This window comes from Rosa rugosa, chromosome 2 (genome assembly GCF_958449725.1).
Source record: "Rosa rugosa chromosome 2, drRosRugo1.1, whole genome shotgun sequence".
Classification (NCBI taxonomy): domain Eukaryota; kingdom Viridiplantae; phylum Streptophyta; class Magnoliopsida; order Rosales; family Rosaceae; genus Rosa; species Rosa rugosa.
In genome coordinates this window covers 42417754-42488776 of record NC_084821.1, presented here as the reverse complement: position 1 = coordinate 42488776, position 71023 = coordinate 42417754, and the positions used below count along the sequence as shown (strand labels likewise).

General features: G+C 38.4%; 5 protein-coding genes and 1 long non-coding RNA gene across 12 annotated transcripts; 4 read left to right on the top strand and 2 right to left on the bottom strand.

Moving 5' to 3' along the window:
* The first annotated feature begins 3667 nt into the window (after nt 1-3667).
* LOC133727896 (upstream activation factor subunit UAF30) lies at nt 3668-5233 on the top strand. Of its 2 annotated transcripts, none has more exons than XM_062155310.1 (3): nt 3668-3807; nt 4209-4430; nt 4804-5233. In XM_062155310.1, the coding sequence occupies exons 2-3, from the start codon at nt 4257-4259 to the stop codon at nt 4930-4932; spliced, it is 303 nt and encodes a 100-aa protein (XP_062011294.1). In that variant the 5' UTR covers nt 3668-3807; nt 4209-4256; the 3' UTR covers nt 4933-5233. The 2 variants fall into 2 exon arrangements, with proteins under 2 accessions (XP_062011294.1, XP_062011293.1); XM_062155309.1 differs by having other exon boundaries at nt 3728-3833.
* LOC133732005 (GDSL esterase/lipase At4g26790-like) lies at nt 4979-7077 on the bottom strand. Its single transcript, XM_062159460.1, has 3 exons — nt 6480-7077; nt 5651-6140; nt 4979-5555 (listed from the first exon to the last, which is right to left on the bottom strand). Exons 1-3 carry the CDS (start codon nt 6843-6845, stop codon nt 5362-5364), a joined length of 1050 nt encoding a protein of 349 aa, XP_062015444.1. The 5' UTR covers nt 6846-7077; the 3' UTR covers nt 4979-5361.
* Nucleotides 7078-19078: 12001 nt separating this feature from the next.
* Nucleotides 19079-22862, top strand: LOC133730788 (uncharacterized). Its single transcript, XM_062158311.1, has 7 exons — nt 19079-20288; nt 20391-20523; nt 21106-21179; nt 21272-21316; nt 21463-21498; nt 22526-22576; nt 22704-22862. Exons 1-7 carry the CDS (start codon nt 20259-20261, stop codon nt 22860-22862), a joined length of 528 nt encoding a protein of 175 aa, XP_062014295.1. The 5' UTR covers nt 19079-20258.
* Nucleotides 22863-26527: 3665 nt separating this feature from the next.
* Nucleotides 26528-32449, top strand: LOC133734071 (uncharacterized). Of its 4 annotated transcripts, none has more exons than XM_062161728.1 (7): nt 26528-26709; nt 26855-27616; nt 27710-27867; nt 29174-30622; nt 30782-30915; nt 30998-31164; nt 32104-32449. In XM_062161728.1, the coding sequence occupies exons 1-4, from the start codon at nt 26702-26704 to the stop codon at nt 29770-29772; spliced, it is 1527 nt and encodes a 508-aa protein (XP_062017712.1). In that variant the 5' UTR covers nt 26528-26701; the 3' UTR covers nt 29773-30622; nt 30782-30915; nt 30998-31164; nt 32104-32449. The 4 variants fall into 4 exon arrangements, with proteins under 4 accessions (XP_062017712.1, XP_062017711.1, XP_062017710.1 ...); XM_062161727.1 differs by having other exon boundaries at nt 30758-30915; XM_062161726.1 differs by having other exon boundaries at nt 29174-30915; nt 31007-31164.
* LOC133734070 (ankyrin repeat-containing protein At5g02620-like) lies at nt 32430-35448 on the bottom strand. 2 transcript variants are annotated; one of them, XM_062161723.1, is made up of 6 exons: nt 35425-35448; nt 35045-35261; nt 34296-34772; nt 33845-34000; nt 33313-33761; nt 32430-33139 (listed from the first exon to the last, which is right to left on the bottom strand). In XM_062161723.1, the coding sequence occupies exons 2-6, from the start codon at nt 35217-35219 to the stop codon at nt 32525-32527; spliced, it is 1872 nt and encodes a 623-aa protein (XP_062017707.1). In that variant the 5' UTR covers nt 35220-35261; nt 35425-35448; the 3' UTR covers nt 32430-32524. The 2 variants fall into 2 exon arrangements, with proteins under 2 accessions (XP_062017707.1, XP_062017708.1); XM_062161724.1 differs by lacking the exon at nt 35425-35448 and adding an exon at nt 35312-35410 and having other exon boundaries at nt 35045-35224.
* Nucleotides 35449-49175: 13727 nt separating this feature from the next.
* LOC133733504 (uncharacterized) lies at nt 49176-51758 on the top strand. 2 transcript variants are annotated; one of them, XR_009857744.1, is made up of 3 exons: nt 49176-49301; nt 49391-49465; nt 51261-51758. It is a non-coding gene; the product is annotated as an uncharacterized LOC133733504 (long non-coding RNA). The 2 variants fall into 2 exon arrangements; XR_009857743.1 differs by having other exon boundaries at nt 49178-49301; nt 49386-49465.
* Nucleotides 51759-71023: the final 19265 nt, after the last annotated feature.

The following is a 71023-nucleotide window of genomic DNA, read 5'->3' as shown; positions in this document are numbered from 1 at the left end:
TTTTCCGAGACATCCAAATCAGATGTTAAGTGGTGAGCTGGTAGGACAAAGTCAGCGAGTGGGCCCACAGAAAGGGGTAAACTCGACATTCCACTTAATTTCCACCCAAATTCATAACATCAGGAAATTTCCAGTTTTCCACTCAAACCAAATAAAAAAAATTACAATTAACAACTATAAATTTAAGCTTGCTAATCATCTCAGACCAAACAAAAAAGCTATTATTAGATCAATTATGCAACATAATTGGAACAAGAAGAGATAGAGAGAAATGGGTGGGATTGCTATGATATATATGGGCTTTGGCAGAAAGACTCAGAGCCAAGAAGGTGCAGAAGAACATATGGTAAAAAGTGGAGGTGTTCAAATGAAGCATACCCAGATTTCAAGTACTGTGAGAGGCATGTACACCAAGCGAATTGCCTAATAGTAGACTTCTTCCCATCTTCTCCAATTGATGAGTTCTGAAACAAGACCTATAACTTTCTTATGAAAGAAATACCCAGATTTCAAGTACTGTTAGAGGCATATACACCAAGCAATTCTCATGAACCAACCAGGAACAAATTGAGTTTCAAAAATTTGAATTGAGGTATACGGTAAAGAACCCATTTTAGGTGTAGAAGATGGCTATATCTCACAAAATTCAAGCAACCCAAATCCAAATGAACAGCACAGAGAATAAAAGTGTTCAATTTCCTTTCGATTGAAGGACACACATCGAGAGAAATCCTTGAACTCAATAGCAATTCACGACCAACAAAAATAACCCAATAACAATTACCCAAATCAAGCAATTACCGCCATGAAAAAACCAGAAACAAAATGATCCAAGTGGAAGTCGGAGTCGCTCGAACCTGAGTTTCTCGGTTCCGTCATCTTCATCGGAGTCGGAGTCGGCGAATGAACCGTAGAGAAATTAAAGACACAATCTTTGCTAACCCAAATCAACGACAATTGACAAATAAGGCTTTGGAACGTCTCACCAAGTTGAAAGAGTTGACTCTTCTGGAGGCAGAAAGGATATTGAGAAGTGCACTAGAAAGAGCTCTAATAGATTAGAAATCTTTTTCAAATCCGGGCGTGCAACGCAGTGTGCAAGCTGAGCCGGCGCCCGCGGCGAAGAAGTTCGGCGAGATTGAAGAGGTGGAACAACCACACGACGAGGCGACGATCCGAGCTCAACAGATCTGGGTCGGAGGTCCGAGCTGCAGTTCGGTCTGGGTCGAAGATAGATGCAGGGCAGGGCTTGTCGTGGAGGAGCCAAGATAAATTTGGGTTTTTTTGTTTTGTTTTGTTTTTTTTTTTGAGTTTGGGTGGAAATTAAGTGAAATGTCGAGTTTACCCCTTTATGTGGGCCCACTCGCTGACTTTGTCGCTGCTAGCTCACCACTTAACGTCTGATTTGGATGTCTCGGAAAAATTTGGGCACGGCTGATTGAAATTGAAAGCATGGGGGTGTTGCTGATCAAATTGAAAGAGCAGAGACTAACATGATGTTGAGTGCAAACCACAGGGTAGTAAGCTGAAATTTTTCCAAATACAAATATAAGGGCATGTTTGGTAAATTTTTTTGAAGGTGATTTTATAAAAACGATTTTTAGAAACAAAAACGAGAATACGAGATTGTATTAGAAGGGTTCCTATGTATTAAATAAATTTTATAGGTCTCCTATGTGTTAAATATACGAGATTTGCCGTAATGTAATAAAAAAATGGGTATCCGAAATTGTTGATTAGAAAGTCCTCAACTAAATGTTGATGGCACTCGAAATTCTGCATGGTAAAATTGGGGCTGGTGGAGTCATCAGAGACCACACTGGGAATTGGGTGATTGGCTTCCAAATTTACTTAGGGGTTGGTGAGATTCTGGAGGCTAAAGCTTGGGGTCTCTTTTATTGTCTGAAGTTAGCATCAAATCTGCACATCCATATGCTGGAAATTGAATCTGACTCTGCTGTTCTTGTCCAGTTAGTGCAACAGCAAAATTTTCCTACTCATCCTCTTGGATCTCTGCTCGCTGGATGCAGCAACTTTATGGCCACTATGCAGAATGTCCATCTCATGCACATCTTTCGTGAATGTAATATGACCGCGGATTCTTTGGCTAGATGCAGCATTGATCATGAGCCTGGCCTCATCACATTTATGGATCCTCCTATTCATGCTACTCATGCCTTCCTTGATGATCTTGCTACTGTAACTAGAACTAGGAGAATTGTCTCTTCTTAGCTTTTTCTTTGCTTTTGTTTAGGCCTTTTAGGTCCCGCTTGTAACAAAAAAACAACAAAAAAAAAGTCCTCAACTAGTCCTCATTAGAAGGGCTCCTATGTATTAAATAAAATTTAAGATATTTTTTTTTCCATTATTCTCATTTATTTAATGAGGATGGACATAGATGGTAGTAGGGGTGGGCACGAGACGAGATGAGCAGGGATGACCATGATCCCAAACCCAAACCCAATTCTATCAACAAGACGGGACGCGATGGGATTGTTTTTTTTTTTTTAAATTGATCCCGTCCCGTCCCATCCCTTTTTGGTTTCGGGTTCGTTTGGGATCATTAGGGATCAGCCCATTTTTAAATTTTCTAAATATAATATGTATAATTCAACTTAGCATCAAATCATAATGATCATTCAAAGTTCAAAATAATTAAACATCAACATATATGAGCAGTATCCATACAAAAACCATCAAACCAAACCTTATGACTTTAGAGCATCTTTAGCAAACTCTCTATTCTGGCTCCTTAGCTATTTTGGAGAGCATGTTTGGCTTTTGATATATTTTAGCAGCTGCACCAGACTCCTAAATGGCTCTTTATTATAACTTTTAGCTATCTCGTTCCTAAATATAGAGAGCGAGATGAAGCTTTCTATAAATTAATACATTCCTTTTGATTTATTTTATGTAATTTATAAATACATTTAAACTGTTTAATCTTCACTTAAAAAATAATATAAATTCAAAACTAGCTAAAATAGAGAGATACAGACGTATTTCTAAAGTGGCTAGCCAAAATAACTTTTTAGCTACTTTGGTTAAAATTTAACTCAAAAATGGTTAGCATTGCTAAAGTTGCTCTTACAAAACTTGAAAGAAGTTCAAATAAGTCAAGAAAATTGAGTAATTGGCAAATATAAATATTAAAAATTATCACAAACAACCTATCAAAAATTGACACATATTAAAAATTTAATTTAAATTATAAATATAATTATTTCGGGATGGGACGGGATAAGCTCGAGATTGAAATTACAATCCCAATCTAATCTCGAAGTATTCTGGACAGCGCGAGACCATCCCGATCACTAAAGAAAATTAATGATCCAGTCCTATATTGCTCGGGATGGGATGAGACGGGTTCGTGTTCAAATGCCCACCCCTAAATGGTAGTTTGAATAAAAAATGAGACAAAAAAATGTAAGGTGTGTGCATTAAGTAACCGAGTGGGTGCATACAATTTTTTTTTTTTTGATCATATGTTTGTGTGTGTATATATATTATATATTCATATATAATTTCACTTTTTAAATTTATTTACATTATACAAGTTATCCATAATACATTTTCAATGTAAATTTTTTTTTTTTTGGATACAATGGAGGCAAAAAGCCCAAACAAGAAAAGACAAACTAACCGAGATGGCTTTTTCTTAGGCTGTGTTAATATCAATTTCGGGTCGACCCTTCCCTTTTTCAGGCTTATACTTTATGGGCTTTTGCGTATTAAGGTCAGCTCGAAGGTACAATCCCCGGAGCTCAATTTAAACACACCACAAAGACCACGCGTCAACGCTCTTTGGTAAATTTTACCGCCCAATTTCATCTGTATGAACTCTTGGCAACATGATTGTTACTCTCAACTCTGGAATCGTTTTCTTTTTCAATATGAATTTTGAGATCGATTCACTATTTTTTTTTCTCTTGAAATGTTTGTCTTTGTGGAAGTGGGTGTGGGTGTTTATTGCACACCAGGTGTTCGATTAAATTCCCCTTAAGCTCTGTTTGGGGTTTTAGAATGGAATTATCGATTCAAAGACTTGCACTTAGCTGCTATTGAAATTTTGATGGGAAATTTACCTGATGTTCATAATTTTTATGGGCAAATTATACAGTTTTCGAATACCTGAAGTGGTGGGAACATGAGTATTGTGAAAGCTTTAGCTGCTGTAATAAGCTTTACCTTGTGTCTTTACTGTGCAGGGACAGTGGTGTTTGAGTTTCAGGAAGTACTAGAGCGAGAAGTTAACAATGTTGCCACAAGGGATTAAGAAAGCCGTGACGGATAATCCAAAGAAACTAGCCAACTTGATTGACCTGGTGAATCTTCCTTCAACACTGAGAGAGTTTGTGGGTCAGTCTCAGATTTCCCGTCTTGGATGTTTCGTGCGTGTCTGGTCGTACATCAAGGACAACAATCTCCAGGTTCTCCTTTAATTTCTGCTAAGTAACCTCTGTGTTCTAGAATCGGAATGCAATTAGATTTATCGTATGAAACAGAGATTTGTGATGTATCATCCTTTCTGTGTTGTTTTTTTTATAGAGCGGTTGATGTTTGCGATTATTTGATTGTAGCCTTGTAGGAAGCAGTTTCTTACTGTTTAATCTTTCGTATCAGTTTGGACTTATTGTTGGCATATTTCTTGTGAACTTTTCAAATGAAATGTGAGACAATATATTTGCTTTTACCTTGCCTTCATATACTTGGTCAGATTCTAACTCTGCAACTCAATTTCAATACTTGTGCAATGTAGACCTTTTTCTAATACTGACCAGAAGTCTTGGTGTGCTTGCATAGGATCCAAACAACAAGAATGTGGTCAACTGTGATGAGAAGTTGAAGAGTATTTTGTTGGGCAAGCCTCAAGTTGAGTTAGCTGAGCTTCCTGCATTGATCAAGCTCCATTTCCCCAAAGAGGTTAAATAACTTCTGCAATCCAAGTTAAGGTGCTTCTTTTCCCCTCACGTTAATCTTCTTGCTTTTTTTTTTCATGAGAAGTATTTATACTATTTCTAGGTACTTAAGATTGTAAGAAACTAGTTTATGAGTACTTGGGAGTCTAAGTCAACAGCTGTAATTTATGTTTCATTTAAAAATCCAACCCTTTCAGTTGCTATTTAATATGATTGTGTAGGATCATCCTGGTAATTTCAAAAGGTAATGTATTTTGTTCAAATCGCCAGTTCGTCTGCTAAATGAATAAAACTCCATGCCTGTTTTTGCTCTTCTCCTTCTGTGTGTTGTTGCATACTGTCTCACTCCTCAAAATGTTGACAAATTCAGATTGGGAAAAATGAATTATGTTTAGGTTAAATGGTGATAATTGCAAGGCACTACATAATATACTTGGATGTCTCATAGAAATTGAGCTAGACAAGTTTTAAATACATGATCTGCAACAATACCATTTGTTCTCTCTGTGGGGTGGAAGGCATCCCAAAATACATATTGATTTGCATCTGAACACGTAAATGGGTTTATCTTTGTACACATGTAACCCATCTCAAACAATCCTGTACCACAACAGGCTGTTGCTGCTTCTTCAAATCCTGTAAACAGGAAATTTATCACATTTTATTTAGCGTTAGCACACTGTAAGTGACATTACAATTAGAGTTAAAGCGAAAACATGAAAAAAACTCACCAAAGGATTCAGGGTTTTGTATGATATCCGAGAGAATATAGTATGGGTTTGCAAGCACAAGCTGGATTCCAACTAGTTCCCCGTTCAGTCTGTCAACTAATTCCTCCAACTTGTTATTGAAACTCCTAGCCGCATCATTGTACGTCTCAACACAATCACTCCCCAAAAGAAGATTTCTAGTTCTCTCCAATGGCAGACAACCCATTGGAGGAAGGCCGCCTAGAGATATCTTTCGAGCTCCAAGCTGGAAGAGCTCTGTGATGAAATTTCCAGCAATTTTTGCTAGAAAATTCTGGTACTCCTCTGTGGAATACTCCGATGATCTGTTTGATAATAGATAGTAGTTTTCTAGGAAATCATTAGTTCCTATACTCATTAAGTAAAGTGCTTCTCCCAGAATCTCGTTTGCTTCATCATTTCCTAGATAGATTCTGAGGTCCTGCTGGTATTCTTTGTAGTACTCCAATTCCTTCCAAAGAGGTATCACAGACTGCAAGTCCAGTTAGATGGCTGTAAATAAGACAAGCCTGTATACTCTTGATTTTAGTTTATTGTATTTAAACAGTAGTTTTATTTGAATAAATACAAAAGCATTAACAAAGTTGATCAAAATCAGAAGTCAAAATATAATTGAATCTCTGAATAATAGCGTGTCTGAAATAGGCATTTCTTTTCTTCTTTTCAATTTGTAGATGTGCTCATGCACCAGCGGGTATTGAATCCGCTATCTGACTCTTCCACGTCATACTTGAGGAGGAAGGAGATGTTATTTGGCCTAAAGTCATTTGCCTTGAGTATGCATACTAGATTGAGTGATAGTGTGACTTACTAGGACATCAGAAGTGGCATTATCATAACCAGTTCCTGCGGAGGCAAAGCAAACTCCAGTAGCAAAATCCTTAATGTTATAAAATGGATCCAAAAATGCAGGTATCAATGGCTTGATCCCAAAAGCTTCAGAAATGAAGTCTGGTGGAATCCTACCATTGGAAAATCTCCCTGTAGGCTGTCCACCATAGAAATCACGACCGTAGGGTGGAAAGTCGCTCTTTAGGATTGTCGATACCTGGTTATTGTTTCCTGCATCAACCGAAGAGTCTCCAAACACAATGATTGCCGGAACTCTTGCATACGCCCTAGAAATTTGCAGGAGGAAGTGGGTTAGGAGAAACCAATAAATTGCTTTAAATGCCATCTTTTGATTATTTTATATGGGATCTAACTCGACCACGGCAGGTTTAGAGTAGAAGTATTCTCTTGGTGATTGGAAAGCTGGTAAGAATTTGTCTAAAATGTAGTACGTGGAGAGGAGAGGAGGTTGATGAACTCTGATGAGACTATACTTCAAGTATAATACAGCTTGCGTGATGTGTTGTATGTGAGTAAATGTTGGAAGAGTTGGTTAAGGAAAATGGAGGCTTTTATTTTCATGTTATTACTTACCTAATTCCCAGCTGAACCGACGTGCACCAGATTATCGTGAGTATTAAGAGTGATCTTAATAAGAACAAAAGTCAAGTAGCTGAACCTACCTTTTCTTCTTAATTTGTTCATTCTCAACCCGCAATGCCTAAAGGAAGGTAAAAGTGTATTGTATAAGTAAAATATGCCAATCCCCTTCGCTTGAGTGATTCAAGTCGAGTCTTGAGATATGCAACAGAAAATTGACTTCTGGGAATAGTTTCGTCCGAAAATGCGTGTTAACATGGTAAGAATGGTGTGAAAGTGGTAAGAACAGTGACGTGCTTTAGTGTTTGCCTTTTGATAAGTAACATGATTTTCTTGTGAAGGTCTAAAACGCCTGCAACTAAAGGTGATCATTCCAATTTTCATCGTAAACTCTATAATGTTCTACATGATTTTTCAGTTACCAATCAACTTTTACCTCAGCCACCACTCGTGTTACAGTTACAGATGCAAGTTTCACCCTCACTTCAGCTGAAGGAATGATTACTAGATTCCCTGCATTCTTCGTTTCCACCTCAATTTGCTACGAGTGATAGTGAAGCAACCTAGCATCACTTTAGATAGGAGCAGAATGGATGACTTACAAGTGAGTGATTTCTTCGGTATTTTGTTGGTATTTTTAAAGGCGTGTGAAAAACCGAAATTTTAGATTTTGGGATCATATATGGGTTACCTGCAATTACATTGGATTGGTAACCATGACTTTATACAAGCCTAAAAGACTGATCCGGTTGGTCAGATTAGGAGGGTTGCTTTTTGGGAAAAGCCATCAGCAAGCTACTTTGGGGTTGATATGGGGTAAAGATGATGCCGAGGTTATTTGAAGTGTAATAGCTAGTGGAGGCCAATAATTTTTTTTATCTACACAACCTATATATAAATTCTACTGTCCCCGAGTGTTCACGAACTTCCAAGTATTATCCTATTTTTCGATCTAATGATGCAAGGAGTTGTAGTACTTCATGGTAATTAAGTATATGGTAAGTTTTGATTTTCTTCCTTGATTGTCAAGTTATTAATATTTGTTTTTGAAAGGGGTTTGGAAGTTATTAATATTTGTTAGGAACTTAGGATTCCTAATAACAAACTCTGAAATCCCAAGGAACAAAACCCGACCGGCTGGCGGCCCGATGTTCATCATTGTTCATTTCTCAAATGCATTGGGTAAATTATACAAAATGCTCATATTCGGGTCTTCCACTACAATGTGAATTCATCCTCAAAATTGTGTGGGCATACATGAACGTTGTGCGCTTCACTAGGACGATACAAAGTTTGCATCTGAATTTAATTTATATATGATCGATCAACACAGTTTTAGTTTGACTGTTTTACACAATATATATTGGAATTGCTGCATGTTCTTCTAGCTTATTGGTTATTTTCAGCTTTGCTTCTATCAAGTATACTTGTGCCCATCATTTAACACATTCATCAGTCAACAAGTGCTAAACTGCTTATGTAAAGAAACAGCCAAAAAGCTCACACACTTGTGTGCATAAAAAACTTATCGCTCGGTTACCCATTGGACCGAGATTTTGATGATTTGACCTTCTTTCTGGTTCAATGTTGTCCACCTCGTGTTCAATGCAAAAGATCAGAAAGATAAAGTGTATATATGAAAAATGTTTTAACATTCTTTTACAGATATTATTCCATCAAAATTTAAAATTTTCTGGACTTCAAGAAGCTTTTTCTCAGGGATATTAGAATGGAGCACATGCTTTGCTGGTTTCCAGAGCCGTCTCAAACTTTTCGGAGGTCTTGTGCGGAAGTTTAAAATGCGGCCCTCCAAGCTTCAGTCTTATATGAAATCTATACTTAAACAAACTCACAATATGAAATCAAATAGCCAACAATGTGATGTAGGACGAGAATGGGCCCGGCTCAACCAGAAAACCATAAAAGTAAAGAAGCGGCATAGAATCAAGAAGAGTGATTGGAAAATAGGTAACTCACGTGTAATGAGGTTACTAGCCGCTGGAATATTCAAGAAGATTTGGTTTTGGACTTTTCGGGTTACTCGTGCAAAAAAATAGGTTTTTGTTTAAGGAAATCCAGATTATGTGTCTGGCCCAAACCCTAGGTTACTTGATCTAATGGTAATATGGTTAATTAGAAGGATCTAGATATTCCTATTCAATGTATGATTACCTTTCCTTGTATGATTCGGATTATATGCATTGTAATCCTCTATATAAAGAGGCCCCTATTATCAATGAAAATACACAGCAATTTTCTCTCAAATATCGATCCCCTAAAACACGTTATTAGCACGAGCCCTAACCCTAGCTATAAGCCTAAAATCGGATTAGCCTCGCCTGTGCTACTACTGCCCCCGCAGTCCCCGCGTCACAACTCAACGCTAACCCTACCAGGTTAGCCTCGCTGCCCCGGCAGCACCTGCAAGCCCTGCTTGCCTTCTACCTTCGCGCGCGTTTGCTTTTCCTGCTAACGCTCCCCTCCTCGCGCGACCCCCACGACTCCGCACCCTGCGACATCGCGACACTCCCGCGACGCATGCGACATCGCGACACTTCCGCGAGATATCAGACTAGTACCCTCGCGCACGCTCGCTTATTCCGCGAACGCTCGCCTCCCCTCTCGACTCCGCTTCTTGGCGAATCCGCATCCTCGCGGCCCCGCATTCTCGTGGCTCTGCATTCTCGCGACCCTGCGACACAGCGACACATCCGTGACGCCCACGACACCGCGACCCCACGACCGTGCGACCATGCTACCATCTCCCTAGTCTGTTCGCCTAGGACTGAAGCTCGCTCTGCAATCCTAAGAGGTAAACTTTTCTAAAGGTTCCCGCTTTTGAAGTTTTTTTTCCTTCTTTTCCCAGGACTTGCAACCTCCCTTCTTTTACCCCCCCCCCCCCCTTCATTTTCTTCTTCATAGGGGAGACCAATAGCCGAACTGTGGGGGTTCGTGCTCACTCCAAGCTTGGAGCTTGTAGAGTCTTCCAAACTTAGAGTTTGTTGAGATGTTATGATCGACTACAAACACATCATTGTTTCGATCTAATCCAATTCCTCTTGGAATCGGATTTCTTGGAAGCGACTACGTTCAGAAATCCCTAAATTTCTTGGAAGCGACTACGCTTAGAAATTTCTATTGTTTTCGTGGTAGCCTTTTTCGCTCCGAAACTAACCCTAATTTCTTGTTCTCTTTCAGGATGAATAACTTGAACAAACTGGACTTCGCTCCATTGGGAACAACTGGCTCTGGATATCACAGGTGAGTTCGTGATGTCCGCCAGCATCTCAAGGCCGATGGAATCTTGGATATGATTCTCGAGCCTAGTCAGGACGTGCTAACTATTGAGCAAGCTCAAGCTTTGGAAGCAAATAGAGCAGCCTTAGAGGCAAATAAGGCGAAAGCCACCATCCTAATGACTCGTCATATGGATGATTCGCTCCAGTACGAGTGTATGAATGAAGAAGACCCCAGAAGGCTGTGGGTCTCACTTGAAGAAAGATTTGGCAACGTCCGTGACTCCCTGCTTCCTACCTAGAAGTGAGATGGCATAGCCTCCGCTTCTGTGATTTCAAGTCAGTTCTTGACTACAACTCGGAAGCACTTCGCATTAAATCCTTAATGGAATTCTGTGGTAAAGAGATCACAAATGCGATGTTGATTGAGAAGACTCTCTCTACCTTCCCCGTCTCTGCATTGATGGTTGCTAAGAACTATTGAATCGATGTTACTGCAGGACGGATCACAAGGTTTCATGAGCTTGTTGGAGCTATGAATGTCGCTGAAAAGCATGACAACATCCTTGTGAAGAACTATAATTCGAGATCCGTAGAAACAGAGCTTATTCCCGAATCCAATTATAGTCACGCCCCTAAGAGAGGGCGCTAAGAGCGAAACCCTAATCTTAGGGATACTTCTGGACGTTCTGGTCCATATAATCGCTCTACTTGGGAAGGTAACCGCCAAAATAGGTGAACACAGAACTGAAGAGGTCAACGTGGAAAAAGAGAGGGAGGCAACGCCTCTGGCCATGTTGGTAGCGCCACCAACGCTAAGAGCCATCTAAATGACGCTTTCAAAGCGCCTCAATCAATGGAGTTCGAGCAAAGAGATGCATGTTCTGGATGTTTGGGCACACATTTGTAGAGCTCGTGAAGAAATTGTCACCGCCTACAAAGCATATTGTGAAGCAAAAGAAGCTCACTATGTGGAACAAGAAGATCAAGGAGATGATCTAGAGTGAAGGGTTGAAGACTACAAATCTGGCTGGGATCAATAGATCGCCAAATCTGTTTAAGTCTTTATTTTTCCAAGAGATGTAATGGGCAATTGCCATTTTGCATTAGCTAGCATTTGGGTTAGATTCTCCTAATGGTTCCGAGACAATGATGTACTCCGTTGGCTTATGAATAAAATTTCGAGTTCTGTTCATTATGACTCTATTTTGATTCTGAGCATTGACTTTGTGACTACTATGGCTGGGCCATTAGTATTAATTCAAGGACATGGAATAGCCCAAGTTCCCCTTGCCAAATGGCACCTTGATTACTGTCATAGAAACTCTCTACGCTCTTAGGGCAAATCGTACCTATGAATAACCAACGGATTCCATGCGGAAACGCATGTAGAGAACGGAAATGAGTTCCTTTGCAATACCTCTAATGATTGCGAACAAAGGCGCATCTTAGAGAAGTTTATGTGTCTCTCTAGTGTACTCTATGTCACTATTCGAGCTATTAAATCCAATAAAGTTATGAGAGAAGATCTCTTGGATTCTGACACATACTGGCTTTGGCATGACCGACTAGGACATCCTGGTCATGATATGATGCTCCGTATACTAAAGACTTCACACGGACATCCATTCTTCAAAGTGAGAAGAAGCAAGAATCGAAAATTGATTCCTGGACTTAACAAGACCGCAACAATTGCAGCATCTGGCACTGCAGCCATCTTGGGGCGCCATAGGGCCGCCCAAGTCCCATGTGACTACGCCATAAATGGCGCTTGGCCATGACGCCATGGAAGTCCCTTCCCATGGTCATGACGCCAAGGATGATTCTCCCCATGGTCAAGATGCCATGGATGCCACTTTCCATGGTTCCAACGCCATGATGGGTGATGTAGTCACACATTTTGCTTCTTATAGCGCTACGGACGCTCAGACCCAACCAACATCCTCATTGGTTGCTTCTAAGGCCCCTCGCTCGTTTTGCAAAGCCTATTCCTTCGGGAAATTAGGACCGAGACCGTCCCATGCAAAGGATCCCAAAATACTTATTCCGTTCTTACATAGAATCCGTAGGGATTCTGTGGACTGATTCAACCAACCTGCGGACGTTTAAATATCTCATGATGTTGGTTGACACGCAAACACGCTGGTCACGTATTGTGCCATTGTCCACTTGTAATGCTGCTTATGCTACACTCCTAGCACATGTTATACAACAACGGGCTCACTCCCCGGATCATCCTATTTAGTCAATTGGATTTGACATTGCTAGAGAGTGTACATCGAAGACTTTCGATGGTTATTGCATTGGGACTGATGTTGGACATCATATTCCCATGAACACACCCAAATGGTCTTGCGGAAACGACTACGATGGTAGTCCGGACATTGGTAATGCGCACCAATCTCCTTACATTCGCTTGGGGTGATGCAATATCGCATGCAGCTATGCTAATTCATCTACGACCTACCACCACTCAATGTATCTCTGCGTTACAGCTAGTGACTGGGTACAAGTATCGTACTTAAGCATATTTGAGTGTGCCATTTATGTGCCAATTGCGCCGCCACAGCGCCCTATGATAGGTCCTTTCAGACGAATGGGCAACGACGTTGGATTTGAGATTCCAACAATTGTTCGCCACTTAATGCCCTTGTTAGGCGATCTCCTTACCGCTAAATTTGCGGATGTCACTTTGATGAAACAGTCTTCCCGTCGTTAGGGGGAGATAAGAACACGAATGTTCAGCAGGAACGACCGGAATTGTCGTGGTCTGTCCCCACTATGTCTCATCTCGATCCCTACTAAAGTGACGAGATCACACATCTGCTGCAAATATGCCTGCAAGGAAGTATGTCCCTACGAGAGGACGTAGCGCCACCCTACACGAAGGTAGGCATGGCGCCAACGCCAAAGAGTGTGGCACTCTGGCGTTACAGGTCATGGCCCCAGCTAGGATGCGCGGGAGGCTCGTGGGTTCGAAGGATACTTTGGCACATTCCAATCCTTTGATCATCAAGACTCAAAATCCGTCTCATGAGTATCTTCCGAGTTATGGTTATCGTTGGGGGACGCCTCAACGTCAGAACCTATTCCTGAGAATATAGAGCTCTATGAAAATTACACTAGTGTACATGAGACGTGGGATAGAAACTTCATCATAATTGATGATGTAGTTGCGCATTTCGTCGCGCATGAGTTTGTTGAGTCCGATGATATCGAACCACGCTCCGTTGATAAATGAATGCCAACGTAGAGCAATTTGGCCTAAATGGAAAGATGCGATCCAAGTTAAGTTGGATTCTTTAACGAAAAGGAAGGTTTTTGAGCCAGTGATGCCAACACCTCCTAATATAAAACCTATTGACTAATGGGTCTTCGTTAGAAAGAGTGATGAGAAAAAGATATGGCAATCTCGCCTTATGGCGCAAGGCTTCTCATAAAACGCCATGGAATCGACTACGATGAGACATATTCTCTCGTAATGGATGTCATTGCACTCCACTACCCTGTCAGTTTGGTAGTTTCCGAATAACTGATTATGCAGCTTACAAATGTGGTCACTACGTATCTCTATGGGGATCTAGATACGGAATATACATGAAGGTTCATGGTGAACTTCATTTACCCAAGTCAAGTAGCTCTAAACCACGGAGCACGTTTACAAAGAGGTTGAAACGCTCACTAAAATGACTACTTGATTGGGAAGGGATAAGCCCACGCGTTTCCATAACAAGTTTCGGATTCCATCGCGATTCATGTTGGACATGATCTTCATTGGAAGCCCTTAAAGAGTTAAGGGAAACCGCTGAACACTTGAAATCCGAGTTTGAGATGAAGGATTTTGGGAGAACACGATTATGTCTCAGTTTGGAACTTGAGCATCGTGTTGATAGATGCATAGGAATTTTGACAAGGTCAAACCTTCAAGCACCCCCATGATTGTTCGTAGTCTTGATCCTGAAAAGGATCCTCTTCGCCTGAAGGATGATGACGAAGATGTGCTAGAGGCAGAAGTGTCTTACATAAGTACAATAGGCGCATTATTGTACTTACCCCAATGCACAAGACCGGACATCTCATATGTTGTGAACTTGTTAGCTAGATATAGCTTTGCGCCAATGCAACACCATTGGATTGGTGTAAAAGGTATCTTTTGGTACTTGAAATGTACGATTGATATGGGCTTGTTCTATCCCTACAGAGAGATGATGGATTCGGACCCATCACACACCAGGAACGCCGCCAACACTGGCCTACGTCCACTATCCCCACCCCAAAACGACATAAGTGTTTTGGAAGGTTTTGCTGATATTGGGTATCTCTTTGACCCACACAAAGGTCATTCCCAAACTGGTTAAGTGTTCACCATAAGAAAAGACCGTGATATCTTGGAGGTCTACAAAACAGACCTTAGTCGCTATATCTTCGAACCATGCAGAGAATATTACTCTTCACGAAGTGGTTCGTGAATGTTTATGGATTGGATCCATAATTACGCATGTTCGAACAATTGTGGTTTGAAGTCTATCACAGATGAGCCTACGAGCATTTAGGACAATGCTGCTTGTTTTGAACAAATGAAGCAAGGCTACATCAAAAGCGACAACGCCAAGGGTAATCAGCAACAACAGACTCTCCTCAAGATCAAAGTGAACTATGTTCAATTTGAGGACAGTGTGGCAGACTTGTTCACTAAGTCATTGCTTAAATTCCACTTTCGAGAAACATGTTGGTAGCATCATTTGCGGAAGTTATCCGAACTCCCATGACCGTAGTCATCAGGGGGAGATGTCTACATGTATAGTCTCGAAACGTGAAGGGTGTGTTGTGCTCTTTTTCCCCTTCGACTGAGGTTATTTTTGTCCCACTGGGTTTTTGTTACTCGGCTCTTTTTCCCCTTCGACTGAGGTTATTTTGTCCCACTGAGTTTTTGTTACTCAGCAAGGTTTTTAATGAGGCAACGAGAGAAGCACCACGTTTGGGCGACATAAGGGGGAGTGTTTAAGGAAATCCAGATTATGTGTCTGGCCCAAACCCTAGGTTACTTGACCTAATGGTAATAGGGTTAATTAGAAGGATCTAGATATTCCTATTCAATGTATGATTACCTTTCCTTGTATGATTCAGATTATATGCATTGTAATCCTCTATATAAAGAGGCCCCTATTATCAATGAAAATACACATCAATTTTCTCTCAAATATAGATTCCCTAAAACAGTTTTTTGATTCACAATCAGATTTGATCAACTTTTGGCCAGAATGTCCGTTTGAGACGCATGATACTTTTCTAGAATGGGAATGACGAGATCTTCAAGACTCACTTTAGGGAGCCCTAATAGATTTAGGCCAAAATATATTGTTTTAATTATCCGATTTGAGATTTAATATTTTTAGGCTAGCTTTATATTCTTTTTAGGATTCTTTTTATTTTAGTTTTTCAGTTTCCTTTTAAATTTGGATTCTTTAAGATTTCTTGTTAGGTTATGATTGTGATTAGGGTTATGACTTAGATGCCTATATAAGCACCATTATGCTTTGTACTAGAATCAGTTTTTGATATCAAATTGAATAAAATTAGAGACTTTTCTCTCTTTATTTGGTGGATCCCAGAACTATGGCTTTTAGGGTTTATCGCTTATAAACCCAGGTTACTTCCGACTACATCACAATGTATGATCAATATCATTATATGAGCCTACAAAAGAGGCTAAATATTCAATACAAATGTAAAGTTTGCAGCAAAAAATAATTACAAAAAGATGCTTGATCTGAAACCCTCAAAATAACACATTCTGGTAGTGTTGATTGATATTCATTTGAAAATCCATCTCCATTGCCTTCTTACTTGCAAACTGATCAATTAGCTTATCACAATTGATTTTTCCAAGATATTTGTTCTCAATCGAAATCAAAGCAAGTCCATTTAACATTTCTTGTGACATAGTTGATCGCAAATAAGGCTTCAATAACTTTAAGCGTTTTGCATATCCAAATAAACATTTTCTTTTAGGAGGCATGCTTCTAAATTTTAGCAAATCAATTCAAGCAACATCCCCAGACAATTCAAGCAAAATTAGCAAATCAATGTGAAGGAGAGAGCCTGATTCCCTGAACTCAAAGTATAGTCTGAGACTCTGAGTTTGCTCACTACTCGACTTTTCCAATTTTCTCAATTCCTAGAATCCCACAAAATTGCTAGACGGCCTAGACCTTTGCAATCTGAAAACCAAATCAAACCATTAGGAATAACACATAAAAGAATCATTATGGGGCCGAGCAAAAAACGTAGCAAACATTGGTTCAATCATACCTGAGACCCTAAGTGGCTGAGTAGAGAGGTACTGAGGTCGATGAGAACTGAAGAGAGGAGAGACACATAACGCAGAAAAAAGAGGAGGACAATGTATGGTTGAATGGGGCCTAATTTCATATTATCTTCAGTTTTTAATATTTATTTATATAAAACTATTAAAAAAATAAATTGGGCCCTCTAAATTAAAATGCCTCTCAACGTGTGTGAAGTTGTGAACACAGCAAAAAGGATTCTAGATTTCTAGGGCTCTCTTTTATATTATTTACAGTTTTTAATATTTATTTATATATACATAAAACCTTTTTTTTAAAAAAAAATTGGGGCCCTGTGCTGTCGCCCTTGTTGCACATGTTGAGAGCTGGCCCTGTGTACATTACCACATTTTTTCAAAATGCATTGGGTAAATTATACAAAATGCTCATATTCGGGTCTTCCACTACAAAATGAATTAATCTTCAAAATTGTGAGGGCATACATGTACTTTGTGCGCTTCAAAAAGACTATACAAATTTTGCATCTGAATTTAATTTATATCAGATCGATCAACACAGTTTTAGTTTGACTGTTTTACAATATATTGGAAATGCTGCATGTTCTTCCAGCTTATTAGTCATTTTCATGTTTTCTTCTATCCAGTATACTTCTTCCATCGTTTAACACATTCATTACTCTCACTCTCTTTTCTAGACAACGAGTGCTAAACTGCTAATGTAAAGGGACAGCCAAAAAGGCTCACACTTACTTTTGTGCATAAAAAACTTATCGCTTAGTTACCCATTAGATCGATGGAGATTTTGATGATTTGACCTTTGGTTCAATGTTGTCCACCTCCTGTTCAATGTAAAAGGTCAGAAAGATAAATAGTGTATATATGAAAAATGATTTGTAAACATGCTTTTACAGATATATTCCATCAAAATTCAAAATTTCCTGGACTTCAAGAAGCTTTTTTTCAGTGATATTAGAAGGAGCACATGCTTTGCTGGTTTCAAAAGGAAATGATTACAGACCTTTGAAATAATTTGGTTCTGCGAAAAGAGCATTTTAAGCAGGCTGAAACTGCAAATATCGCTCACCTAGCCTTCAGCTGCCTTTGGCTTCAACGAAACCTTCATGTGCCATCTTATGAAGCATTTTGTGCACTATATTATGATTTTCATCAACTCCAAGCTTGTTGTGAAGCTTCGCAACTGGCAGATACTGCAGCAGAAGAGCATGTAAAATGAAAATGTACAAAACTTTGTTTCTGACAAACTAAGGGGCAGACAGATTAGTCTAAGCAGCAGACTGATAAAATCATATAGGAAAACCAAGGTCTAGGCATACAACCAAGAAATAGCACATCAGTCAGCTCAGTTTTCAAATTTGTATTTCACTCACACTTTGCTCTGATCATTGGTCCCAATGGTCCGTTAACTTAGACATGTCTACTTGTTAAATTACCTTCATCAATCATGCTGTTCTCTTCCTCTGGTTGTTGCTCGTCTGTCAAGAGAACCATGATTTTCCATTAACACCTCGGACAAAACGCTATCGATCAGCAAGTGGTAAATAAACTACAAAGCTTGTGATGTAGGACAATACATGCATAAGATCACAACTCATATCCACAGGACCAACTACATAATGATCCTCTACAACTAGTTATTGATTAGGCTGGGAAATATAACAAAACAGGTCACGTATATTGTGCAAATTGTTTTCTGAAGTAGATATTGAAATGATTAATTTGGCCCATTAAGCTCGAAGTTTTAAAGCCAAAGAAGATACAAATTAATTGTATTGATAACATCACTTTCACCTCACTTGCAGATTCAGAAAACTCGAGCCTTGGTTTATTTATGCATCAGAATTTTACTAAATCAGACCCTTAGACTACATGCATACTTGATTACTTATGGACCAAAAAGGGCTGGACTTAGGCTTCCAGAGAGGGTACTCTGCTTTAACCAGCTGTAGCTATTCCATCAATCCTACTCTATCCGTTTAACTAGGCTGGACCAGTCTATTACAGACAATTTATCGATAACCTAATATTGCATAAGGTGGAGAATTCTAATTACTTTAAACCAAAAATAGTGGGAATAACCTTTTGCATCTTCCCCTTATTTTTTTTTCTTGCCAGCCTTGCCAGAAGATCCAACATGAAGATATGGAAGCAAACATTATTCTAGAACCATGTATTCCAACGTCATTCTAGAACCATGAGATGTTCCCTCATAAGTTCCTTGTGGGAAACTAGAATACATTATTCTAGAACCAATGGATGTTGGAGTACATGGACCAAGATGAATGTGGAAGATTCATGAATGAGCAGTTATTAAGTGGTTGGATGAATAGAGCATTAATGAAGTCATCTAGAGGTTTCCTCCTTGGCCAATATAAGGAGAGGTCATTTGCTCATTGTTGCCATCCAATCTCATCCAAGTTGAGAGTGCAGTAATTGTTAGGTAGCAAAACAAGTATGAGAGAGAGTTTCCTTCAAGTAGTGTTCTTGAAGTTGTGTATCTCTTGTACCCACCCATTATTTTAGTAGAAGTTCTTATTGTTGCTGCCCGGTGGACGTAGGTCTTGTCGAACCACGTTATATATATCCGCTATTTCTTTTCCTTTACTCTTTTATTTCCTAGCATATTTATCCTTTTGTGGTTGGAGTTATTACTTCCATTTTATTACTTTTCCCAATAGTGGTATAAGAGCTTGCAACAATAACAAAGCTTGCAACTCGTCATTAATCTTCATGTCCATCGTGGCCAATTGATTGATTGTACTTTGGAAGTTGTTGAGGTGCTCAGTCACTCTATCACCATCTTTGTACTTCATATTTATAAGCTCTTTGATTAGAAAAGCTTTCATGGCAGCGGCCTTCTTCTCGAACAAGGACTCAAACTTCAGCCATAGTTCATGTGTGTTGGTTTCATTGGACACATTGTGGAATACACTATCATCCACCCATTCGCAGATATCACTATGCCAAAAAAGCTATCAGACGACACGCATTAGACGACAGAAGGCTGATTTTCTGTCGTCTGAGTTTTTCAGACGATAGATAAATTAAATGTGTTGTCTGAATACCCAGAGAAACCATACTTGTTTCATTTTGAAAATATGATCAGATTCAGACAACACATATATGTCGTTGTAAAAGATGAAAATATTTCATATATAACCCTAGCAAAATTTTTGAAATTCCCTCCAACTATATTAAGTGCTTTCCCTCTCAAAGGTCCCAAACCTTGGCTCAGAAGTCAATGGGGTGATATTCAGACAACAGTTTTAAGAAATTGTGTTGTCTGAATAATGTGAGTTTGACTTTTCTTTTTAGTCTTTTTTGACATAAACTGTAAAACACTTCGTGTTCCCACACTCAGCAGCTCTGTCTAAAACTGAGACTATAACCAAAAACTTGAAAAACACTCCGTCTCTCTTTCTGCTATGCTTTCTTTGACTGCTCCCAGTCTTCTCTCTTCGCTCTCTTCTCATCTAAACTCAAAATCCAGACTTCGTCAACCCTAGTTTTCTTCGACAATCACAGAACAAATTCATCCCCATGTCAATCACTTTTTGAAACAAACACAGAGAAACCTCTTCCTGTCACTCGTTTGCTCATGTTGGTATTCAAAGTGTCGATTTCATCGGTCTCTCTAAACCAACCACCTATTGTTTTACTATTGTTGCTAAGCCATTCGATTCACTACTATTTGATTTAGGGTTTCAATTGGATTCGTTTTGGGTTTTAGGGCTTTATTTGGAATTCAATTTGTGGATTTAAAGCACCGACAGCACCGACCGTCTCACCGACAACTCTTGCTCCGGCGGCACCCGTTTCTCCAGCAGCTTGCCCGTCCATAAATGGGTCGTCACTATTTCAAGGTCTGCCCACCCGTTTCTCATTTACAAGAGGTTTGCTTAAATTTTGGCCATTCTCCATTAGAATAGCTACTTCGTTGAACACCCTAACTTTCAATTGGTTATATTCCCTCTCAATTTGAGTCGATTTGATTTGATCCCTCAGACATCGAATTGAGAGGTTCATTTACAAGAAGTTTGTTCAACTGGGTATTGTTTCTAACCATGTCTAAAGAGATATGATTATATATCCTTGTTAGCTAAATATCTATTTTTGTTTTCAATTGCCCTGAATATTTGATTTGTGGTTATTGTTTAGAATTTTGAATTGTTACTTTTCTTGTTCAAAGTTTGGATCTTTCTTATTTAGGCATGTAGATGTAGTTGTGGCTGTTTGAATTTGTAAGCTTTTTCTTAGCTGGGTCTTTGAATTTGATTATGATTATGCTGTACAACTCTGAATTCCTGCATATCTCGATCAAAGATAGGATTTTTGTTATCTGGACATGTGGGTTTAGTTGTGGTTATTGCAAATTGTGTTAAAGTTAAGGGATTTTTACTTATTTAGAGGTTTATAAATCTGGATTCTCTTTGGCTGGACTATAGAAATTATAGACAGGCTTGTTGCTGAAGGTGTTCTATCAAAAACTGGAGAGGACAGTTGCAGAATTAACAGGAAGGTCTTTTCCTCTTGTCTTTATTTCAATTTTCTTTCATTATTTCTTGCTTTCAAGTCAAACTAATTTTCTTTGTGAATTTCACAATGCGAAAGCCTGACCATGAATTCATCAAGGCCAATGATTACTTTTACATGAAGGTGATTGTGATTCCTGTCTTGTCATATTTATGTCTATATGAAGTACAAGGGTTTTGAAAATTTACCCCTAATTCATTAGTTATTTTGTATGGTGCCTAGTGCTTATTGTTACTATAAAACTGATTGGTGCAATATCAATGTACTAGGGGCTCTATTGGTATCTTGAACTTATAAATGTTGCTGTATTTGGAATTTGCTCTTCAAACTGTTGAGTTGTGTGCTTATTGCAATGGTAGCATTTAGTTATGATTAATCTACATGAACATTATAAAAATCTGAAAATCTTGGCAAGTTATCTGATATTATATGGAATTTGAATTTCTCTGGAATGTTGGGGATAGGTGCAAGCTGATGCCTTGGGGTCATGCTGATTGATTTTCCTACAACATGGCACTTAACTACATCTCAGACTTTCAATTTATCTTTTGCTTAACTAAATGAACGGGAAAGATGGGGGAAGAAGTGATAAAAGAATTTCTGGATTGCCAAGTGGCATGGTTTGGAAATGTACTCCTTTTGAGTTTCAATACTATAGTTGCATATATGTTTCATCACCTAACTTGCTTGGTTACTCATGAACACTGCAACAATTATGATTGGTTATAAGCTTTCAAGAATTATGGAAGGAAGTCATGGGGCACAGTTTTGTATTTCGATCATCTTTTTCAACCAATATTGTTAAAATGATGACAGATTATGAGATTTATTTTTGCTAGATATTTCATATATTTAACATAGTTGAATTTAAGTTGTAACTTGACCAATCCTGGTTTTGCTATAGCTGTAATTGTTATGGCTAGAGCCATCCACAGAATTGTGCAGCTTGTACCTTAGTACATAGGAGAGTTCTATACTGCTCTGGCATATTTCTGCTCTAGAAATAATGTTTCAGAGGTTTTTATTGCTCAAGAAAATTCCTTTTTTTTTTTTTTGCTTGCTTGTGGTCTAGTGATATTCTGTTTAGCCTTGTGAAATGAAGCTTGAATAAGATGGAGTATTTGACATGATCTCGTACACACTTAAACTATTTCACTTGAGCCCTTTATATAATGGCTTTGCTGATTCACTGAATTTTCTTTCTGGTACTTTCTCTATCCATTTGAGTTTGTTTCTTAGTTGCTGATTGGGTTTAGTGTTTTTCAACCAATTTGGGTTGTTGAATTTGTTGGGTTTATATTGATTGTTTCCTTTTGCCTTAATATCTTTCAGCTAATGGATTTGAGGTATGAAATGCAGAGGGCAACCTCTTTTGTTGCTCAAGTAAGTACTTAAGTCTCTTAGACAATCCTCTTATATTCATTCATTTCATATGCTATTTACCTTAAATCTAAATTTAGTGTTGATTCAACCATTTATATATTGCTGACTACTGATCTGTTTCTTTCAGGCCATGGCTCCCCGGTCTATCAACACAGCCAAAGCTAAAGCAATAGCACTAAGGATGAAGGCACTGAAAATGAAAAGAGGTAAAAAAACAGTGTCGAAACCAGCTGTTGAAGAGACTGATGCACCACCTAAATTTGCCTTCACCAAACATGATCAATAGTATGAGATATCAATGTTTTTTAGGTTCCATTTGTTGATCATGCCAACTGCTATGTGTTATTGAACTGATGTTTACTAAGTTTAGCTCCATTATGGATGTGTGTATGGCTGCAGTAACAGATTAATCAAATATTGGTATTTTTATGAATGGATTCCATATTTGATGAATTCATTGGATAGTTTCCAGATTTACATAATTGTGGCGCAACGAGAATACAAATATGTCATCTGAATTAGAAAGCAACAACAAAATGAAATCCAAATATGATGTTGGACATGTCTAAGAACAACAGAAACAAGAAAAAATATGTTGTTACTTGTGAACTCAAACAACAGAAAATTGTCATATGAAATAAAAAGCAACAACAAAATGAAATCCAAATATGTTGTTGGACATATCTAAAAACAACATATAAAAGAAAAAATAGGTTGTTACTTGTGCACTAAAACAACATATAAATGTTATTGTAGGCTACTAAAGACGATAGATAAATATAATCTGAACTGAATGCTAATGACAGTTAACTGTTATTGGAATTTGAATAAAACAACACTAAACTGTTATTATAAGTCCATTCAGACAACAGATAGGATTTCATATCTTCTACTTTGGTGCATTCAAACCACAGAAATGACCATTTTTCTGTCTTTGGAATAAGCATTAGATCATAGAAATTATAAGGAACTGTTATTTGTTTTCAGATCACATCACATTTATCTGTCGTCTGAATTCACTAATACACAACTAACTCATGTCTTGATTTCATCAGACAACAGAAGACCTAAAAACTTTCTGTTGTCTGATTTTTCAGACGACAGAGGAAATCTGTCGTCTGATACCCCTAAGAGACGACACCGTACTAGACAACAGAAATTTTTTTGATCAGACGACAGATCTCCTCTGTCGTCTGATTACTTTTCTGGCATAGTATATGACCGATGGATTTGCAGTTCATCTTCGTCCAATTTGTATCCGAAGTCCCTTTCGGCTTGGCCTCTTCTCCTTCGATTGGCTCATGAAAATCTTTGCAATAGAGAATATCCTTCATTTTTGGCTTCCATGTAATCCAATTAGAGTGGTTGAGTCTGATCATAGTACTCATTGATCCTTCCATTCTAACGCCTCACGAACCAAGAGCTCTGATATCACCATTGGGAAAAGTAATAGAATGGAAGTAACAACTCCAACCACAAAGGATAAATATGCAAGGAAATAAAAAAGTAAAGGAAAGGGAACACCAGATATAACGTGGTTCGGCAAGATGCTTACATCCACGGGGTAGCAACAACAAGAATTTCCACTAAAATAATGGGTGGGTACAAGAGATACACAATTTTAAGAACACTACTTGAAGAAAACCCTCTCTCATACTTGTTTTCCTACCTAACAATTACTACACTCTCAACTTGGATGTGAGATTAGATTAGAATGAGCAAATGACCTCTGCTTATATTGACCAAGGAGGAAATCTCTAGATGACTTCATTAATGCTTCATTCATCCAACCACTTAATAAATGCTCCTTCATGAATCTTCCACATTCATCTTGGTCCATGTACTCCAACATTATTCTAGAACCATGTATTCCAACGTTATTCTAGAACCATGTACTTCATCATTATTCTAAAACCAAGAGATGTTCCCTCATAAATTTCTTATGGGAAACCAATATACCAATCAATTTTTTTTGACTTTGTCAAGGGGAACCCAAAGGCTTCCTAGGCCCAAGATAAACCCCTTCGGCGCATGTGAAATGCTCCAACTGTGCATTGCAGCACAATGACTGACCAATATACCAATCATGAATATACTTGTATTTGGTCTGGATATTTAATTTCAAAGTACAGCACCATAAAAACTAACAGTTGTCATTTCCTGCACAACAAGCAGAAGTCAAAATCAGATAAATACTGCAGCATAGACAGGAAAGTCACACCCAGAGGTTGAGAATATTTTACATCAGGCAGTGGAGAGTCGGCTTCACTCCTATGCAAGGTCGTAGGAATGTCATGAGTGTAACCCTCATAAAATGCAAAGTAAGAAAATATGATGTAAATGTTAAGAAAAGGAGGCACCATACCGATTGAGTATCCCACAATAGCAAGCTTAGTACTCTCAAGCGAGAGCCTAAACAGCAGTCCTACCCATAGTTGAATTTGCATATATGCTAGGTAGCAGCATCTAACAAAAACATCCCAACATGCCACACTGCACTGCTTTAAATTACATAAGGTAAAAAAAAAAAATTAATATGACTCTTACAATGTTAAAAATAAATGACAATCTACTAGGCATGAACATCTCATTGGCTTTTATAACGGTCTGGGGCTTGACTATCCATTGATACACTGACTGAAACACAAAAAAAAAAACAGCAATGCATGCAGCTTATATTAGCCAAAATAAAATGCAAACAACTTATGATCGACTTGAAAGCAAAATGCCTCTTCCTTTTTTTTTTTTTTTTTTTTGGGAAGAAGCAAAATGCCCTTTGATATCACAAAAAGTTGCACACGTTTGCAGTTGCTGATCGAAATGACACTTTTTGGTCTTCCTTAGATGCTCTGTCATTGTACGCACCTATTAGCAAATGAAATTTAATGTTTCTAACATTATTTTGTGAAATTATATAACAGAAAGCACAAATACGAACAAAATTTTAATTCAAGTCCTTGACATTTAAAATAAGTAACTCATGTACACTTAAACTTTGATTTTCCATTACCAATTTGCTAACCTAAGTTTTATGTTAGCCAATTTGCTACCCTTCTGTTAAATTTACTACTCTATGTTAGATATCCTAATGAACAAGACATTGTATAAGGCTGAGTGTAGATATGTGAATGACTGGTTTTTGAGTTCAAGCATTGAAATAAGTATAGAGACTATATTAAATCATATTTGGTCCTACTTATAATCTGTTAGAATTATGAAATTCAAATAAATGCAGTTATGATGTATTATCTGATGTTCAGTTTGAAAATACAGTTAAAATATGATGACAGTTTCTTGATGGAAGAAACTGACGTGAATGGATAACTGTATATATGTCAGATTTGGTCCCTGCTGATACACATGTTGTTTTCTCATTCTGGAATAGTCCCATCAACTGAAAGAGAAAAATAAAGGTGGAATCAGGAGAAGAACCAAATGGACAACTCGAGTGGTTCAAGTAAGATTGTTATTTACTTTCCTAGAATGTATTACACAGATAGTTTAATTTCATGTATTCAATTTGAGATAGTTTACAATATTCACTGCGGGGAATTCATTGCGATGTTTTGTTTGCGATTCAAATTTGCTGTAGTGATTTGTTCACGTTTGTGTTTTCACTGTGGTGATTTGTTCATGACTATGATTTAGGATTTCTAACACTCTAGGCTCTCAGAACTAACTAATTTTCTTCCCTAAGTTTTCAAAATTAGCTACTATATTTTCAAAATTCATCAATATTTGGATGAGAGAATTCACGAATTGATTGTAAATTAGCTAATTTTAAAAACATAAGATAGCAAAATTTAATGTAATTGTGAAAATTTAGGGTATAACAAATTGGTGGTTGAAATAAAACCAAATGTAGTATATATTGACTATTAACCCTTCATATAAATTGAAGTTCAATAAAACATACTTGGAAACTTTGATTAAAAAAAAAAAAAAAAAAAAAAAAAAAAAAAAAGGCAGCCTCGCGGAAAGATGAAGAAGTGAACACAACAAGCGCTCAAATTGAGAATTGAAGTTGGGTGGGTCGCTGGCTACTCTGCTCAAGAGCGGGAAGCTCGTGTTTGTTGAGCGAAAAGGGTAGAATCTCCTCCTTCTGGTTTTCTTGGAATCGGCAATATGGGAAGGTAAGCTCTCACCCGCCCCCCCCCATAGTTTTGATTCTCTCTGTGGTTTGAATTTGAAAGTTTGGCTTAGGGTTTAGGGTTTAGTATTAGTTAAAAGCACAATGATCACCTTTATGTTTAAGGGCCTTGTTCCTATTCAACACAGGAAAGGTAAGAGAGGCAGGGAGGAATTGTTGTTGTCCTGGAGCTTTCCTCCCCAGGGCTGGTACAAGCTCAACGTAGACGGGAGTCGGCGTAACAAATCTGGGTGCATTGGAGGAGGAGGTGTTATTCGGAACGAAAACGGAGAATGGGTAGCTGGATTTGCAGCCAATTTGGGAACAGGCAAAGTTATTGAGGCAGAGCTTAAGGCCTTGCTCAAAGGCTTGGAACTTGCATCCAATTCTGGGTGGTCACTTCTTGAGGTAGAAACTGACTCCAAGTTGGCTGTAAATCTTTTATCGAATGTAGGCGAATTGTACCAAGATCACCATCTGATTCAATTGATTAAGAGCTGCAATGATCTGTTTAACCGAAACTTGAGATGGACACTGAGTCATGTGTATAGACAGCAGAACTGTGTAGCTGATTGTCTAGCCGGTTTGGGGCCTACTTTGGAGGAAGGGGTTACTACTTATTATGATGCACCCCCTACTCCCTGTGAACCGATTTTAGTTGAGGATCAGTCTATGGTAGCTCGAACCAGGTTGATTTCTCTTCATAAATTGAAGAATCAGAATGCTGGTATATTTATTCCAAGGTCGTATAGATTGAAGAAACATTATGTTCGTAGCATGAAGAAGGTGAAAGTCGAGGAAGGGGATGATCTTGCACCCGTGACATTCACATGGAAAATTGAAAACTTCTCTAAGTTGGATGCCGCCTTCAAGCATTACTCTGATATTTTCGTCACCGGAAATTCTAAATGGTAATTTGGAGTATCTACTATTTGTCACATGCTCTAACGTTATATACTTTCTGATATATGTCTTATGGTTTTGGACTTGACTGCTTTGGTCAGGCGGATCCTTCTGTATCTGAAGGGGAATGTTGTTGATTTCTTGTCACCATATTTGGATGTCCCGGATGCTTCAGAATTGCCTCAGGGTTGGTCTAGATGTGCACGTTTCAGCTTGTCTGTGGTTAATCAACTTCAACCCAGCGAATCAATAACAAAGGGTACTTTGTTTTCCATGTTTCCATGGCACATTTATGGTGATCCAGTCATTATGTAGAAAATTGTCTAATTTATTAAATTGAACGAGTGATTCTTGCATACTGTTATTGGGGGTTTGGGTTTCAATCAGTCTGACTCTTGTATGATTTTTTGCCTGATTGTCTTCTAGACATTTTTATATTTTCACAACTGAAACCTTGTTACCAAATGACAGTCTGTTGACCCTAGTCTATGGGTCTTCGTTGTAGTAATGATGTTAGACCTTCTATGACTTAACGGCTAGGTGAAGAAAGGAAGTATGTTTTTCTTTGGTCTGGATCAGAAAAATTATAGTTTTGTTTTATCTTTTTGGTCTGGACAAGCGATTAGAGAGGAACTAGAATAATAATAAATTGGCTTTCAAATATGGTGGATGTTTCTTTTACAGAGAATTATAGAACTCACACATTATCTTATCTTATTGTTCATTTTGTTTCTGTTCATATTATGTAAACTCCAAAATTTCTGATAAATGATATTTCACATTATGTTCTTTTACTCTTTTTTTTTTTCTATATTTTTCCTTCAATTCCTCAAAGTAACCAAGCATGCAAACACCAAAAAACATTGCTTTCTATTTTTCTTCCTAATTTCTTACTGAAAATGAAACATAGTGTACATTCATGGATTGGTCGTTCACTTTTATTCCCGGTTAATGTAGTATCTCATATCCTTCCATGACTTGTAGTCTGCAGATTGATCGTGCACTTTTATTAAGACTTGAACAATGAAAGTTTTTTGAATATAAGCAACTTGAAACTTGTTGGCAAAGTCATCTGCTTGCCTGGTTGCTTCATTTTGAGCATTGAACACAACAAAGATGTATATTGAATGATGGCTATAATGATGATCATTTCAATTTATTGCTCCACCCAGAGGGGAAAAAGCAAAGAAGAAGATAGTGCTCCCTATTTTGTTAAGGTTCTGGTCAACTGGTTCCCAATGTGTATTTAGTTGTAAGATGCATCAAAAAAAAAAAAAAGGGTGGAAATATTGCAAAATATCATAGGCATCCATTTGGTTAGTTTTCCCCAAATGCCTCTGACAACTCAAGTTTTGATATATGCTTAAAAGTTCCTTTTATCTAACATATGTTGATATATCTCTATAATTGATTATCAAGATTGTTAATCTATGAAACCTTAATTGAGTTCATCTCTGTGTATCCTAAAAAAATTTACCCCATTATTATTGTTTCTTTACTATGTAGTAATGAGCTATGCCTTTTATTAATATATTTTTTTTGTGATATTTTATTTTGATTTGCAGATGCTGTACATGTGTTCAATGCTTGTGACAGTGACTGTGGCTTCAAATTTTTAGTTCCTCTCAGTTGGCTTTCTGACCATGGTAATGAGTATCTGGTAAATGATACATGTATCCTTGAAGCCAAGGTCATACTTGATAAGGGTAAAGCTAAGATTTTAGATGATAAAAGAACTGTTGGTTCTGCACCCGTGCAACCCTCAGAAGAGGAACTTAAGGAGCAGGGACCTGATATGGATTCTGTAAAAGCTCCAGACTTTTTGACTACATGCAAGGAACTGAATTGCGAACAGATGCCTGCCTACCAGGATGCACCAAGTTTTGAAAGAAATTGCACCGAGCCTACTAGCCCTTCATCGGTTCAGGATGTACATCAGGAAGACAGGAACTGCGACCTTCAGATGTGGATCTGTAAAGCCTCCAGACCCTTTGGCAGGATGCAAGGTACAGAGTTGTTAAAAGGTGCCTGCTTACTGGGATGCATTAAGTTTTTGATGTGGATATACATAAGGCGCACCTTCTTCTGTAAAAGCTCCAGATTTTTTGACATCATGGAAGAGTGGTCAACAGGTGCATGCCTAGAAGGACAACCTGCTGTTTGAACAACTTCACATTGAGCCTACTGACCCTACCTCAGTCAAGAAACACAAGGATGCGACGCTGTCAGCTCACAGATTTTTGAGGTTTAGAGGAAAATAAAGAAAACTCTCTTTTCACTTCTAAATATAGTTTCTTGGTGGCATCATTCTCGAATTCAAAATCAATAGAAGAGAAGTTGCATGGTTACGAATGGGCAGTCATTGCTTTGGCTCGATTTTGAAGACCACAAAAGTTGAGGATATGACAGATGATGCCCGCGAACACCTAACTTTCATGGGAGGAGCTTAAAATCTTTGGATTTGAATTGGTTTGGTTGGAGCCCTGGTGCTTTGGGTATGAAGAAGTTTGTGGAAGAAGTTTAGAGACTAAAGGCCAAGGTAACTCCTGCAAAGGTGGATCTTGTGGTAGCAAGAATAGATTTGGACGGCAAGGATATGAACAATGAACTAGGCTACCTGAGGAGTTGGCCTTTATTCACATGCTGACGATTGCAATCAGTGTTTTAGTTGTTCTAAAACATGCTTATGTAATTGTTTATGTATATGCATGGGAAAGTTTGTATTCTTCATAGATCAGTTAGAAATGATCAGCCGGAGAGATTTACGTTGGCGAAAAATATCATATAAGTTTTATTTCGGTTTACAAGGCCTAAAGAAAAAAGCAAAGCTCCGTTGATATTTCTAGTTGGCATTGCCCTTCCTCTCTCTACCTCAGCTGCTCTCTGTTTTGATCAGTTTGGTGAAGGTTGTGCAAGGGTTTTGATCCACCTCCTCATTGTACCCCTTTGCTAGCTGAGGATCAGAGTGGGTTCGATCGACCCCGGTTTATTACTCCAAGAGTCATGCAATACAGGTTTGTTTTGGCACCCCCCACCCCCTGTGAACCAAGTTTAGTTGAGGATCAGTCTTTGGTTGCTCCAACCAGGTTGATTTCTCTTTGTAAATTGAAGAATCAAAATGCTGGTATATTGATTCCAAAGTCGTATAGATTGAAGAATTGTTATGTTCGTAGCATGAAGAATGTGAAAGTTGAGGAAGGGGATGATCTTCCACCTGTGACATTCACATGGAAAGCTGACAACTTCTCTATATTGGATACCGCATTCAAGCATTACTCTGATATTTTCGTTGTAGCAATTCTAAATGGTAATTTTGAGCATCTACTACTAGTGACACGCTTTAAAGTTATATACTTTCTGATATATGTTATGGTTTTGGACTTGACTAGTTTGGTTAGGCGGATCCTTCTGTATCTGAAGTGGAATGTTATTGGTTGCTTGTCACCATATCTGGATGTCCCGGATGCTTCAAAATTGCCTCTGGTGTGGTCTAGATGTGCACAATTTAGCTTGACAGTGGTTAATCAACTTCAACCCAGCGAATCAATAACAAAGGGTACTTTGTTTTCCATTTTTCCATGGCACATTTATGGTTTCTCCATTCATTATGTGGAAAATAGTCTAATTTATTAAATGGAACCAGTGATTCTTGCATACTGTTATTGCGGGTTTGGGTTTCATTTAGTCTGACAGTAGCTGCATAAGAATGAGATCTTGTATGATTATTTGACTGACTGATGTCGGAGCATCCAAAAGACTTACCTGCATCACTGACTGTCTTCTAGAGATTTTTATATTTTAACAACTAAAACCCTGTTATCAAGTGACAGTCTGTTGACCGTAGTCTATGGGCCTTCATTGTAGTAATGATTTTAGACCTTCTATGTAATACGGCTATGTGAAGAAAGGAAGTTTTTTTTTTTTTTTCCTTTGGTCTGGATCTGAAAAGTTACAGTTTTGTTTTATCTTTTTGGTCTGGACAAGCGATAAGAGAGGAACTAGAATAATAAATTGACTTTCAAATATTGGGGATGTTTCTTTTACAGAGAATTACAGAACTCAGACATTATCAGATTATCTTATCTTATTGTTCATTTTGTTTGTCTGATTTTATGTTACAGCAAAAATTTCTGAGACTCAAAAGGGCAGTTCAGATTATGTTATTTTTCTTTTCTATATTTTTCCTTCAATTCCTCATACTAACCAAGCAGGCACTCACAAAAAATACATTGCTTTCTATTCTTCCTTTTAATTTCTTACTGAAAATGAAACATAGTGTACATTCACGGATTGGGTTCCCGGTTAATGTAGTATCACATATCCTCCCATGACTTGTAGTCTGCAGATTGATCATTCACTTTTATTAAGACTGTTGCACAGTGAAAGTTTTTTGGATATAAGCAACTTGAAGCTTGTTGGCAAAGTCATCTGCATGCCTGGTTGCTACTTCTGTTCCTTTTTTTTTTTTTTGGTGATATTTTATTTTGATTTGCAGATGCTGTACATGTGTTCAATGCTTGTGACAGTGACTCTGGCTTCAAATTTTTAGTTCCTCTCAGTTGGCTTTCTGACCATGGTAATGGGTATCTTGTAAATGATATGTATCCTTGAAGCGAAGGTCGTACTTCATAAGGCTAAAGCTAGGATTTTAGAAGATACAAGAACTGTTGGTTGGATGACCTTAAAGACCTCCTTGGTGGACACTAGAATTTGTTTTTGTTGAAAAGATTCCATTTAACTTTGTATAACATGTCATCCATTTATGCATTCATAGTACAAAATGTTCATCCATTTATGCATTCATAGTACAAAATGCGATGATCAATCTAAATACAACTCCATATGCTAGCTAGTATACATATGTACATCATTATCGTAGCTGCGACCAAATTGTTGTACAGCATTCAGCTCCACTTCTAGTAGAGCATGTGTTTCCACGGCTGAAATAGTAGACTTGAGCAAAATATAGAAGATGACATGTCGGACACAAGAGGAAATTTCATAAGCGCAAACAAAGCAATTGGGACAAATGCAAATAAAAATGTAAAATTTGAAACCCATTTTGATTCGTATTGACAAGATAGATAGAAGGCAGTGCTGAAAGCCATCATCATCGATGCTATAGATATGAAGAGGCTAGTGAGTCCTGCCATCAACTTCAAGGGTAAGGACTTTCGGAAATCATTTTCTGCATACCGCGAGGTAAGGATGAACAAGAACATCAACATTGCCGTTGAAGAGGAAAAGAGTGCTACTTCGTCAGCTATGGTAAAGTCTAGAAAGGCTTTCTGTTTCAAAAGGTTTGGTTTTCCAGTATGATCATCTGTGCCACCCGGCATGCTAAATGCAGCTGAGAACACTACGGTTGCGATAATAGTCGCAACGAGCATGCATGAAGTTGCAGTGTCCTTCATCCATTTTTCTCCTTCACCCATTAACACCATATGCTCTTCAGTAAATAATTCTTGAGGTGTTTTTCCTTCGTCATTTTCCATCTCGATGTATTGAGGTTGGACGATCTTTTTGACTTCCTGCCACATCAGAGATATATAAAGACCAGTAATTAACTAAGGAATGAATGTGAAGATATAAAATGATCGAATTAGTAGAGTTTTCTTAGTGTACTTGCATATGGCATATATGCAATTATTACCTCTATTTTACCTAGATGATCATTATTAAAACATTAAGGCCAGAGAAGTACCTCAAACCATACCAACTCTCGATGCATTTGAAGAGCCACGCCTGACACGAGATTCAATTGATTTTGAGGTGCTAATTTTGCAGCCATATGCACAATGTTGTTACCTTGATCATCTTCATATGTCACGATGACATCTTTGATTGAGCCTATTTCATGCACTAGGTTGAAGATACTTGCGTGACGATGCAGAACTGCGACATGGATTATGGTTCGATTTTTTTCATTAGTTTCCCATACTAACTCAGGATAAGAGCTCATAAGCATTGCCAGAAACTCATAATTCCCTAATTCCGCTGCATCAAATAATAAATTTGAAGGATATTTGATTAGCCTCATCACGTTATCATGCTCATCTCTCAAGATTTCTTCCCAGAGGCGGTGGACTAGTTTAAAGGCTCCATTAGCTTCTCTCAACTTTCTTTTGCATTCGAACCTCAAACCTGGGAGGACTTGAGATGAAAAGTTTGAAGAACATAAGCAACGTGGTCAACTGTAATGAAGCTAAATACTAATTTTTGAAGAATTCACTCACATGAGTTGATGAGTCTAGTCCACATTGGTGGACTTTGGCTGCCACCAAATGCTGAAGGTCTTCGAGCCAGGATATGCAAGGCTGTTTTATTTCTCTGTGAACTAGTACGTGCCTTCGCTAATGCTTTATCAGTATCTAGCAACTGTAAGGCCAAATCTGCCATTTTTACACACAGAAATTAAGAATGCAATTTTGACAATTTGAAAATTTCATGTCCTTTCTGTACCCATAAATTAATGTTCAAATGCATGTATAAAAAAGGATAAACTTTTTTAGTATACCCACCGTACAGACAATTGTTGATGCAAGAAAAAAACAAGTTTTCTCGGTCGGTTTTCTCCAAATTAAGAATGCAATTTTGACAATTTGAAAATTTCATGTCCTTTCTGTACCCATAAATTAATGTTCAAATGCATGTATAAAAAAGGATAAACTTTTTTAGTATACCCACCGTACAGACAATTGTTGATGCAAGAAAAAAACAAGTTTTCTCGGTCGGTTTTCTCCAGCATCTCTTTACTTTCACGGTACCGGTACAGGTAACATGCCATTTCGGACTGTCCTAACACAGCAGCCATATAGGCCGGTGCCATACCTTTACCACCTCTAATTTTTAGCAATGACTTGTTCTTTTGTATCAAAATCTGGACAATGTCTAGAGATCCAGCCGAAGCAGCAATGCACAAGGCGGTGTTTCCATTTACGTCCTGCAGTGCTAAGTCTTCTACTTCCATCATGCTGACCAGTTTCTCCACAAAGTGAATATGGCTTGTTCCTGCTGCAACGTGAAGGACTGTTTCATATCCTCTAGATATGCTTGCTCGCAGAAGTCTGCTCCTATCCTTTTTCAAGATTAGTTCAGCAGCTGCCCAATCGCCTTTTAGTGCAGACTTATAGAGGGCAACACGTGTCTTAAGGGATTCTTCTCCTGTTTGGGGTTTAATCATATGGAGACTAATTAAGTTGCTTATATGGAGAATATATACAAAATAACTACATATATTAATATTAGATGGGTAGATTTACGGGAGTACTATGCAAACGTCAATACAATGGATAGACCAGCAGTGCTTGGAGCCGGTCGATCTACCTCTTAATATTGTATTTATAATTTTACGTACTAATTAAGAAATTAATTGTACAGTAGATGGATATCACTATGAATAACGTAAATGGAAAGAGATTAGAGATGGCACTTGCTGTTTGTATGTTCTAGTAAATAAGACGAAGGTCTGTTAGGTTGAGCCGAATGATCAGCTGAAATGTGGATGGCGATGTCTGCAGATTGATTGTCTATCCCAGTCGCTGAATCGCAGCTAGCTGTGGTTAATTGAATCTGGGAAGGTGATACATGTTGTGCTTGTGGGATAGACATGGTTCCTGATTGAACAAATTGTGTAAAGATACAAGCATGCACCTGAAATGAATAAAGGAAAAGAAAAGAAATATAATAAGTAGACTGCAGACTCGGTTGATTAAGCGCTAGCTATAACATTTGTTTCCCACTACAAGATTGCAGCTATACTGAAGGAGGAGGAGGAGGAGAAGGAGGGGAGAGAGAGAGAGTTATTGATGCTTACAAATACCAAAGTTCACTTGTACCTTGTGTGGAAACTTGAAGAGGATATATAGACGGGGCGTGGTCGTCACCAAAATATGGAGTACCAGTACCGGACAATTCTTAGGTTCACCACTTGGGTAAACAAGCATATTTACTTCTATTGTCGATTAACATACTTTTACTTAATAAATTTATCATTTAATGGTCCATATTTTAAATTAGCCTTTAAAATCATCTTTGTAAAAAATCAATCGAATCAGAAATCGTTTAATTATTTAATTGAATCAAACAAATGGATGGTTCTAACAACACTGACTACTATTATGATGAACCGTCCATGTATTTCATGGAAATGAATATCTAAAAGGTCTTCAATTTGATAAAAAAATCTTCGAGCTTCTCGGACCGAGCGACCTTGGTTTTCGAAACCTTGGTTTCGACTGGCAGCGTTGCTTTCCTTCAGGCAAGGAGGCAATCATGGACGGTGGCGATGCAGGGCAGGTTCTTTGTGGACTTCGTGGGTGCGACGAGGGGTTTCCTGGTCTGGGGGCTTCTTAGATCATGTTGGCGGGTTTCGATTCTGCCGGTGATAGGCTTTGATCGCGGCGAGGGCATTGGCGGTCGACGACGTTGATAGCTCTAGGTGTGTCTGGCTCCGTTCGCAGTTGAGGGTGTTGGGTTGAGACGGTGTTTGGATCCAGGTTCGTGACTACAGATTCTGATCCATCCAACCGGGGTTGATTGTGCAATCCAGGTAGGAGTACAGGTCGTTTGGTCTAGGTCGAAGTACAAGTCGGGGTCCAGACTTGACCATGGCCATGGTGGAGGTCCACGACCAGCCGCCAGACTGGTGAATAGAGGCTGCTCTCTCGAAGCCTGATGCGGGTGGTTCTGGGAAGGAGAGGGGTAAGAGATGGGCCCTGGCTAGTGGGCCTCCGCCTGCCTGGGCCGCTCCTAGTGGTCTGGCTAGGCAAGTCCGTTCTCTTATTCCCTTTCTTTGTTTGGATCAGGCTTGTTTTAGGTTTTTGGGAGAGTGGTAGATTTTCAATTTTCTTGCTTTGAATAATTGACCTTGGCTCGGCTCACCTCCTATTCTACCCTTAATCGTTGCTGTGTGCTGATTTGATGAGTGGCTATGTACACCATGAAGGTCTTAGGCATCAATGCTAGCATGTTATGTCAGTTGCTTTGATTTAGGGTTGGGTTTATTTACTTGTTGCATTTTCTTTTTCTAGGTTTGGCTAGTAATAATTTGGCTGTTTTGAGCAGTTTGGTTAGGAGATTTTGGCTGCTTTACGCAGTCTGTATTGTGCTTGTGCTTGTGCTTGTACTTGTACTATGAGTGGTTTCTTGAAACCCTTTTACTTGATGCTGTGACGTCGTAATTTATTGAAACCTGATTCCATTTTCCTCAATAAAAGGTCATTAATTTGATTGATTTTTTATAGAGTTAATCTTTGTATGATGTTATGCAACATGAATGATTGCATTAGAAAATTATAAAATTAAAATGCATTAATTGCAATAGAAGGTGAATATGCTCATTCACCTCAAGAGTGAACATAAAAATTATCTGTACGCGTATAGTACATATCTTCTCTAATGCGTATATGCTATAGTGGCAGCTAGCTAGTTTTGTAACCTAGTTGATAGTGGAAAACTGTAAGACATGAATGAATCAGTACGAAATAAACGGACTGAAATCTTCTGTCCTCATTCCCCTATCCCCACCCTGTCCCTTCATTCTGATTGGTTAACAAGGATTAAAAAACGAATATAAGGATTAAAAAATAAAACAAAAGTTTAAGATAAGGATTTTTTAATCTATATCAACAAATCAGAATGAAGGGACACCTATCCCCATCTGAATTGGAGACAGAGGATTTCCTCTGGAAATAAACTTGTGGTGAGAGAATCACTGAAACCCCACGGCCATATAAAAAGTAGTCGTCGGCGACTTGACTAATCGAGACTCGAGTGTAAATGATAGGCAGATAGGCCGCCTCTCACTCTCAGATGGAGGAACCCACCATTATAAGAGTGAAAGACATACGATCCTGTTTTTAGTCACCGAACGCGAACAAGATCGAGCTGGGGTAAAGTACTCGACGACCAAGTTGAAAATCACGAGCTAGGGAAATTGGTAGGAAATTTCCCACATCAATCCTCACTCCATAAAAGGGCCCTCATAGATTAGTAATTATACGTGCTCTAATAATTAGTAGTAAAATATAGATCCATGACTTCCCAAATTCTGAGGACGCAACTGAAACCCACATATATGTATATACAGATATATCCATGGCCGGCCAGATACTAGCTGCATAAATCTATCAAAATAAGCAGATAATATTCTAATGACACGACTGCGCAAAGATCGATCGAGTTGGAGCTAGCACTTATTCTAGCTTCCAGATTCTCTGTGGAACGACATTAACCAAAACCAATTAAAGGAGGGAGGAGCTCAATAGTGCGTAAAAGGTCGATTGCTTTGAAGAGTTAATTGTTCGGCGCGCACTCTTAGTTTTTTATTAGGATTTTACATCAATCGAATCTCAATCGTGCATGTTTTAATGTTCTATATATACTTTTTATGTATGTACTTCGTTTTCTATAATCGAAAGAGAAACAGCAATTGTTTCCTTCAAATCTCAAACTCAATGGTAAAGGTCTAGCAAGCTTGTAAGCTAGAGTAACCTTCTAAGCTAGCTACTCCATCATCAACAAGAAACGAATCTATATCATCGATCGGTAACCCTGTTCATATATAGGAGAGAACTAGGTATCCTCCCTTTTACTAGCTATCGGTGGCTAGCTTGTCTAGGTCGAGGAGTGGTGGAACAAGGATTTAATCATTTAAACGTTTGGGGGTCGAGATATAAAACATGAGAGTATAGAGAATAATAACGTCAAATTTAGCAAGTCCAACACACTTTATTAAGATTCATAAGATAAAATAATTGAATAACCTAGATATCAATGATAATTAATTGTAAAATATTTTAAACCTAAGCAACATTTCAATATTTCTTATTATAAATTGAGTAATTAGTACACAGTAAGCAGAAATTCTTAGGTAGAGCAAACGTACCAGCCACGTGGTACGCCCAGCCAATCATACTTCTCTATTTCTTAATTGTATTCTGAAACTACAAATGTTTAATTAAAATGAAATACTCACAACAGCCTCCTATATAAGCATTGATTGGTTGGGCGTACAGCCACGTGCTACGTCTACCCTACCTAATGGGGGGGAGGGTACATCACTTGAATCAAGAGCAAGTTTCTGCAATTGTATAAGGTATACTTATATCACTATATCACTATATGAAAAATAAGACAAACCTTTTGGGGGTGGGTGTCTGGACCCCTTGTATAGGGTAGTTCCGCCCTAGCACTAGCAGCATCCACAACAAGTAAAGAAGATTTTCCTAGCAGGTGCAGAACGTTCCTTTTGTTCCTCTCTATTTAAATCAGAAAAGATACTAAGAAGCCAGCTAATGCATTCACTAAAAAATCTCCAATATATTTTCATGAAATTAAAATGGTTGATTAAATCCCAATTATCTGGAATCATGGTGAGGTTTACGGCCTACATGATCATATAAAAAGATGCATGGTGGCCCGTGGCCCTGGCTAGCTAGGTAAATTATTAGAGGGAGACTTGGAAGTCAAAGTCTTTTAATCTGGCCCACTTTCTTTTGATATTCTTTGCAAACTCATGTTTACAGCTTCAAATCTTCTATCTCCAAAAACCCTGTCTCCCTCCTTGTCTCCTTATAAAAACTTGACACCTGGCCATTTCATTGACAATTTTGACACCGTTAGTTCCCTTCCGTTACTCTTGGCAGTCTCTATTGCTTTACTCTTGCAAGTTTCCAGACCAAATAGAATCACGGCAAGGGCTCAAGTGCTCAATCTTCGGCTAGGTTCAAAGATCCCTTGCTTGAAGATACTTGAGAAACATTCAATTAATTCTTTTGGTACCTGGGTTTCATTTAATTCATTTGGTTGTAAACTAAAAATAGATCATTGAATTGTGTCCTTGGGTTCTTCCATTTCCTCTATCTGGGTATTGATTATAATTGGATTTTGAAGGGAATCTATTCTAGCTTGTAAGTATCTTTATGTACCTCAAGGATTTGGAATATGCAATTGAAGCTAATAGTTTTGGTTTAAGAAGGTTGGCTCATGTTTTAGAGACAAACATTTTAGGTTTTGGATGCTAAAATGTTGTGACTCAGACCTGATTTTTCTGGGTTCTTCCTTTGATTCTTCTGGAATCATCAATCTGGAAATCTGGAATCAGATAGAAATTTCCAAGAAAGCTAATTATGATTCCAATCTCCACAATGAAGCTCTGTTAACGACCAAATTATGGACTAATTTCACGATTTGTCTTGTTAATGATGATGACATGAAAAATCAAAATTAGAAAGGATGAATGGTGGGTTTTTGAACAGAAATGGATGAAGAGTGGGAGACGGCAGGAGAAGTTCTTTTTATTTTCAGAAGCGATAGATGTATACGGCGTTAATTGTTGTTAGGTTAGTGTTCAGATGTTCAATTTCTATAGGAGGACAGGGAAGGAGACAAAGTTTTAGGGACACAAGATTTGGACCCATATTTACCTACTTTGCCTAGCTAGTTGTCTTCCTCCAAAATATCTTGTTTGGAAATTTTTTTTTTCTCGGCACTTCAATCTTTAGGTCAGTCGGGGGCTACGAATCTTCTCTTATCTTGGTGCAATCTTCCACTAAGATGTCCATTTTAAATTTTTTCTTTCTTTTTATGTTTTCGATCATGGCATGGTTACTCTAACTTATCTTGTTTTCTTTTGTTCTGTTCTTTATTTATTATACTTTATGCAAGACTAAAATGCACAGTGTGCGCAATGATTTAATCAATATATACAATTTAAATCATATTAATGCTCAAGTTGCATTTACTTTGATCATTATGATATTTAAGAATTCAAATGATCGAAAACACACTAGAATTTGCTCGTCACAAAAATTGCATTTAACGTTGCACAAAATATTCATCCATTTATGCATCGAACGTACAAAGGGGATGATCAATATATTATTAATTACAACTCCACATGCTAGCTAGCTAGAATACATATACATGTGTACACATACTTCATTATTGCAGATAGAGATTAGAGACCAAAGGTTTACTTATTATAAGTAGAATATGTACGGCATTGAGCATTCAGCCAGACTTTTTAGTAGAGCATGTGTTTTTTATGGCTGAAATAACATACTTGAGCAAAATATAGAAGATGATATGTCGGACAAGAGAAGGAATGGCATAGACGCAAACAAAGCAACTAGGACAAATGAAAATAAAAATGTAAAATTTGAAACCCATCTTGATTCATATTGACAGAATAAAGAGAAGGCGGGGCTGAAAGTTATTATCATGGATGCTATTGAGATGAACTGCAGGGACCTAATATCTGTAAAAGCTCCAGATGCACCAAGTTTTGAAAAAAAAAATGCAAATAAGTTATGTAATTGTTTATGTATATGCATAGGAAAGTTTGTATTCTTCATAGATCAGTTAGAAATTATCAGTCGGATAGATATACATTGGCGAAAAAACTGTACAACTTCTTTCCAAGGTTATAGTGATCTGGTTCCTTATTGCTTGTGTCCCAATCTAAAACATCATGTTGAATTTAGTCTTCAATGACCACCCATGGTAGTTAAGCAGGAAGTATTTTCCAGCTATCCGAATTAAGGTCCCAGGATATATGTCTATTTTAGACATCTAGGGTTCCATTAAACTCCATGGACATGTAGCAATTAATCAATAATGTTGGAGACTGGTCTGAAATGTGGATATCAATCTCAAATGACAAGATAAGACCTAATCCTCGACTCGAAACATCCTTGAAATTGGCCAGACTCTGATAATTCCCAAAAGTGCAGTAATGATTAGAATTTCAATGGTGTAATTAATGATATGGTACTAGTGTTATTGTTTCAATCAATATTATTAGGGAAAGAGTGAGGATTTCAAATTAGCGTTAGAGTTAAATGGCAATAAATTTTTTATGAAAATTCCAATTATAATATTTGTACTGTTCAAGTAAATCCAGAATATGTGTCTGACCCAAACTCGAGGTTACTTGCTCTAATTGAAATAAGGTTTATATTAGAAATATTCTCGGAGAATCTAGGAGATATCCAATCAATGTACGATTATGTTTCCATGTACAACTCTATCTCTATGCTTGTAATCCTCCATATAAAGAGGCCCCTATTATCAATGAAAGCACGACTCAATTCTCTCCCAATTTCAGTTTTCCTTAAACACGTTATCAGTACGACGTCCTAACCCTGAAACAAATAGTCAAACCCTAAATCCGAATACAAAACCTTGAAACCCTTTTGGCCCCCGCCACACATCTTGAAGCCCTCCTTCCCAGGAGTCCAGAACCGGCGGCGCCACCCCAAGAACTGCCTGGAAACCTACCGAACCGGCCACCGGAAGCTCTAAACCACCGGAAGAAAAACCAAGAAAACCGGCCTAAAACTCACTGAACCGGCTGACTGAATGTTCCGGCAGAAGGAAAAGAAAAAAAAAAGGGAAAGGAAAAGAAGCCCAGAAGCCCACAGCCACGTCAGCACCCGGAACTGCGCCACGTCAGCAAGAGGGGACCCATGCCACGTTAGTAGAGGGACCCACTGCCACGTCAGCATATCTCCCACATCAGCAGCTCGGTCAACTCCGGTCAACCACCGCCGACGACTTTTCCGGACACTTTTCTAGCGATTTTTTCCTGCCAAATTTTCCGGCGACCTATTTCGAGGTATTTTTTTTTTCTAAAAGTTCCCGTTTTTTTTAGAGTTTTTAATTCAATTTCTCTTCTTTTTTCGGGGACTTACAACATCCCTTCTTCTACACCCCTTTCTTCATCATAGGGGAGACCTAATTAAGCAAAACTGTGGTGGTTCGTGCTCACTCCAAACTTGGAGCTTGTTGAGATCTCCAAACTTAGAGTTTGTAGAGAATTTATGATCGACCACTTACGTCATTGTTTCGATCTAATCCAATACCTCTTGGAATTGAATTTCTTGGAAGCGATTACGCTCAGAAATTCCTAATTTTTTGGAAGCGATTATGCTCAAGAATTTTATATGTTTTCGTGGTAGCCTTTTACGCTCCGAAAATAACCCTAAATTCTTGTTCTCTTTCAGGATGAGTAACCTGAACAAATTGGACTTTGCTCCATTGGGAACAATTGGCTCTGGATATCACAGGTTGGTTCGTGATGTTCGCTAGCATCTCAAGGCCGATGGAATCTTGGATACGATTCTCGAGCCTAGCCAGGACGTGCTAACTGTTGAGAGAGCTCAGGCTTTGGAAGCAAATAGAGCAGCCTTAGAGGCAAATAAGGCGAAAGCCATCATCCTAATGACTCGTCATATGGATGATTCGCTCCAGTACGAGTGTATGAATGAAGAAGACCCCAGAAGGCTGTGGGTCTCACTCGAAGAAAGATTAGGCAACGTCCGTGACTCCCTGCTTCCTGACCTACAAGTGAGATGGCATAGCCCCCGCTTCAGTGATTTCAAGTCAGTTCTTGACTACAACTCGGAAGCACTTCGCATTAAATCCTTAATGGAATTATGTGGTAAAGAGATCACAGATGTGATATTGATTGAGAAGACTCTCTCTACCTTCCCCGTCTCTGCATTGATGGTTGCTAAGAACTATCGAATCGATGTTACTGCAGGACAGATTACAAGGTTTCATGAGCTCATTGGAGCTATGAATGTCGCTGAAAAGCATGACAACATCCTTGTGAAGAACTATAATTCGAGATCCGTGGAAACAGAGCATATTCCATAATCCAATTATAGTCGCGCCCCTAAGAGAGGGCGCCAAGAGCGAAATCCTAATCTTAGGGATACTTCTGGACGTTCTAGTCCATATTATCACTCTACTTGGGAAGGTAACCGCCAAAATAGGCGAACACGGAACCAAAGAAGTCAACGTGGAAAAAGAGAGGGAGGCAACGCCTCTGGCCATGTTGGTGGCGCCACCAACATTAGGAGTCATCTAAATAACGCTTTCAAAGCGCCTCAATCAATAGAGTCTGAGCGAAGAGATGTATGTTCTCGATGTGGAGTATCCGGTCATTGGGCACATATTTGTAGAGCTCGTGAAGAAATTGTCACCGCCTACAAAGCATATTGTGAAGCAAGAGAAGCTCACTATGTGGAACAAGAAGATCAAGAAGATGATCTAGAGTGAAGGGTTTGAAGACTACAAATCTGACTGGGATCAATAGATCACCAATTCTGTTTAAGTCTTTATTTTTCCAAGAGATGTAATAGGCAATTGCCATATATTTTTGTAGTAAATGCCAATGGTTTAGTCTTTCTTCAAAGTAGGCTTACCTAAAGTAAGTGTTATGTCTAGAAAGGTTATGAGATTAGTGGTACTTAAGCGAGCTTTGCTCCACCGACATCTCTCTACTCACCTGGTCATATTTATTTTAGAGTTACTGAAAGAAGTCAAACTACTACCTTTGTTTTGCATTAGCTAGCATTTGGATTAGATTCTCCTAATGGTTAAGAGACAATGATGAACTCCTTTGCCTTATGAATAAAATTTCGAGTTCTTTTCACTATAACTCCATTTTCATTATGAGTATATGACTTTGTGACTACAATGGCTGGGCCATCAGTATTAATTCAAGGACATGGAATAGCCCAAGTTCCCCTTGCCAAATGGCACCTTGATTACTGTCACAGAAACTTTCTACGTTCCTAGGGAAAATCGTACCCTATGAATAGTCAATGGGTTCCATGCGAAAATGCATGTAGAGAACATAAATGAGTTCATTTGCAATACATCTAACGGTTGCGAACAAAGGTGCATTTTAGAGAAGTTTTATGTGTCTCTCTAGTGGACTCTATGTCACTATTAGAGCTATCAAATCCAATAAAGTTATGAGAGAAGATCTATTGGATTTAGACACATATTGGCTTTGTCACGACATGATAGGTCATCCTAGTCATGATATGATGATCCGTCTACTAAAGACCTCACATGGACATCTTTTCTCTCGAGCGAAATGAAGCATGAATCAAAAGTTGATTCTTGGACTAAGTGTGACCTCTGTCGCTGCCTCTGGCGCTGTAGCGGTCCCACGATCAAAAAGTGGAAAAATCCAAGCACTTAGGTCGTCTACGTTCTTCAAAACCCTGAAAAAGAAAGGAAATATATATATATATATATATATATATATATTGAAATACATATAAAACTATGTTAAAAAAAGGGTGACGTCATGAAAAAAAAAAGTGTGGGGGAGGACATGACAGAACGTGATTAAGAAGAAAATAATCATGCTTTGAAGTTTGAACTCAGACAAAAAAAAAAATTCAATCGTGCTTTGAATTGTACGTGCATGCATGCATATGCATTGTGCCATGGATGGCGTTCATCATGGTGATGGCTCTCTAGGTGATGTTGCAATCACCAACTTTGCTTCAAATAACGTTTCAGACACTTAGGCCCAACCAAAATCCTCATTGGTTGCTTCTAAAGCCTCTCGCTCGTTTTACAAAGCCTGTTCCTTAGGGAAGTTAGGACTGAGACCGTCCTATGCAAAGGATATATATGAAAATACTCATTCTGTTCTTACATAGAATCCATGGGGATTCTGTGGACTGATTCAACCAACTTGTGGACGTTTAAATATCTCATGATGTTGGTTGACACGCAAACACGCTGGTCACGTGTTGTGTCATTGTCCACTTGTAATGTTGCTTATGATACACTCCTAGCAAATATCATATGACAACGGGCTCACTCCCCGGATCATCCTATTCCGTCAATTGGACATGATGATGCTAGAGAGTTTACATCGAAGACTTTCGATGGATATTGCAATGGGACTGATGTTGGACATTATATTCTCATGAACACACCCAAATGGTCTCACGAAAACGACTACGATGGTACTAAGGACAATGGTAATGCACACCAATCTCCTTATATCCGCTTGGGGTGATGCAATATCGCATGCAGCTATGCTAATTCGTCTACGACCCACCACTACTCAATCTACCTCTGCGTTACAGCTAGTGACTGGGTACAAGTATCGTACTTACGCATATTTGGGTGTGCCATTTATGTGCCAATTGCGCCGCCACAACACTTTATGATGGGTCCTCACAGACGAATGGGCAACTACGTTGGATTTGAGACTCCAAAAATCGTCCGCCACTTAATGCCCTTGTTAGGCGATCTCCTTACCGCTAGATTTGCTGGTTGTCACTTTGATGAGACAGTCTTCCGGTCGTTAGGGGGAGATAAGAACACCGATGTTCAGCAGGAACGACAGGAATTGTCGTGGCCTATCCCCACTATGTCTTAGATCGATCCCTACTAAAGTGACGAGATCACACATCTGCTGCAAATATGCCTGCAAGGAAGTACGTCCCTACAAGAGGACGTAGCGCCACCCTACACAGAGGTAGGCATGGTGCCAACGCCAAAGAGAGTGACACTCTAGCGTTACAGGCCATGGCCCCAGCTAGGATGCGTGGGAGGCCCGTGAGTTCGAAGGATACTTTGACACGTTCCAATCCTTTGATCATCAAGACTCCAAATCCGTCTCATGAGAATATTTCGGGTTATGGTTATCGTTGGGGGACGCCTCAACGTCAGAACCTATTCCTGAGAATATAGAGCTCTTTGAAAATTACACTAGTGTACATGAGACGTGGGATAGAAACTCCATCATAATTGATGATGTAGTCGCGCATTTCGTTGCGCGTGAGTTTGTTGAGTCCGATGATATGGAATCACGCTCCGTTGATGAATGAATGCCAACATAGAGAAATTTTGCCTAAATGGAAAGATGCGATCCAGGTTAAGTTGGATTCTCTAACAAAGAGGAAGGTTTTAGAGCCCGTGATGCCAACACCTCCTAACATAAAACCTATTGGCTAATGGGTCTTCGTTAGAAAGCGTGATGAGAAAAAGAGATGGCAATCTCGCCTTATGGCGCAAGGCTTCTCACAAAACGCTTTGGAATCGAATACGATGAGACATATTCTCTCGTAATAGATGTCATTGCACTCCACTACCTTGTCAGTTTAGTAGTTCCCGAATAACTGAACATGCAACTTACAATTGTGGTCACTACGTATCTATATGGGGATCTAGATACGGAATATACTTGAAGGTTCATGGTGAGCTTCATTTACTCAAGTCAAGTGGCTCTAGACCACGGAGCGTGTTTACAATAAGATTGAAACGCTCACTAAAGTGACTACTTGATTGGGAAGGGATATGCCCACGCGTTTCTATAACAAGTTTTGGATTCTATTGCGGTTCATGTTGGACATGATCTTCATTGGAAGCCCTTAAAAAGTTAAGGGAAACCGCTGAACACTTGAAATCCGAGTTTGAGATGAAGGATTTTGGGAGAACACAATTATGTCTCGGTTTGGAACTTGAGCATCGTGTTGATAGATGCTTAGGCATTTTGACAAGGTCAAGCCTTCAAGCACCCCCATGATCGTCCGTAGTCTTGATCCTGCAAATGATTTTCTTCGTTCAAAGGATGATGACGAAGATGTGCTAGAGGCAAGAGTGCCTTACTTGAGTACAATAGGCGCATTATTGTACTTAGCTCAATGCACAAGACCGGACATCTCATTTGCAGTGAATTTGTTAGCTAAGGTATAGCTTTGCGCCAACGCGACGCCATTAGATTGGTGTAAAAGATATCTTTCGGTACTTGAGATGTACGATTGATATGGGATTGTTCTATCCTTATAGAGAGATGATGGATTCGGACCCATCACACACCAGGAACGCCGCCAGCACTGGCCTGCGTCCACTATCCCCATCCCAAAACGACATGTGTTTTGGACGGTTTTGCTAATATTGGGTATCTTTCTGACCCACACAAAGGTCATTCCCAAACTGGTTAAGTGTTCACCATGCGTAAAGATCGTGGTATCTTGGAGGTTTACAGAACAGACCCTAGTCGCATTGTAGTCGCTATATCTTCGAACAATCCAGAGATTATTGCTCTTCACGAAGAGGTTCGTAAATGTATATGAATTGGATCCATAATTTCGCATGTTTGAACTATTGTGGTTTGAAGTCTATCACATATGAGCCTACGAGCATTTAGGATAATGCTTCTTGCTTTGAACAAATGAAGCAAATGCTACATCAAAAGCGACAACCCTAAGCATAATCAACAACAACAAACTCTCCTCAAGATCAAAGTGAATTAGGTTTGATCTGAGGACAGTGTGGCAGACTTGCTCACTAAGTTATTGCCTAAATTCCACTTTCAAGAAACATGTTGGTAGCATCGTTTGCGGAAGTTATCCGAACTCCCATGACCGTAGTCATCAGGGGGAGATGTCTACATGTATGGTCTCGAAACGTGAAGGGTGTGTTGTGTTTTTTTTCTCCTTCGACCGAGGTTATTTTTTTCCCACTGGGTTTTTGTTACTCGGCAAGGTTTTTAATGAGGCGACGAGAGGAGCACCACGTTTGGGCGATACAAGGGGGAATGTTCAAGTAAATCCAGAATATGTGTCTGGCCCAAACTCGAGGTTACTTGCTCTAGTTGAAATAGGGTTTATATTAGAGATATTCTCGGAGAATCTAGGAGATATCCAATCAATGTACGATTATGTTTCCATGTACAACTCTATCTCTACGCTTGTAATCCTCTATATAAAGAGGTCCCTATTATCAATGAAAGCACGACTCAATTCTCTCCCAATTTCAGTTTTCCTTAAACATGTACATAATTTTTTTTTTTGCGTAATGAGATAATAGATTGTTGATTGGGCAATATAGTTAACCTTATATATTGACCTAGCTGCTCTATTAGGGTTTCTTGTTGACATCTAGTCCTCAACAAAACTGATAAATCCTATGGATCTCGCCAGCGCTGGCCTGGTCCTAATCTTTGTGAGTGTCGCGCTCGACGACGGCGACGATGAACTGTTCTCGGGGTCAGTGACCTCTCGTTTTGCTGCTCAGGAGGAGCGAGATCTAGTTGTAAATTCCCATGTTGGGTGGGGGATTTCAAGTTTGGCTTGGCCTTTGCCAGATTGGATATGTGCCTAATTTGATCGAGTTGCTTCACGGGAGAGTGATAGAACGCTGGCCGAATTTCAACCGGTTGGTTTTTGCAATTCGGATCGCCTTGTTGGTGTTGATTGAAGCTCTGATATGCTTGTAGGGGTTGCTCGACCTGAAAGGGATGATGGTGTGGGGATGCATTGTTGATGGCGACATTGTTGATTTTGTTCATGGTAGTGATAAAGTGCTCTACGGCAGTGGCTAGGTTGCAATGGTTGATGAAGATGGAGGTTGGAATGGTGGGGCTTGGTGGGCCTCCTTCTGGGCCGAATTTGGTTACAGTATTGACCTTGCACTTTGGGCTCCTTACTTTGGACCTAAAGGGTTAAGGTTGAATTTGTAATGGGCCACCCCATTGTTGTGTGTGTGGCAGTTTTAGGTCTTTAAGGTCCCTATTTTTGCTTAGGCAAAAATATCACTTTGGTCATCGAACTATGTTTTGCTCGACACTTTAGTCATCCAACTTTTAAAAACTTCACTTTGGTCATCGAACTATATCACCATATATCACTTTGGTCCTTCCGTCTGTTTTGTCCGTTTAAATGTGGCAATTGAACCTCACACGTCTAATAGGCAGGGCTATATTTGTCAATCCAATTAAAAAAGAGTTAGACTGTTGGAGACTACGGGTCAAACATATACCGTACTCTAGAGAGTCTCTCTCTAAGCCAAAAGATTTTCACGCTCTCTCTCTCTCAGTCTTTATGTTTATCAGATTTCAAGCCACAAAGAAAAACTTTTGAAAAGGTGAGTGAGATTATACACGATCTCTAAGTTGGCATATAACTTTTGGGTTGAGAATCTAATGAACATTGATCATATTGTTTGAAGTTTAGTGCGCTATTGATGGAAAATCAACCAAGTAGCTGAAGGTATTTTTCGAATTGATGGAAAGTCACCCACCTACAAAGGTATGTAATTGATTCCTTGATTCTTTTTATTGTTTGTGGAGCCTTAATCTTTACGGGTTTTGTGTTGTGCTCGTGTAGCAGTGTTTGGAAACTAGGGATTTGCTGATTTTTTTTTCCTTAAAAATTAGGGCAATTGTGTTTTGTTTATGGCATTTGTTGTAGAAATTGATATATACACCGCCCATCACTTCGTTTTCCCAAAAATTTCACCTAGAGAAGGATCAGATATATATGCCAAACGCAGAGTCGGGGTTCACAAGAGTGTTTATTGATTGTGGAAAATGGGAATGGCTTTGACGATTTCCTCCGGAAGGAGAATCTTTGTGGGATGAGATAACAGAAGCCTTTGGGAAGAGTCAGATTTAGGAAGAATCAAGCTTTTCCAAGACTATATATTCAGATTATCAAGATTCCATAACATAATCAATAGATAGTTTAGCCACACCAAAACTTTCCTGGTGAGCTGGGAATTTGATGTCAGAAGGAACTTAAACTAGGACATGGAAGAAAGGAGGAACGGGCAGTGTAGGAATTGCTGATATTGTTACAAACAGTCAATTGGTGGATTTGAGAATGGATGAAAGGAAATGAAGTCGGAAGCTTCTGGTGCTTTTTCTTGCAACTCCTTTCACAAATTTCTGATTGATGATATAAACTAAAGCGAGAACAAGTTCTCTTATCTTTTGTCTTGTGGCTTTTGTTTTACTCTGCGTGAAATCCTAGCTGCTATTTTCTGCTGCCTTTATCAATTGTGATCTCTTGTACGTTCTAAAGGAAGAGAGGTGACTTCATCGAAAAAAAAAAAAAAAAAGGAAGAAGAGAGGTGGAACGCAGACTTTGTTTTGGCATTATTGGTTTGCAAGTGGTGTCCAGACTTTGTTTAATCAAAGTTGGATTGCTTGCTTTGTTTAATCAAAGTTGGATTTCACATGGATAAAGGTTTTTATTTATTTTATTTTTTAATAAAAATGGCTGCCTAATAAAATTGAGATCGGAGTTTTGAGGTTTTTGGTTGTCTTTGAGTTAATAAGGTTTGAGATTTTGGCTGTATGTGAGTTAATTGGTTATATATATATATATATATATATATATATATATATATATATATATATTGTTTTTGTTTTTAACAGATGATTGTTTCACATTAGAGATTCGCCACGACGGTAGATTTTTTAGGTTGGGCAGTGGTAGTCGACATTATCGGATAGGAGAAGTGGTCTGGATTGACAGAAATGATCCAGACACCACATCATGGCCATGGACATGAAAAAGGTTCTCAAAATGTTCAGCATGATGGCAATGCAAATGATAAACATAGAATGCAGAATGCTCAGCAATGTGGTAATTAATTCAAATGGACATAGTTATCAAATTGTTCATGATGAGGTAATCATTCATAAATTTAGAATGTCAAAGTTTAAATGTCAAAACAGGTTTTTGGGCCATTGCTTGAAATTAAATGGGTCTTTTGTTTTACTCGAATATTAGCCTTTCCTCCATGCTTATTTGTGGAATATGGGAAAGCCCAGTGGTGAACAATGATATAGTTAATTCATACACTACTCTCCTTGTCTGCAACCAATGGCAATACCTAATTTAATTAGGAAATTGAATTAAAATTGAAACATAATTGAAGAAGTCCATATTGGTCCCTTACTACGTTGGATTTGTTTCTTGCCTTGTTTCTTTATGTGAATGTTATTCTGATTACTTTGTCATGATATGAATTGTATTCATACATGTGTGTGTTAATTATGGATTGATTAAATTATCATATGTCTTTTTCTATTAACAGGTGCATCATAAGATTCCATCTCAACAATCACTTGTGGAAGCACCTTTTGTTTCATCACAACCACTTCCATCACCTCTAAATTTCTCACAAGAAATTCCTCCATTTCAAATAATTTCTCAACCTATTGGATCATTATCAGCTTCCTTCTCCATCATTTACACTGATCCTGTAACTAGGAGGCCAAGGAAGCAAGTTGCATTCAGAAATCCTAAGAATTCTATGTCAACTGAGAATGCAAGCAAGCCTATTTGGAGACCTTAAAAGTGTCGTGTGGGTGTGTGTTGTTTTTTTTTCTAGAATCTTCAGGTTCTTTGATCATAATAGGGCATTTTGTGATAACTCTTTGAACAATTAGGATTGAATATTTTCTGAAAATTTGACAGGTCATTTTGGAACAGTAATGTTTTATGTTAGTATGGAATGCTTATGTAATTTGTAGTTGGGATATGTAGTTTTAAACTATGTTAGCTTTACCGTTATTCTAAGCATTTACATGACTATTTTTCATGCATTCATCATCAGTAATCAAAGCATACAACGGAGAAAAATGATTGAGTCAGAGAATGATTCAAAGTGAGGGAATATAAGAGGAAGAAAAAGGTTGATTTAATAGATCAAGGAATTATAAAAGGAGGGAAAAGTTGGCAAAATTGGATGAAGTTTTATGTCTAGGCGGGAAAAATTGGATTAAGCTATAAAAATGGTGGGCAAAACTTTTCATCTCCAAAATACCCTTGGAGTTAATAGAGAAAACGGAGAAAACAGACGGAAGGACCAAGTGATATACGGTGATATAGTTTGATGACCAAAGTGAAGTTTTTAAAAGTTGGATGACCAAAGTGTCGAGTGAAACATAGTTCGATGACCAAAGTGATATTTCTGCCTTTTGCTTAATTTTCTTTCCCGTCCAAGAAATCTAGTTGCTCTGTTGAATTTTTATTCTACTTGGTAGAATTAGGTTTCTTGTTTTAATAAAAGTGCTTATCGTCTAAAAGGTAGGTGTATCGGGGGTGTTGGGGCTTATTCTGCATTAGTACGTAGTATAGGTTTTGGTACTCTATAAAACGGCTATTTTTTATGACCATATGGGGTGTGTCGTCTTTGTACTGCTTGCTGAATTATAAAATCGCCTGACTTCCTATGATTCAATTCAACAAAAAAAAAAAAAAAAACCTTATATAAATCTCCTTATAAATTTTCGATCCCTAGAAATTACATAAATGTTAATGAATCGAATATCATATGAGTGTTGTTACACCGAGTTTCTTTATTCAAAGAGTAATCTACAAGTACTACAGCACTGAGAAATAGTAACAGAACAATATCATATGGGGACTTAAATTCACACTTTCCATTTTACAATCCACACTTCATCACTCTATGTTTCATTTTTTAGTAACTTAAATTTTGTCTTTTTTGATAAGGATTTCAACCATCCTTTTAAAAAAAAAAATTAAACCAAAAAACAGAAAGAATGATTGTAGATTACAAATAAAGAGTGTGAATTTCGTTCTTCTATCATATAAGTTTTGTTTTGATTTACTAGGCCTAAAGCAAAATTTAAATGGCCAAACCGCACCAAACCGGACATGGGATTGGTGGGGTTTTTTTTTTTTTTTTTTGGCAAATAGTTATTGAATTATGACTCATTCGACACTTAACTCACTGTATTTTCAACAATATCACTTAACTCACTCACTTTTACATTTGTCTTTCGCTTAACTCACTGCCGTTAATTCTACTGTTAGAAGTCGTTAAGATTAAGATTAAGGGTATATTTGTCAACACGCTTAAAATACATTTTAAACTTTATTTTAATTTTTTTAATTTCTGAAATTTATAATAAAAAAGGATTTTATTTTAATTTTAATATAATTTGTGTTCAAGTAAATCCAGAATATGTGTCTGGCCCAAACTCTAGATTACTTGACCTAGTGGTAATAGGGTTTGTGAATTAGAGATATTCATAGATATCCGATTAATTGTACGATTATCTTTCCTTGTATAACTCAAATTATATGTCTTGTAATCCTCTATAAAGAGGCCCCTATTATCAATGAAAGCACGACTCAATTCTCTCCCAATTTCAGTTTTCCTTAAACACGTTATCAGCACGACGCCCTAACCCTAAAACCTAATAGCCAAAACTCTAAATCCGAATACAAAACCTTGAACCCTTTTCTGCCTCCACCAACACTAAGAGCCATCTAAATGACACTTTCAAAGCGCCTCAATCAATGGAGTCTGTGCAAAGAGATGTATGTTCTCAATACGGAGTATCCGGTCATTTGACACACATTTGTAGAGCTCGTGAAGAAATTGTCACCTCCTACAAAGCATATCGTGAAGCAAGAGAAGCTCACTATGTGGACCAAGAAGATCAAGAAGATGATCTAGAGTGAAGGGTTGAAGACTACAAATCTGGCTGGGATCAATAGATTGCCAATTCAGTTTAAGTCTTTATTTTTCCAAGAGATGTAAAAGGCAATTGCCATATACTTTGTAGTAAATGCCATTGGTTCAGTTTTTCTTCACATAGGCTCATCCAAAATGAGTATGATGTCTAGGAAGGTTTTGAGATAAGTGGTACTTAAGCGAGCTTTGCTCCACCGACATCTCTCTACTCACCTGGTCATATTTATTTTAGAGTTACCGAAAGAAGTCAAACGACTACCTTGTTTTGCATTAGCTAGCATTTGGATTAGATTCTCCTAATGGTTAAGAAACAATGATGAACTCCTTTGGCTTATGAATAAAATTTCGAGTTCTTTTCACTATGACTCCATTTTGATTCTGAGCAGATTACTTTGTGACTACGATGGCTGGGCCATCAGTATTAGTTCAATGATATGGAATAGCCCAAGTTCCCCTTGCCAAATAGCACCTTGATTACTATCACAGAAACTCTCTACACTCCTAGGGAAAATCGTACCCTATGAATAGCCAACGGGTTCCATGCGAAAACACATGTAGATAACATAAATGAGTTCCTTTGCAATACATCTAATGATTGCGAACAAAGGCGCATCTTAGAGAAGTTTATGTGTCTCTCTAGTGGACTCTATGTCACTATTAGAGCTATTAAATCCAATAAAGTTATGAGAGAAGATCTATTGGATTTAGACACATATTGGCTTTGTCACGACAGGATAGGTCATTCTAGTCATGATATGATGATCCGTCTACTAAAGACCTCACATGGACATCCTTTCTCTCCAGTGAAATGAAGCATGAATCAAAAGTTGATTCCTGGACTAAGTGTGACCTCCATCACTGCCTCTGGTGCTGCTAGCACAATCCCTATCCATGACGCCATGGATGGCGTTCATCATGGTGATGGCTCCCTAGGTGATGCTGCAATCACCGACTTTGCTTCAAATAACGTTTCAGACGCTTAGGCCCAACCAAAATCCTCATTGGTTGCTTCTAAAGCCTCTCGCTCGTTTTAAAAAGCTTGTTCCTTAGGGAAGTTAGGACTGAGATCGTCCTATGCAAAGGATATGAAGATACTTTCTCTGTTCTTACATAGACTCTGTGGGGATTCTGTGGACCGATTCAACCAACTTGCGGACGTTTAAATATCTCATGATGTTGGTTGACACGCAAACACACTGGTCACGTGTTGTGCCATTGTCCACTTGTAAATGCTGCGTATACTACACTCCTAGCACATATCATATGACAACAGGCTCACTCCCTGGATCAACCTATTTAGTCAATTGGACTTGACAATGCTAGAGAGTTTACATCGAAGACTTTCGATGGTTATTGCATTGGGACTGATGTTGGACATCATATTCCCATAAACACACCCAAATGGTCTCGCGGAAACGACTACGATGGTAGTCCGGACATTGGTAATGCGCACCGATCTCTTTATATCCGCTTGGGGTGATGCAATATCACATGCAACTATGCTAATTCGTCTACGACCCACTGCCACTCAATCTACCTCTGCGTTACAGCTAGTGACTGGGTACAAGTATCGTACAGATGAGCCTACGAACATTTAGGATAATGCTGCTTGTTTTGAACGAATGAAGTAAGGCTACATCAAAAGCGACAACACCGAGTATAATCAGCAACAACAGACTCTTCTCAAGATCAAAGTGAACTAGGTTCGATCTGAGGACAGTGTGGCAGACTTGCTCACTAAGTCATTTCCTAAATTCCACTTTCGAGAAACATGTTGGTAGCATCATTTGCGGAAGTTATCCGAACTCCCATGACCGTAGTCATTAGGGGGAGATGCAGACATCAGGGGGAAATGTCCACATGTATGGTCTCGAAACGTGAAGGGTGTGTTGTGCTCTTTTTCCCCTTCGACTGATCATTTTTGTCCCACAGGGTTTTTGTTACTCGGCAAGGTTTTTTTAATGAGCCAACGAGAGGAGCACCACGTTTGGGCGACACAAGGGGGACTGTTCAAGTAAATCCAGAATATGTGTCTGGCCCAAACTCTAGGTTACTTGACCTAGTGGTAATACGGTTTGTGAATTAGAGATATTCCCGGAGATATTCATAGATATCCGATTAATTGTACCATTATCTTTCCTTGTATAACTCTGATTCTATGTCTTATAATCCTCTATATAAAGAGGCTCCTATTATCAATGAAAGCACGACTCAATTCTCTCCCAATTTCAGTTTCCCTTAAACAATTTGAAAATAAATATTTTTCAATTTTTTTTAAGTTAAATGCATTTTTTTAGTGTTTAGACAAATATACCCTCAGTTTTAATGGCTTTTAACGGTAGAATTAACAACAGTGAGTTAAGTGAAAGATGGATGTAAAAGTAAGTGAGTTAAGTGATATTGTTGAAAATATAGTGAGTTAAGTGTCTATTGGGTCATAACTTAGTGACAATTTGTGATATTTTCCTTTTTTTTTTTTGTCTATAGAACTTCCATTAAGCCCATAGGGCAAAGAAAAACAGACCAGGCCCAAGTGAGCAAGCAAAGGCCTAGAAGAAAACAACACCAAGTCCTTTATCTGAGAAATTTATAAAAATGACCACTTTTATGTGTTCGAATTGATTTATAACCTGATTTTTAAAAAATTTGAAAAACGACCTTATAAATAAATAAAAAGTCAAAATTATCCCATAAAATCTCTTTTCTAACCAATCTTTCTAGCAAAATAATCTCTCTCTCTCTCTCTCTCTCTCGACGCATGTGCTGCTGTGCATATATAATTGTCTATAAAGTGGCGTGATTATGTAAAATTAGGCTATAGTATTGATAGAATGATGATGTAGGTACGTGACTATATTTACAAAGAAACTTCAGTTTTACATGAACAGAGACACCTTGGAGATTTACTTATTGGAAACTGAAAAACCTAGCTATGGCTTTTCTAAGACTACCGGAAAATGTTTTGAAACTTGATGCTAAGGAATTGACCAAGTCATTTGTAGGTGGAATGAAGTGAGGATGAACTATTACCCTTTATGTCCTTAGCCGGAGAAAGTCATCAGCCTTACCCATAAACTGTAGGACTCACCATCCTCTTGCAAGTCAATGAAATTGAAGGTTTCCAAATCAAAAGGGATGGGATTCGGGTCCCTGTTGTCAACGTCGGAGACATTTAGAGGTAAGCAAGTTTTTCCTTAACCGTATTAACTATACATACATATACGTATATATTACTTGCATTAGAATTGTTCACTTGCTTGAAACCTAACATGAATTACTGGTAGAGTCAAACAAAATGGGACTTATCGTAGCATCAAGCATCGAGCAATTGTCAACTTTGAAAAAGAAAGACTCTCAATCGTGACATTTTACAATCCGTGATTTGATGGCAAAATTTGTCCAGCACCTAGCTTGATCACTGAACAAACACCTGCTACATATACAAGGATCGGAGTGCAACATTTCTTGAGAGCCCTATTTGCACGTTGTTGATGCCCAAAAATCCAGCTATCAGGCTCAATTCATTTCTCGAGCCCAATAAGCAAATTATACCGACAATCATCATGCCACGCATGTGGACCCCAGCCACATTCACGCATTTGGGTCTTGCAAGAACGGGTGTGGCGTGGAAGGTAACAGAAATGCATGAGACCCATTATTAGTTTTAGGCTTGTTGGTAATTTCGGACTTGGGGACCAAAATTCAAGCCCAATAGCCCAATTCTGATTATGGGCAAGTGAAGAAGAAAGAACCCAAAAACCACTCAATTACAACAACACTTCTCTTTACCCAACATATTCAATTATTTTTCTTAAAACTAGATATCTCAAGTACTATATCACATTCTTTCATACAAAGCCAATTCTCTACCTTTGACTTCCCTTTTTCCAGCAGCAAATCTTGGAACCACAATACTTAGGATCACAGCAGTGGGATTCCTGGGATTACAACAGCAGGATTCATGGAAACATAGAAACAGTAACAACCCTAAACTTAAGCCACCGCCACTCTATAAATGAAGAGTTATAGTTGTTGTGAAGGAGAAAGGAGCTGGCGGGGGCAACACACAAGCTAACCACTAAACAGCCCAAGCTATTCCCTCAGTCTCCGAGAAACCATTTCCAAGTCCACAAACTCTTCTACCCCCATGTAGATTCAAACTTATCATGCTTGATCGTATAATGATCTTCTCTGGCATGCTTTTTCTCTCAAAATCCATCCTTAGCCCTCTACCATTCACAACTTATATCCCTTATACCGAATACCTCAACCAATCCACCAATCACTGCCGAAATTACTTCTTTCGAAACTCATGCTTTTCTAGCTCCCACGCCACGCACATCTTGCCAAGCCTTTACTAAAATTGCACACTAATTCACTGCTGTGAACATAGAGAAGAGCTGCTTGGAGGGACACAACAGCATACTTCCTAGGATTTTCAGTCCTTCGAAGTTTACTGGGCCTAATCTTCGCTAACTCAAACAAAGGGGACGAGATTTTAGGCGTGATTCCATTGCCGTACAACTCTGATCAAAAGTGCCCCTACACACGTAAGCTTCAAGGAAAATCTTATCTTGATGGATGATCTGACCAAACCAACAACAAATTCTCAAGTCAAAAGTGCATAATTGAATGGAGACACAAGAAGCATTAAAACTACTTAATATCACAAGAATTGGCTGTTTTTTTTTTTTTGGATAATGAAAATTCTTTCATTAAGGGACAAACGTACCCAGAAAGCCTAGTAAACACTGAGGCCCAAAACAGACAAAGAAAATAGTTTCAGTTCCACCTAAGTCCAGATTGGACATAGAAACAGGAAAGAAAACCATAAGAACACAACCAAAAGAGAAAGCACCACCGCCTGCAGTTATAGCTCCGTTGGAGGGGGCAAGGCAAACCATTGTTCCTCAAAACTTGTGTCATGGATAGTGGTGGCTGGTAAGCCCATCACAAAGGATCCACCGTCCGAATGGTAAGCGAAGCTGTTGCATGAGCAGCTTTGTTCACTTCACGGGGAACCTAGTCCCAAGTGCAGTAATCAAAGTAGGAGCATCGTCTCCTTATTTGATCGATGATTGGATAAGATTTCCAGCTCCGGCTAATTGGATTCTTCAGGTTAGAGATAACCTCCCTTGCATCTGATTCAAACTTAACCAATTTCAAATTCATTAATACTGCAAGATTGACACCAGATAGTATTGGTTCAGATTTTGCAATTTCCACTGAAGAACAATTTACTTGGATAGCAAAACCACCAAGAAGAGAACCAGTATGATCCTTGATGACTACTCCAAGTCCGGCCGAATTTGGGGCCAGCCAAGACACATCGCAATTGACTTTGACATGATCTGGTAGGGGAGCAATCCAAATTGGATGAGGATCAGTTCTGTAGGTGTCATGGATCGGAGTAGCCAGGAAGCGGTTTGTTGCATCATGAAACTCAGCAACCAGCTTGATGGTGGTACTGATCGATGATATAGCTCGGAGAAAGGGGCTTATGCTGATACACAGGCATACCTCGCTTTCCAAATGTTCCAACTCAATAAGTTGATAAACGCAAGAATCATTTCTTTCTCACTCTTACTGGATTGATGTCTTGTTAGCCTAAGTAGCCATTGATCCAAAGTGGTGACATGTTGTTTGTTTATTCTAATTTCCAAAGGGGAACCAAACCACACCAACTCCACCCAAGGACATAATAGAAGAATGTGCTCCATTGTTTCATTTGCACTCCCACAGACAAGGCAAGTAGGAGTAGTAGCAATTTTTCTTTGAAACAGGTTATAAAGGGCAGGAATGGCACCATTTAGTGCTCTCTAAAGAAAGATCCTGATCTTTGGTAGAGTGTTGATGTTCCATTGAACTTTCCACACTTGATTGTCAATCAAGTGTGAAGGGTCAGTAGTAGAAAAGAATAGTTTAGCCAGCTGCTGATGGATCCATTGGTACCCAGAGCTAACTGTAAATACACCGGTCTTGTTCCAGGGCCAAACTAATCTGTCACACCCCTCTGCATCGCCAATAGGAATAGCCAATATCTTCCGCACTTCACTAGGCTGGATGAGATGTAAAATGCAGTCTAAGTTCCAACTATGAGTATTCCAATCAATTAAAGAGTTAACCCATGTAGGATCACCCACCTGTGGAGTTCCAGAAGTAACTATAGAACCACCATTTAGAGGAGGGAGCCACTTATCCTTCCAAATATTGATGGTACAGCAAATGATGACTTGCCAGTTGCACCCCCTAATAAGTTGGTCCCTAGCCTCCAATAAGCTAGACCAGCTCCAGGATGCCCTATAGCCTTTAATTGCTTCTAAGAAACTGCAGTTAGGGAAGTATCTGGCCTTGATAACTTGTGCCCATAGAGAATTAGGCTCCTGTATAAGGTGCCAACATTGCTTTGCGAGCAAGGCTAGATTGAAATGATTTAAATCTTGAAATCCCATTCCACCCTCCGTTTTAGGAGTACCAAGGTAGGACTAGCTCTTCTAGTGAATTTTTTTACCCTCTTGGTATGCTCCCCACCAAAACTTCCCCAAAGCAGAGTTTATCTCATCACAAATATTTTTGGAGAATTTGAAGCAGGCCATAGGATAGGCAGGAATAGCCATAGCAACTGATTTGATAAGAACTTCTCTTCCAGCCAAAGACAAGGAGCCCTGCTTCCATCCCTTAATCTTTCTATTGACCCGATCTTTGATATAAACCAAAGCCTCCTTCTTTGATCTACCCCATACAGTTGGTAAACCCAAATAGATTCCGAGGTTATCCACTTCTCCAAACCCAAGGAGCTCACATATTAATCTAGATATCTGAGGAGGAGTGTTTGGGGTAAAAAAGATGTTGGATTTCTCATTATTAATCAACTGCCCTGAAGCCAAGCAGTACTCGCTAAAAATGTTTCTGAGATTCCAGCAGTTCAGTAAGGTAGATTTTAGAAAAAAGAGAGCATTGTCTGCAAAGAACAAATGAGAGAGGGTAGGGCTACATAATCTTATACCCAAAAGGGACTTGTCACTGACAGCCTTTGTTAGGCGCAAGGAGAGAACTTCGCTTACTATGAGGAACAGGTATGGGGAAAGAGGGTCTCCCTGTCAGTTGTTTGGGTTGAAAAAATTGCCAGCATTTCCATTTAAGACAATTGAGAAAGACTCAGTGGTGACACATGCCATAATGAGATTAACCCATCCTCTAGCAAAACCAAAACTCAATATGGCCGCCTCAAGGAAATCCCATTCCACACGATTGTAGGTCTTATTCATATCCAACTTTAGACCCAATTCATTGTTCTCACCTTCTATTTTCAGCCTCAGGTAGTGATAAGATTCATGTGCCAGTAGGATATTGTCTTGTATTTGCCTCTGTTAGGTCCATAATTACCTAGTAATTATTTCTCTAATCTTCCACTTTTGCTTAAACTTTGTGTTTATTTATTTATATTTATTATGTTTTTCTTATCATGTTAGGAAATGATGGAGAGGCTTGGAAATGCACTAAAAAGTCAATCTTAGGACCTTTTCCTTCTCCGACTAGGAGAAAAGCTAGGTAGGGAAAGAGGAGCGGAAGCCAAACCAAATGAACTCCACATAAGCTGAAATTTTATATCAATATTCTAGAAATTCTGAGGATCATTTCTTATGAAGAGTACAAGAGCTGGTTCATAGTGGAAGACCTTCAAAATATCCAAGAAAGTTTCTGCACTAGAAGACAAAAACTGTAAAACCGGACCTATAGGGCCTCTGGCAGCATTTCCGGCCAAACCAAGACGAACCAAGTTCTGAAATTTTACCAAGATGATATACACACATTGAGAAGAATTTAGTATGAAGAAACCAAAGGCCAATTCCGAAGTCTTGATGGAGATTGAATTGAAGGAATAAAGGAAAAGAAAGTGCGCAAAAGGACGAAAAAGAGGGTCAACACTGGATTCCGGCCGAGTTGGCCAGTTGAGAACATGTGTGGAGGACAAGGAATAGCTATTGACTAGGATTAGGGACTTTAGGTGGGAAGATGTAGTGTAGGTTGTTTTGAAATTCAAAATTTGAAAGATGACAAGTGGTCCCCCCTTTTACATCTTACACCTTTGTCTCCCGTTTATTACCTTGTTCCCTTACACAATAAACCTCATACCCTTACTTTATCTCCTCAGCCAAAATATCCATGGGTTTTTAAGTCATTTTAATATAGATTTAAAGACTAGATCTACATTTTGTGCTTACACATTCGTCCATCACATCCAACCCTTCATTTTCTTTGATCTCCACCCTCCATTCATCACTTTTGGCCTATATATAGACCCTCCCCTCACTTTGGACATTTTTCATGTCTTCCTTCATCCATTTCATCTTCTTTATCTCTCCATTTCCTCTCCATTCTTCTTAGTTCTTCATCTTTTAGGTAGTTTTGTTTAGCCTTGGTATAGAGAGAGAGATATAGCATCTTTGGTTGATAATCAAAACCGGAGATTCTATACCTTTTGATCAATCACACTCTAGTTTTCGTAGATTCAAGCATTTTTCTTCATAGTACGTTTCTAAGAGTTTTATTGATTTGTATGGTGATTTGGGTTTGTAGAAATCGAAATTGCCAAGCATTTCTCACCTTGTGTTGCATCTAGGAGGCTAGATTGAGTTTTTGTGCTTTCGGTTTGGTACCAAAAACACCAAACCCCTAGGTAACATTCAATTTCTCCACTCTACCTCTTATTTATTTAGATGTTTCACATGTTTGTGGCTTAGATTTGTGTATGAGTTGTGAGTAGAATAAACTTGGAGCTAGGGTTTAGCTCTAGCCGAATTTGTGTACAAACTATGTAGTTAAATTTAATATGGATCATGCCATGAATTTCTACTTTGCTAGTTTAATTGTTCATCATTTATGCATCTTAGATTTGTCACCTAAGGTTGGTAACTGTTGATAATTTCATGGAAGTATTCTAGGCTTGACAAACTTAGTAAACTAAAGCATGTTGCAAATGTAGAAATGGTAATCTTGTGATAATCAAATAAAGTTGCTTGGGTGCTTACAATTGGGCTTATCATGTGGATGTGGCTTAGGTTTCCGATAATCAAGGGATCTTAGCTTGCGTCTACATAGGTATATTTGTGTCTGATAATCAAGAAATGGGTAGAAACTAAAAGGTTTGTAGGAGAGTTATTTCCGGTAATCAAGGGATAGCCTAAATACATTCTCTAGTATAATTGTTTCTTGGTTACTTGATAATCAAGATAACCGAGGAGGAGTCCATCTTGGCATGAGCATGTTAGGTTTGGTTACTTAGACTTTGCACAAAGGAAGTTAGGTGTGATGCACTACAACCCCATTTTCATCCCATTTGATCAAATCTCTTGCACTTTGTTAGTTTAGTTTGCTTTATTTGCAATTTAGCTTTAATTTAGTTAAAATCAATTCAAAAGACGATTCATTATTTCTCATTGTTAATATCATCGTTTGGTAGTTAGGCTTCCAAAGGGCCAAAACTATTAAACTTGTAAAAAGGTAGACTTTGTATGTGTTTTCTAGGTTTATTTTTGCGGTAATCTAGTTTAGGGTAGAGTTAATCAATCCCTTGGGTACGATACTCTTACTTTTTCCCTTTACTAAAACTTGACCTTCTAATCTTGGGAGTAGGTAATATCACACAAATTTGCACATATTTTCATACTTGTGATGCAACCAACAGCCTCTCGTGATCGAACAAAAGCATTTTGATTTATAGAAATCAGATTAGGTAGCATTTGCTTCAGGCGGTTTGCTAGTAATTTTGATAGGATCTTGTAGGAGTTGGTGCACAAGCTGATGGGTCAGAAGTGTGTCGTTTTTTCCGAGTTTGGTACTTTTAGGATGAGAACAATGTGGGTCTTGTTCAGTTCCTGAAGCCTCACACACCCATTTCTGAAATCTTTCGAAGTCTCAAAAACCACCTCTTTTACTATCCTCCAGTATTTGTGATAAAAAAAGGCCTGGAGCTTTTAAAGCCCCAAGCTGATATGCAGCATCTTTGACTTCATCAATAGTGAACTGGGCATTGCGTGCCATATTCATCTCATTTGTAACTATGGTAGAGACTCCCACAAAGGCATTCCCCCAAGCTCGAGTGCCAAAGCTGGTGAAATTATTTTTAAATTGTGCTTCAAATTCGCCTCTGATTCGTCTCACCAACCACCCACAAATCCGCCTCATTTTGAATTTTTAAAATGAGGTTCCTTTGCCTCTTTGGATGGTAGATAGATGAAAAAATCTGGAGTTGGAGTCACCTGTTTTCAACCATTTTACTCTAGAGCGCTTGTGCCAAAATTTCTCTTCCCGCAGCCACAAGGATCCCAGCTTGCTAGACAATTCTAGTTGTTGCTCAGAGTAGTCAAAAGGGTGTTGTATTTTGAGCAGTTCCAAATCTTCAAGATACTTTTGATCTTGTCTTTGTTGCATTTGGGAAACCTGTTTTTGCTCCAATTGCGAAGACAAGTCTTGTACCTGTTCAGATTAGAAGTCCACTTTTTGACATTTGGATAGGGAGAATTAACCAACCAACTCTCCTCAATTATAAGAACAACTTCAGCTTCATCCGCCCGATAAGATTCAAATTTGAAAAGTGCCTTATGTTTCCTCAAAGAAGGATTTGTGCAAAGCCGGATTGGATTCAATCCAATTCTTGTGAGGTGAGTCAGACACATTTCCGGCCAACTTAATAACCAATTTTCATCTACCAACCAACGATCGAGACGCTCTTGTAACACAATGATGTCTCCTTCAGTACGGGCCCATGTAAATCTTTGGCCCTTAAAGCCGATATCATCCACTAGAGTAGCTATGTGTTACTTCTACACAGAGTACCTGCATGACATGAGGTTTTGATACAAGATCTTTTTAACAGGAAACAAAAATAATTGATGAAGGTGCTCAACGGCCACAAAAAGAAAACTAACTAAAAATCCTCCTCAAAGTAAACTCGCTTAGTTTTTCTCTCTAAATATAAGGAACAATTGACCAAGAGAGCTACAAGCATATAGTTCGTATAGTTTGACGTGCCAACTAAAAAAATGGGCTTCACTTTTGTGGTCTAGTTCTTCTTCATCAATGAAGATAACAATTTGACCTCATGGGGGTAATTATGACTTTTTTTCTCTTGGTAAGGTCATTTTTCAACTTTTTAGAAAACTAGGTTTTAAATCAATTTAAAGACATAAAAGTGGTCATTTTCAAAATTTGGTGCCTTTATCCTTGATAGAGAAGACAATTTTAGTTCCCATAACCTAGCATACCTCCAAATTGGACGTTGAAATCTCTTACCAAAAAACAAAAATGGAGGTTGAAATCGGCGCAAAGAGAGCTGCACAGTCACTGCAACAGTAGTGAAAAGGGGGAGTTGGAGTCTCCACTTTCCTCTGTTCAACTCAGCCTGCAATCTCTCTTCTTTCTCAGAATCCTCGATGAGAAAGTAAGTCTCTCTGAGGATCAGTCCATGTGAACCGATTTTAGATGAGGATCATGTAAAACCATTTACATGCTCACAACATATGCACAACAATCACAAAAGAACTAAAGCTTACCTTCAGCAATCACTGGCATGGATTCCATCTTATGCAGCTGCTAAACACGATCACTGAATATGGTCTTCTGTTACTTACCAACTTGCTTCTCAATGGACAGAACTTATGCAATAGTCGTGGTAGTAATCAGGGACCAATTCATCTGTATATATAGGTAATTTAACCCTCACAAGAAGCTTCCCATTAAAACATTCCTCAGCGGATTAGGTTTCCTAGTTAGATTCTTAATGTATCACATCTTGTAGCCTTTCTTGTAGACTAAGCAATGGATTACTATCCTTAATAAATTGATACACTGTTTCATTAAGCTACTAGTATTGACTTACAGTTTGTATCCATGTTAAACTAGGTTTGACATTTAGCTAATCATCAATTACTTTATGATGATATGTGTTAAGTCCATATTTGATCTAACAATCTCCCCCTTGGACTCACACATATCATGCTCGATGATTTGCACCAGAGAACATCAAAACCTACTTAACTTACTGAAGTGCGCGCCAGATGACAAACTCAAATCGAAAATTCATTCCAACAAGGTCAGACCACAGTTACTTATGCAGAGCAAGAAACAGTATACATTTTAACAAAAATGCAGAGTTTCAATACCACAAACACAAGCTCCTGCAATCCACATATGTCAAAACCTAAAGTGATACAATATATGTTAACGTGTACCAACAAGTAAACATATATTAGGTTCTACTGTATGTTTCTAAAGCCAGAAAACTCAAGCAAATTCAGTGAACACTGATGGCTTAAAAATATTGCTTGAACCTTAACATCATGCTTCACATGATTTAAGCCATCTGATAGCAAGTATAACTTTAAACACAAAATCGATAATTTTCAGAACATTCAACAAAAACTGCAGCAATAACCAAAATCTAAAAATACCTCAAAATTTATTAATAATAAAATCTGTCATTACAAACAAGTTGTGATAAACAAAAATAAAAGACAACTAAAACACAAGAACTCAAAAAGCCTTAGAATTTTAAATGCTCCAACTGGACTAACTCTCTACTGAACCTAAGCATCTAAATTAGCTAAAACTCCAATGCTGGCTGTATGCTTCTGGAATGCTGCTACTGACAAGGCCTTCATGAAGGGGTCTGCTAGCTGTGAATTCGTGTCAATGCTCAAAACAGCTATTTCACCATGTTTTACCCTTTCTCTAACATTGTAATACTTTAAATCAATATGCTTAGAATTATTTGATCTTTTACTGTTCTTGCTAAAGAAAACTGCTGCTTCATTATCACAATAAATCACAAGTGTGTCTGCCACAATGTGACTTAACACTTTGGTCTGCATCAAGAAATTCCTAATCCAAAGTCCTTCACACACAGTTTCATATACTGCAATAAATTCAGCTTGCATAGTAGAAGTTGAAACAAGAGTTTGCTTCATGGTTTTCCAAGCAATAGCACCTCCTGCAAGCATGAACACATATCCACAAGTCAACTTCTTGGAGTCTGGATAATTCCCTGCAAAATCCGAGTCTGAGAATCCAACAAGTTTCAGATCCTCCACTTGCCTATATACTAGCATGTGACTTTTAGTTCTCTGCAGGTATTTCAACACTTTCTTCCCAGCTACCCAATGTTCATGGCCTGGATTAGACTGGAATCTCGATAAAATCCCTACTGCAAAAGACAAGTCTGGCCTAGTGCAGACTTGTGCATACATGAGACTTCCTACAAGTCTAGCATAAGGCTTTGACTCAATATTTTCTTTCTCAACATCACTTTTGGGACTTTGATTCTTAGTTAGCTTATCTCCTTTAGACATTGGGACTTCTCCAGCTGCACACTTTTCCATACCAAATCTCTTTAGAATTTTGGTAACATAATTCTGTTGAGACAAACCAAGTAGTCTCTGTGCTATATCTCTTTTAATCTCAATGCCTAGTACATAGGATGCTTCTCCTAAGTCTTTCATGTCAAAATTCTTTGACAGAAAGCTCTTGGTATCTTTGAGCAGTTTTATGTTACTGCTAGCCAAAAGTATATCATCCACATAGAGTACTAGAAAAATAAAATTGTTCCCAACTGTCTTCAAATAAACACACTCATCAACAAGATTTTCTATAAATCCAAAAGTAGAAATCACATAATCAAATTTCTTGTACCACTGTCTAGAAGCTTGTTTTAGGCCATAAATTGATTTTCTTAACCTACACACTAAGTTCTCACTTCCAGCTTGTACAAACCCTTCTGGCTGCCTCATATAAATCACTTCATCTAATTCACCATTCAAAAAAGTTGTTTTAACATCCATCTGGTGCAGCTCCATATCAAAATGAGCCACTAAAGCCATGATTATCCTAAACGAGTCTTTTGTAGAAACTGGAGAAAAAGTCTCAGTAAAGTCAATGCCCTCCTTCTGTGTAAAACCCTTGGCAACTAATCTTGTTTTATGTCTCTCTACATTGCCATTTGCATCTATTTTGGTTTTGAAAACCCATTTACAACCTATAGGTTTCTGATTAGGGTCAGGTTCAACTAATTCCTAAACTGCATTTTGGCTCATGGAAGCAATTTCTGCTTCCATTGCTAGCTGCCATTGATGAGATTCACTACTTTCAATGGCCTGGTTAAAAGTAATTGGATCATTGTCCTCTGCACAGTTCTGTACAGTCCATTTCAATTTCTGCTTCTTGCAGATAAACAATGTAGTCACTATCTTCCCCCCCATAAGTTGGTTTTCTTGCTCTCTGTGATCTTCTAGGCTGAGGATTGTCAGGATTAGGTTGAGCTACAGGTACTTGATCAGTTACTGGGTCAGTTACTTGACCAGTGACAGTTACTTGGTCAGTTACTTGACCAGTTACATAGTCAGTTACTTGTCCAGTGATAGTTACTTGGTCAGTGACTTGACCAGTTACAGGTACTTGATCAGTTACTTGGTCAGTGACTTGACCAGTTACAGGTACTTGATCAGTTACTTGGTCAGGTACTCGACCAGTGACTTGATCAGTTACATCTTGTTCTAAAGGAAAAACTACACTTATATTCTCATCTGACACAATTTCCTCAAAATCTGAGGTTAAATCCTCAAGGTTTGTATTGTGAACTTTTTCACTTAGAAACTTTACTTGATGTGTTTCAAAAATTGTAGGTGAATGATTAGCAGAATATAATTTATAGCCTTTAGATTTATCTGGATAACCTATAAAATAACAACTAACTGTCTTAGGATCAAGTTTATTCAAGCTTGGATTATAAATCCTAGCTTCTGCATGACATCCCCAAACATGGCGTGGTGAAGACTAGGTTTCCTGCCACACCAAAGCTCAAAAGCAGTCTTTTCTATGGCTTTGCTAGGTGTCTTGTTGCAAATATAATTTGCAGTTTTTAAAGCCTCACCCCACAGAAATTTAGGCAAACCTGTTGTACACATCATACATCTAACCATGTTCAAAAGAGTCCTATTCTTTCTCTCTGCAACAACATTCTGTTGTGGGTTATAGGGTGTTGTATATTGAGCTTTAATTCCATTGTCTTGCAAAAATAAGGCAAATGGACCCTTTTGTTGGCCGGATTCAGTGTACTTGCCATAGAACTCACCACCTCTATCTGATCTCACTGTTTTGATTTTCTTTTCTAGTTGATTTTCTACCTCAGACTTAAATATTTGAAAGGCTTTCAATACTTGTGCCTTTTCTGAAAGTAGATAAACATAACTGTATCTAGAAAAATCATCAATGAATGTGATTAAATACACATTCCCATAGATAGTTTGATGCCTAAATGGTCCACATATATCAGTGTGTATGAGTTCTAATAAGTTTTGGCTTCTATATGCAGTCTTCTTTCTAGTATTAGTTATTTTTCCCTTAAAGCATTCAACACAGTCTGTTAGATCAGAAAAATCAAGTTCATTTAGGATGTTGTTTTTCACCAAAATTTTCAGTCTCTCTTTTGAAACATGGCCGAGTCTTCCATGCCATAAAAATGCAGACTTTTCATTTAGTTTGGTTCTTTTAACACCTGTTAAAGTGCTAGTACTGTTTGTGTTATTTTCAACAAGTAAAATTTCTTGTTGAGCCATTGAACAATTTAACTGTAAATAATCATTCATAATAACACCAGAACCAATTTGAACAGAATTTTTAGAAATAAGAATTCCATTACTATCCATAACAAGTCTACAACCAGATTTTACTAAAAGAGAAACTAAAACCAAATTCCTTCTCATGGAAGGTACATAAAAAACATTGTCCAGAACTAACAATTTTCCTAATCCTAAATCAAGCTTTAAGATTCCAATAGCCTTGACTGCCACTCTCATGCCATTGCCCACACATAGGTTCACTTCATCACTTTTTGGGATTCTCCTCCTTATGAATCCCTACAAGGAATTAGAAATGTGAATAGGTGAGCCTGAATCTATCCACCAAGACTGTGGTTCAACATTTATAAGATTAATTTCTAAGGAAAAAACTGTATTAGAAAAAATCTTACCCTTTTTGGCTAACCAGTTCTTATAACCATTGCAGTCCTTTTTCATGTGTCCTACTCTTTTGCAAAAGTAGCACTTGAACCTGAATGACCTGTTTTCCTTGGCCACTGCAGCTGTTGAACTTTTAGTTATGGCTTTAGTTATTCTGGGGCTTTTTCCTTTTAGGCTTCTCAATGAGGTTAATGGTTGTAGCAGGTTCCTTTTCTTCCTTGATCCTAGATTCCTCATTCACACAGATGGATATAAGTTCATCTAGAGTCCAGTTTCCCTTTTGAAAGTTGTAACTGGTCCTAAGATGACTAAAACTGTTAGGCAAGGAATGTAGTGCATAGTGCACTACTTGCTCATCCCTAACCCCCATCAAGAGTTCCCTGAGTCTGCCATTTATATTGATCATCTTCATAATATGCTCTCTAACTCCCCCTGAACCCATGTACTTCAAATCATGAAACTCCTTAGTCAGCCTAGCTGCTTCTGCCTTTTCACTTTCTTTAAATTTAGCACCTATGAGTTCCAAAAAATCTGATGCTAGCTCAGGCTCTTCTATACTTCCCCTGACAGTTTTAAACATAGATGTACGAATGAGGTTCTTAGCCATTCTATTGGATCTATGCCACTTCTTGTAAAGGTCAGTATCTTTCTTGGTGCTCTTTTCATTCAACTCTTCAGGCTTATCCTCAGTAAAGCAATAGTCTATGTTCTCATGCATTCCCATATAATTTTCCACAGAGTCTAGCCAAGCTCTATAGTTGGTTCCAGTTAACATCAAGACACTATTCAAGTTCATGTAAGAGTTACCTAAGGAGCAAAACAAAAATTCGAGTGAGTTCTCAATTTGTAAAGAAAATAACTTTAAGTTTTCTGTGTTTTATTTAGCTTTAAGCAATCAAAACAAGAACATACAGAAAACCTAAACAAACCATACTTGCATTCATGTCAGTCCATAACAAAAACAATATTAAGCATCACTTTTGAGCAGAAACTTAATATCCTGTAGTTCTTTATCAATATGCCATGCTTAATCAAAACATGTTATCCAAGGAAATTCATCCACATCTTTAGACAGAAGAAAAATTTCCAAGTATCCAAATATATTTCCATTAAGCATGCATACTGCTGTCTTGCATTCTAAAACCACACTTAACCACTTCTTTGGAAGATAAAACTGAAGCATAGTTTTAAAACACAAAACACAATTTCAGTTTTGTTATTCGATCAGGTACAGTTACTTGACCAGTTACACGTACCTGATCAGTGTTTTCTGCCAACATCAATGAAGGATGCTTTGTGCATCATAATCACTTATGCCAACAGAAAACCACAAAA

Coding starts and splice junctions, on each gene's coding strand:
- LOC133730788 (XM_062158311.1), top strand. CDS start 20,259: ATGTTGGTATTCAAAGTGTCGATTTCATCG. Junction 20,524..21,105: donor TGGGTCGTCACTATTTCAAG/GTCTGCCCACCC, acceptor GCTGGACTATAG/AAATTATAGACAGGCTTGTT. Junction 21,317..21,462: donor ATGATTACTTTTACATGAAG/GTGATTGTGATT, acceptor TCAATGTACTAG/GGGCTCTATTGGTATCTTGA.
- LOC133727896 (XM_062155310.1), top strand. CDS start 4,257: ATGTTGCCACAAGGGATTAAGAAAGCCGTGACGGATAATCCAAAGAAA. Junction 4,431..4,803: donor TCAAGGACAACAATCTCCAG/GTTCTCCTTTAA, acceptor GTGCTTGCATAG/GATCCAAACAACAAGAATGT.
- LOC133732005 (XM_062159460.1), bottom strand. CDS start 6,845: ATGGCATTTAAAGCAATTTATTGGTTTCTCCTAACCCACTTCCTCCTG. Junction 6,141..6,479: donor ATGCCACTTCTGATGTCCTA/GTAAGTCACACT, acceptor CTGGACTTGCAG/TCTGTGATACCTCTTTGGAA. Junction 5,556..5,650: donor ACAAAACCCTGAATCCTTTG/GTGAGTTTTTTT, acceptor TCCTGTTTACAG/GATTTGAAGAAGCAGCAACA.
- LOC133734070 (XM_062161723.1), bottom strand. CDS start 35,219: ATGTCTATCCCACAAGCACAACATGTATCACCTTCCCAGATTCAATTA. Junction 34,773..35,044: donor TTTACTAGAACATACAAACA/GCAAGTGCCATC, acceptor AACCCCAAACAG/GAGAAGAATCCCTTAAGACA. Junction 33,762..33,844: donor GACTAGACTCATCAACTCAT/GTGAGTGAATTC, acceptor TTTCATCTCAAG/TCCTCCCAGGTTTGAGGTTC.
- LOC133734071 (XM_062161728.1), top strand. Junction 27,617..27,709: donor GTCACCGGAAATTCTAAATG/GTAATTTGGAGT, acceptor TGCTTTGGTCAG/GCGGATCCTTCTGTATCTGA. Junction 27,868..29,173: donor CAGCGAATCAATAACAAAGG/GTACTTTGTTTT, acceptor TTTGATTTGCAG/ATGCTGTACATGTGTTCAAT.